Here is a 72089-nt window from a genome sequence, read left to right as displayed (position 1 = left end):
ATGATTTCCTTATTTTTTCAAACGCTTGGAGCACTGATTTTTTAGTATATTTTATATTTATAATAACAAAAATATTTATTATAAAAAGATGCATAAAATGCATGTACCTGAACTCTTTTGAGTAATTGTTCCTGAAGTATTTTTCTTTTAATTTATAATAAAAACAATTGAATGAATTTAATTAAACTCCATTTAGTTTTATTAAAAAAGAAATAAACAAGTTCGAAATGATGTTAGATATGTGATTTTAGAATATGTTTTAAAAAGTGTTAAAAAAACTGCATAAGTTATTTCTAATTTCCAAAGAACTTCTTCCACCGTAATGATGCAAATTGGAAGATTGCATAATCGATAGGATATTACTTTCAACTTCTCTACGCCATAAACCGTCATGTCAATCAGCATAGTTGCTTGCAATATACGAAGATGCATTAACGTTGTTAAACATAGTAAAATTATGTAAGGCAACGCACGCTAAAACAATTTTTTCTGCATTTTCAGGAAATAAATGTAATGTTGTTAGTAAAACTCGCCAACGCGCTACTATGTAGTATTCCAAAAGAGTTTTCAATTGTGCGACGAGCTCTTGATAACCTTTTATTAAACACCTCTTTTTCATTTGGTAGCATTCCCCCAGGGTATGGGCGCATTAAATTTGCCCCTAAAGGAAAGGCAGCATCACCAACGAAGAAGTGTGGAGTTTTTAGTTGCGTATTTGGAAAGTTTTTCGCTGGAGAGATGGGAAGTTTATGATCTAATAACCTCTTTCCCACTCGACTCACTTGAAAAATACCTTTACATGTAAAGAGAAACAATAATATTAATAAAAAAAAACAAATGCACAATTATAAAAGTCCTCACCACCATCACTCTGACTTCCATATGCACCAATATCTATATAGGTAAACCGATATCGGGCATCACACACTGCTAACAATACAATAGAAAAAAAATTTTTGTAGCAGAAAAATTTACTACCGCTTCGAATAGCGATATGCTTCCCATCAATAGATCCAACACAGTTGGGCATATTCCACAGTTCCCAGAAGTCTTGAGAAATTTGCTTGAAATCTTCTTCATTAGGCTCAGATACATAAACAGCGCCTAACTTTGTCCAAAGGACTTCAGCTGTCTCCAGAATAATGCGCCTAACCGTTTCCTTCCCCAGTTGAAATGACCATGCCAACGATTGAAACGAAGTTCCTTGTGACAAATATCTTTAAGAAACAGAAAAAAGAATAACACATAATAAAAATATATTAAAATGAACAAACTTACTGTAATGTCAAAGCTAATCGACATTCCGGTTGCACAGGCTCCCTCAACGAATTCTTTTTTTAAAAAGGGCTCAACAAGAGTAAGCAAAAGCCCATATACTTGTGGCGTCATTCGCGTGTATATAAAAAAATCAGCGTGGTCAATCCTCTTCCTTCCATCCTTCCATCCTTCTTCCTCTTTCTGTTTATTTCCCTCACTGAACACGACCGAACTCTTTGTTTTTGTAATTTCACTAATTTCTGTCAATATGCGTATTCCGTCTAAAACAGACGTAAGGATTTTTATTGTTTTTAAATATTTTAACTTTCTGTTCATTTTTGCAAAATTCAAACGAAACAAAACCAAAACACAAATTGCTTATTGACACTTTCTTCTTATGCATGTAAGCACATTATAGTCATTCAAATGTCTACTCTGCGTTCGTTATGCATTTGACAGGCTTTTCGTTCATTTTTTGACAGTAACATACGGCAGCTTATGCACATTATAGTTAGGCCTTTAACCTAAGGAAATATGCTTGCACCTGTATTTGCTTTGTTGAGCGCATGCATATTGCATATATAGTATGTAAATGCATATATGTTCATATGTATATTTATGTAGGTATGTGCATATGTTTAATATATTTGAACATATATGGCTGCATGAGTTTTCTTAAAAAATATTATAAGAATAAATTTAGAATTAAATGAGCACCGATTAAGTGGCATCCAGTGTGACCATTTTAGCATTTTTGCAGCTAAATTTAGTTTTTTTTTGTATTTAGCCGCAAAATTTTCATTTAGCATTTAGCATTTTTCTTAGCTTTTTGCGATTATTAGTTTAGCATTTTTTAGTATTATTCTATTTAAAAAATTTGAAATGTTTTATTACTTTTTTGTATAAGCAAAATCTGATAATTTTTAGTTGACTACACATTTATACATATAACCATGGCAATCATTTGCGTAGTGATTAAAAAATAAAATCTGGCATCACAGCTCAATAGAACAGCTGTGTTTTCATTCATCTCTAAAAAAACAAAAAAATAGCAATTTGTTTAACATAGACAATGGAAAGGTTGGTAGTTAACTAAAAAATGAAATTATGTGTAAATTTAAGTAATCATAATAATTTTTATAGGTAACTTAAAAGAAGTGACCCAAATGATTTAGATATTGACGAAGTTAGCAGTGACTCCGAAGAAAGCACGTGCCGGCCCAGCACCAGTAAAAAGTAAATAAATACTTATTCCGAGTGTTAAAAATGTACTAAAAATCATATACTCGTAAATATTGCAGAAAATATACCCAAAGACCCAGAAAAAGCTGGTTTAATGATCCGAGACTATGCAAGTGGATTGTCGACCTAAATGATCAGGAGGTAAAGTGTAAATACTGCCATTGTACTTTAAAACCAAAACAAAGTACACTTCTTACTCATGGAAAAACTTCTAAGCATTTAGCAACAGCATCGCCTTTCACAAAAAACAATCAAAAAACACTCGATTTTCACCAACTAAACAGCAATTCCAAAGTAAAAGCAGCAGAATTATTAGAAGCTTTATATGTAATGGTACACACCACGATAAGGTCAGCCGATCATTTAGTCCGTTTACAAAAATATATATTTATTGATAGCAAGGTCGCCGTTGGCATGACATTGGGTCGAACAAAGTTTACTGCCCTCATTAAGTCAATTTTGGCTCCCCATTTTCAACACCTATTGGCTGAAGATATTAGTGACAACTTAACTTACAGACATAACTATTGATAAGTATTTGGGTATAGTAATACGTTATTACAGTAAGTCTGCCAAACAAATTGTAAACACATTTTTAAACTTAAGTGCACTTGATGACGCGTCAGCCAATGGAATATTTAAAGTTATTAAGGATTTTAATCTAAAAATTCAAAACATGGTGGGCTTAGGAACTGATAATGCCAGAGTAATGACTGGAGTTAGCCGTGGAGTGATAGCAAAACTACGTGAAAAATATAAAAACATAATACCAGTTCCCTGTATCTGTCATTCCATTCAGCTTTCAGTGTCTTCAGCATCCAAAATGCTACCTGATGAAATTGAGTATTTGGTGTCAGAAACTTACAAATGGTTTTCCAAATCAACTTTAAGACACAAACATTATAAACGCATTTACGCTGCGATTAATGATGGCATGCAACCATTAAAATTGGTAAGAGCTTGTGACACTAGATGGTTGTCAATTGAATCAGCTGTAAATCGTATAGAAAGTCAATGGCTAGAGTTGAAAACTCATTTTGAAATTGCCGAAACGGTAGAATTGTGTCATCAAGCCAATATATTAAAAAAATTGTATACTGACAAAAATTTATTATGTCTGAAGTTTTTGAAACCTTTGCTGTCAGATGTACAAAAAGTAAATAAAATGTTTGAAAGTAATAATGCTGACCCTACTCTGTTGCTATCAGAACTATATGTTCTTTTGAAAGACCTTTCCTATCAAATTGTTTTAAAATCTGACATTTTTGATCCGTTCAATTCGCGTTCAGAAGATTTTTTTGTTCCAACACCATACTTTAATTACAACTTTGAAGAATTTTTAAAATCAAAGAAAGATGTAATCAATTCTGAAGAAGAAAATTAAATAACGTTTACTTGCCGAAAGTTTATAGCTCAGCTAATATATCAGCTTAGACAACGATTGCCAGAAAGAAACAAAACAAAGAAAACAGTTTAAAAACGGAAAAAATTAAATTGCATGAACATTTTGAACAACAAATGGAAGATTTCACAGTGGACGAAATTACTATTTTAGAAAAGCAATGGCAAAAGCTAAGTACATATGAATGGGCAAACAAAAACTCAACAATTGATTTCTGGATAAGTGTATACGAATATAAAAATGCTTTAAATGAAAACCCGTTCCAGGAATTGTGTTCTTTTGTTATGAAGTTTCTTGTTTTACCATTTAGTAACGCAGAAGTTGAAAGAGTTTTCAGCGGCATGAACCTTATAAAAACAAAAATTAGACATAGAATGATATTGAACACTATGAATTCACTTCTTTACATTAGATACGGATTGAAAAGGTTAAATAAATGTTGCGAAAGTTTTAAAATTACCAACGATCTCATACAAAAATGTGATAAAAACATGTATGATAATGATATTTCGACCGACTCTTCGGAAGTTGAGGAACAATATTCATTGGATAATGTATTTAGTTTATAATTAAAATGTATCATTTGTAAACAAATGATATTTAAAAATGTACTAAAATGCTATTAAATAGCGATTTAAATGTTTATGTTATTTTTTTATATAAATATACATATACATATGTATGTATGTACAAACCAATGTGATATTGAATTGAATGATCACTTTTTCTTTTATGTTTGTAAGACTCTTTATGATTTTTTTTATTCAATAAATGGTTCACATGGTTGAATTACTACATGACATTGTTTTATTCTAATGAAATATATTTCTAAGGCAACATTGAATACAAAATTTTTAAAAATTAACGCTTTATAGTGATCATTTTATGTAAAAAACGTTTTTATATTTAGCATTATTTTTTGGCATTTTAATATTTTTTTTAGCATTATTTTTATGCTGACTTAGCTGCAACACTTTTTTAGATCTGTTCACACTGGTGGCATCCCTTGGCACCTTTTGATCATTCTCCCAGGCGGCAAAAGTGACTTTTGGAAAGGTGACCTTGCAATGTTCGTCAACTGTGTATATCAGGGATAATGGAATGCCCAACTTATTCCAGTGTGAGAGTGCCTCAAAATAAGCGTTTTTTATAACATTTTCCATTATGGCCAGATCAAAGAAAATAAAATTTTTTGGGCATTTTAAATTAAAACACCCAACATTTATTACGATTGCAAATTATTATATATTGGACTTTTAATATACATATGACGAAACTATTTAAAACCTTTTTTATGATTTTATGGTATATTAAAACAACTGACTTTTGATCTTTCAATACTTAATAAGGTGAATTAAGCCTGTTAGTTCTCAATTATCAAATGTTGTTAATCATTTGTAATTGACAATTAATTATACTATGCATCAAATTACAAAACGTTTGATGAAATATATTTAAATTTCGCATTTTCTTTTCATTGTTTTAAATTTTTATTAGCGATCTTGAACAGCGGCAACAAATTGCTCCGTTTACATATTTTTTTGGTAAGATTTCAATCTGGCCATCGCTCGTTTCCAATTGCTAATCGTCAAAACCTCCCCAATCCAGTCAACTGTCAAAGTTTAGGTGGTTTTGACGTTTAGCAATTGTTCTCTCACTTCCAGTGAGAGAGGAGTTGGACATCTCTTTATCTCTGGTGTATATTATGTATGCATGCACATTAGGGTGTGCCATTTTTAGACAACCTTTTTTTTTCAACTGAAAATCAGGCTCAAAACTTTTGAAATGTGTAAAAAAAAAGTCACTCAAAAGATGAGCTCTTAATAATAATATTAAGAGGTGCCTCTTTCAAATTTTCTGTTTTCCATATAAATTACATAGAAAAAAAATCTTTTTTTTTGTGGTGGTTATTGTGCGGAGGTTATTATATGTATGTGCACGCGATGGGTGCCAGTTGGGATTGTAACTCGATTCCGATTCTACTCGAAAATCGAGTTTTCTCGTAAAATGATCCAATGTGGAACCAAAGTGTATGTGTGTGCGGCAGGCACTCATACCTTGGTTTTTCCAGAGTGTAGTGTGGGTGCACACACTTACACTTTGGGGCGCTGAAAACAGAAAATTTGAAAGAGGCACCTCTTAATATTAATATTAAGAGCTCATCTTTTGAGTGACTTTTTTTTTACACATTTCGAAAGTTTTGAGCCTGTTTTTCAGTTGAAAAAAAAAGGTTGACTCAAAATGGCACACCCTAATGTACATGTTTAATATATTTGAACATATTGCCGAAGGAAAGAAAGTTATTATTTAAAATGAGTAACTATTTGTTCGTTGCAAAGGTATCCTGTTGGTTTTTCTTCTTTCTCATCGGACGTCGGTGTACCTTTGATTTCGTCCTTGGGTTATTGTTGTACGTGTTGGATTCCAGTATTGCTGCGGCTGTTGACTTACGTTTATCTCGTCTACCCCACGCACCACTTGGAAAAGTTTCTTTTTGATTGTAGTACCATCTTCTGCTGTTATACCTCCACCGTCAGGAACTTTAATTTCCATGTTGTCATTCTCTTCATCAGGATTGAGGATTGAGTGCAGTATCTGTGACACCATAACCAGCCTCCCTAATGCCTCAAAAATGAGGACTCTCCCGGAGAATAAAACGCCACATGAATGCCCGGCTTCACAGTCTATACTTAGGGTGTGCGCAAATAAAATCTTAGCTAAGCATTGTTGCAGTCAATGCTTAATTTTTATAAAATTTTATTATAATATATGGCAACGTTATAGGCAACATATGTTCTACAAATGTCATTCATAAAAATAGGTTTGAAATATTTAAATTATAACAGACAATAGTAGATGAAAACAACAAAAGAACTCCGAATTTGACCGCTGGCGAGTCGGAGCACCTATTGGAGCTGGTGGAAAAATATAAAGCTGTCATCGAGTGCAAGCGGACGGACACTTGCTCGAACACTAAGAAAGATGTCGCTGAAAATTCAAAACAAAAATCAGCTGTTTCTTAAGCACTGCTTAAGTCTCCCATTTTCAGTACTTAAGCATAACTTAAGTATGAACTGTAAAACACTATTTTCTAGTTTTATCTTAAGCACAACTTAAATATGGACTGTGAAACCGGGCGGAAGTCTTCTTTTTCCGTATTTGGTACAATCGCTCGTTTCAAATCGTTTCTGAAAAGTTTATCTGCTTCCACAATTTTTGTACTTTCGATAATTACGGAGGTACCTCCTCTTTTGTCTTGTACTCTTTAATTTTTCATAATTTGTCTCTGCAAGATTCTTTTTGTTTTCTGGCTTCTTCGTTTCCGCTGCACTTCTCACTCCCTCTCTCTTTGCTTATCCAAGTCTGCGTGATTTTTCGTCGGTTTTAGTTGTCGACTTGCCATCAGCTACAGTTCAACATCTCTTTCTGTAAAATGAATTACCAAAGAAAACTTTTCGGTGTGCTCATAATTAGCATGGAAACGGCCCTGCTTATCACTCCGGCATTATTAAATAGAAGACTGAGTATAACTCGACATGATGGTAAATTTCCCATTCTGCTGTCATAACTTCTTGGCTACATCGAGCGCATCGTACACACTTCATCACATACTGGCTTAGTTAACGTTCTGTGCGAATGATACAGTACTCATTTCTGAAGTATGTTCGCTTTAAATTAATACCACTATGTAAGGTTGCTTCCTAGGTAACTAACCTCGCTAAATCACAATTTTTCCGTATGTTTGAATGCTTAGTGTCATAAGAGATTTCAGAATTTCTTCCTCCTACTCTTAAAATACCATCTTCATCTATAAAAGGATATAAGTGTTTAGGATTATTTACGTTAGTTTTAAGTTTATTTTCTCATAATGTTAAGTCTGATCTGGCAATACTGTTTTATATAAGCTTTCTATTTTTCTTCTCTCTTTTATCATACATTTCTGTTTGATATTGTCTTTGTTTATTCATATTTCGAAGTTACGGTATTTGAAATTCCTTTGAACTCCTATAAATACTAGAGTTCATGTATGTACAAGTCTCTTCTCTGATTGTAACTTAGTGCTGATGGTACTCATCTCAATAAAGCATTGAGAACTCTACCCGCTGGTAAAATTAATTATTTAACATTTTGGTGCCTCCTGTGAGGACAAATATTTTTAAATTTATTTTGTAATTGTTTGTTATTGCGGTTGTGTGGTTTCATGGCGGAACTTAATTGGCGATCATCGGCGGTGAAAGCAATAAAGCGCATACATGCACGTGTCTCGGAAGGTGCCATGGAAAGCCGTGATGTGTTTCATCTCCAACAAGAGCTTAAGTCGCTTGAATCGCATTTTGAGCGCTTCATGGAGAACCATAATCGTTTGGTTGGAGGAGCTACGTCCACCGAGATGGGGCCACATGATGCACTTTTGGAATCAGTAGAGGAGCTGTATACTGCAGCATGCAGCAGACTTAATCGTCTCATCGCATCGTCAAGGGTTGAGTCTAATGTCGCTGACGGAACGCAAAATTGCCCCACGACATCTCTCGATGGGCATTTGGTTGATCTCAAATTAGACCCGTTAGCTATCCCGTTGTTTGATGGAGACATGTGTAAATGGTTAGCGTTCAAAGATGCCTTTGAAACACTGGTACATAATTCGACATATCCAGAAGCGTTTAAGTTGGGAAAACTTCGGCAGGCGGTAAATGCGGCTACTGTTCCTTTAATTGGTGGGATATATTCAGGAGGTGTGGAAGGCTCTCAAGGACCGCTATGACAACAAAAAGCAGCTAGCGGAAATACACGTATCCCGTTTTCTTAACCTAAAGCCAACTACTCATGAGTCATCACAAACGTTATTGACTATTGTGGATACGGTTCATGAATCGCTGCGTGCATTGCGTGTTATGGACATCCCTATAAATCAGTGGGACGCATTGGCTGTACCCATCGTGGTGGCTAAGCTTCCAGCCGTAACTAAGCGTGACTGGTGTATGAGGTGCTCCACTACAGAGATACCACAGTTAGATGATTTATTGAAATTTCTGGAAAGACGTGCTCATAGCCTAGCTCCTGAACCATCGGTCTCAGTAATAGCTTGCCGTCAGCAACGACCACTGAGGGCGCATGTGGCTACTACGGACGCCGCCCTGTGTGCTCATTGCGGGTTAGCGCATCGAATTGTCAAGTGTCCTGCAATATTGGCTCTTAGCATCGAGCAACGATTTGAAGCCCTTAAGAGATTGAAATTGTGTTACAACTGTTTACGTTCGAGTCATTCCTATCGTCAGTGTTCGTCTGGTAATTGTCGAAATTGTGGACGCAAGCATAACACGATCCTATGTCGAGACAAGTTCAACAACACGTCAACGTTTTCTTCTACAACTACGCCAGCCGTATGCAGTGAGGTACCTACGGAGGTGCCGATAATCACAACAGCATGACTAGCCGCACCAGCAAAGCCTCTCGCTGCCAATCCAAAACCGATAACTCTTTTAGCAACAGCGCGTGCATATGCCTTTGGAGAAGCATCGGTGCAGCGAGTGGCACGAGTCCTGTGTGATCCCGGATCACAGGTCAGCTTTATAACGGATCGCCTAGCAAACTGTTTGCAGTTATATCGACGAAAATGTGACTTGATGGTAGAAGGTGTAGGTGCGACCATCAATACTCGAGTGAAAGGCAGCGTTACGTTCACTCTCAGATCAACAATATCTAATTTTGGAATGCGAATTGACGCCTTGGTTTTATCGTCCATTACTTCACCAACTCCAGCAGTGAAGATTGACATGAACCAATGGCCATACTTGAGAGGCATAGACTTGGCGGACAACCAGTTTGGTACGCCTGGAGTTATCGACGTTCTTATTGGCGCGGACGTGTGGGGGCGTCTCATAGAAGGTGAAGTCATCGGTGGAAGACCAGACGAACCTTTTGCCCAGCGTACCCGCTTCGGATGGGTGGTGTTTGGTCCAGCAGCAGTGACCTTTCCTTCAACGGAATCATTGCTCACACTCACCACTTCGCTAGACACGGAGGACTACCGGTTGGAGGAACTGGTGTCAAAGTTCTGGCAAATGGAGGAAATAGCGGTGGTTGACGATCTGCCACAGCACGAGTGTGAGCAGATTTTCGAAACCACTCATAGCCGTACCCTAGACGGCCGTTATATGGTACAGTTACCCTTGCGGCGAAAGGCAACGGAACTAGGTGACTCGTACACACTGGCATTACAGCAATTTCATAGACTAGAGCGTCGTATGGTTGCGGATCCAGTCCTTAAAGAAAACTACATTTCATTTATGAGAGAATATGCAGCCCTTGATCACATGGAGATAGTACAACCACCTTACAATCACACAAATTGCTACTACATTCCTCATCATGCGGTCACAGCAAAGTTTCGCGTGGTGTTCAACGCTTCGGCACCTACCAGCACTGGAATCTCACTGAACGATGTTCAACTGGTAGGTCCAACGGTTCAGGATTCGTTGAGTAGTATACTTTTACGTTTTCGTCGCTATCGAGTGGCGATAACTGCGGACATAGAGAAGATGTTCAGGCAAGTGTTGGTTGCACCTGAACATCGCGACTATCAACGAATTATATGGCGTGAGTCTCCTGCAGACGATATCCGAGTATATCGCCTGAAGACTATCACATATGGTATGGCATGCAGTCCTTACAATGCAGTACGAACCCTGCAACAATGTGCGTATGACAATTACGCTGTGGTTCCTGACCTACAACAAGCGGCTCGTGCTCGAAGTGCGATATTAACTTCGTTTTATGTTGACGACTTCTTGACAAGTTGTGAAAGCGGTACTGATGCAGTGGAGCTGGCTACGAACGTGGATGCCATTTTATCTGCTGGAAAGTTCAGCCTAAGAAAATGGAACTCGAACGATAGTCAGGTGATGATGCGTTTATCTAATGAGCCGTCTCTTTCTAGCTATATCTTCCATCCTGGGGAGACTTCCGTTTTGGGCCTAAGATGGGACGCACTGTCGGATCAGTTATTCTTTCGCGTCGATCTACGTCAAAGAGGAGAGATACCCACAAAGCGTCGTGTACTCAGCGAGGTGGCACGACTCTTTGATCCTACTGGATTGTTATCGCCTGTTATCGTTACTGGGAAAATATTCATTCAGAGATTGTGGTCTGCCGGTCTATCTTGGGACTCACCATTACCTGACGATCTTTGCCGCGAATGGCTGAAGTATCGGGCACAGCTTCCAGAGCTTAATCAAATTCGAATCGAGCGGTGGATGGGTATGATTCCACGCATTGAAACATCATTTCACGGGTTTTGTGATGCTAGCTCACACGCGTATGCAGCGGTGATTTATGCGAAGACGTTGCACACAGACGGTTCAGTACGTTTCACTCTTCTTACGGCACGTACCAGGGTAGCACCACTCAAGGCTACTACCATTCCACGCTTGGAACTTGCGGCAGCGCTACTTCTTGCCGAAACATTCCAGAACGTTCGGGATTCTTTGGGACTAGTTGACGTTCCCTACTATCTATGGTCGGACTCAGCTATCGTACTGTGTTGGCTGAGGAAGGATTCAGCAACACTAAAACCATTCATATCAAATCGGGTTCGTAGAATACAAGAGCTGACATCCCCCACGCGATGGCATCACATTCGTTCTGCTCATAACCCAGCTGATTGTGCCAGTAGAGGAATCACACCTGGCGAGCTACTGGTACATCCACTTTGGTGGCATGGACCTAAGGAGGCAGAGATGATCTATTTGGACAGTAGTGATGTTCCTCTCAGCAAGGATGAGTCAGAGGTCTTACTCGCCGAAAAGCGAAATACGAACAAATTGATTGCACTCGTGTCACATCCACTGTATACACGTCGTCCAAACGGGCATGCTATCCTCTTAACTGAACGGTTCAGTAATATCACACGATTGTTGGGAACGGTGGCCATTATTCTACGTTGGTTAAGAAACCGTCGACACCTTCGCCAACCGGTTATTAGTGCTCAGGAATTGGAAGACGCACTATACACTATAATCCGTTTAGAGCAACAGGAACATTTTGCAGATGAAATCCGTCAATTGAAGTCTAGTTCAGGTTTGGCATCTTCCAGTCGAATAATGCCTTTAAATCCCTTTATAGATAAGAACCGAATCCTACGTGTTGGAGGACGCATTCACAAGGCTGAACTAGGACATGATCAACGATTCCCTATTATTTTACCAAAATCAACGCCGTTGGTCAAGCTTTTACTACACCAGGCACATGAAGCTACACTGCACGGAGGAGCGCAGCTCATGCTACACACTCTTCGTCGCCGCTTCTGGATTTTGAGTTCCAGGCAAGCAGTCAAAGGTTTCATCCATAACTGTGTAGTGTGTCGTCGTCACAGAGGGGAAGTCCTGAAGCAGCAAATGGCTTCCTTACCCGGGCAGAGGATTAGAGCCGCTAGACCGTTCATTTCATCTGGTGTCGATTACTGTGGGCCTTTTACATTACGAATCGGAACGAAACGCTCTCGAACGCTTATCAAAACGTATCTCGCAATTTTCGTTTGTATGGTCACCAAGGCTGTACACATTGAGGTGGTTGATGACCTATCGTCACAAGCCTTTCTAGATGCCTTCACTCGTTTCGTCAGCCGACGCGGTCCCTGTCGGGATTTATATAGTGATAATGGTACAGCGTTTGTTGGTGCCAATCGACTCTTGAAGGAAGACCTTGCAGCATGGCAGGGTGAGAATAATAAGCGATCGTTAGCAAATTCTGGCACGCATTGGCATTTCATAACACCCAGTGCTCCGCATCAAGGAGGCCTCTGGGAGGCGGCAGTGAAATCCGCTAAGCACCATTTGATACGCTGCGTAGGTGCGCAGGTCATGTGGTATAGTCAGTTACAGACGCTGGCAGTAAGAATAGAAGCCTGTCTTAACTCCCGTCCTATTACACCACTGTACGACGATCCTGAGGAGAAACTTGCGTTAACGCCTGGTGATTTCCTGATTGGGTCTCCACTACTGGCGGTCCCCGAACCAGATATCAAGCATATTCCTGGCAACCGACTGAAGCAATGGCAATGGATACGTCACATACAACAGGTATTCTGGGAGCGATGGAGTGAGGAGTATCTAACCTTTCTGCAGAGACGCAACAAATGGCTTCGGCGCTCGAGGAATATAAGGGTGGATGATATCGTCCTAGTCAAACAAGAGAACCTGCCTCCAACTCACTGGTGCCTGGGTCGAGTGACAACAGTACATCCCGGAGCTGATGGAGTGGTCCGCAATGTCACGTTGAGAACAGCTAGAGGATACATGAAACGAGCCGTCCAAAAACTATGTCTTTTGCTAGAGAAGGAAGATTTCGAGTCGACCGACTCGACCGGGCAGGATGTTTAGAATTATTTACGTTAGTTTAAAGTTTATTTTCTAATAATGTTAAGTCTGATCTGGCAATACTGGTTTATCTAAGCTTTCTATTTTTCCTCTCTCTTTTATCATACATTTCTGTTTGATATTATCTTTGTTTATTCATATTTCGAAGTTACGGTATTTTAAATTCCTTTGAACTCCTATAAATACGGGAGTTCATGTATGTAAAACCCGCTTCTCTGATTGTAACTCAGTGCTGATGGTACTCATCTCAATAAAGCATTGAGAACTCTACCCGCTGGTAAAATTAATTATTTAACAATAAGGTTGATAATTTTTTTTTTACCCAACACCTTGTCATTTTCTAATTGCCGTATTTCATCATAAAAATCAAAATTCTGTGGCATTTCAATTACATTTTTCTTTGCTAATTACAGCTGTTTACTGTTAAATAATCTGGTCTTTGCTGCTATGTTGTAGTAATTTTTCAAGTGATGTCCCTCTTGATGCAATATCTGCTGGATTTTCACTTGATTTCTCGTAACTCGAACTTCTCTTCGTTGTTTTTATTTTGAACCCATGCCAGTGTAACCATTGAATCACTCCATGCATAAATTTTACACTGTAAATTCAATGTCTTTTTGACTCTTTTTAATATATTAGCCAAAGATGTGCACGGCAAAGTTCTAATTTGGGTATTGTTTTACTTTGCTTTTGGCTAACAAGAGTGTTACTTGCACTCCCACTTTTGCATATACTATATTATATTACTGCTGTATATGCTTTATCAGATGCAACTTCAAATGCGTGCAATTTCAAACTGGTGTTGCTATTTTTACCGATCCAGCGTGGAATAGTTATTTTATCGAAAATGGTACATCTAATTGTTTAGCGACTTTCAGGCACTCATTATCCTCCCGTGTATTTTCATCAATTATTTCGGGACTACTTAATAACCATTTTCTCAAATGAAATCTTGCTCTCTGTAAAGCTTGCATTAATTTCCCGCACAATTCTTTACATTCTGGTATAGTATAATCTCAAACCATGAGATCGTCCATATAAAAATCGTTATTGATGGCGTTATGAACGTTTTCATTACCTGTAAAAGTTACCAATTTCCTGCAACGTTCTCTCTGCTAAAAACGGTGCTACTGCTGTGCCATATGTGACTGTTGTAAGTTTAAACTCTTTTATTTTCTCCTGCGGATTTTCTCTCCATGGAATATATTAGTATTCCTGATCTCCTTCTCTAAATTTTATTTGCGGATACATCTTTTCGACATCAGCACTCATTACATAACGCCACTTGACAATGTCTTTCTGTAATGTCGGCGCCATTAATATTACGACATTCACGTACCTCCATTCAGCTTCCGGAATCATCTTATTGATGTCGTTTACCCTGGTGCGTACAAACTTCTCTTCGTTGTTTTTATTTTGAATCCATGCCAGTGTAACCATTGAATCACTCCATGCATAAATTTTACTCTGTAAATTCAATGTCTTTTTGACTCTTTTTAATACATACTTATATTAGCGAAAGATGTGCACGGCAAAGTTCTAATTTGGGTATTGTTTTACTTTGCTTTTGGTCAGCAACACTCTACTTGCACTCCCACTTTTGCATTTACTATATTATATTACTGCTGTATATGCTTCATCAGATGCAACTCCAAATGCGTGCAATTTCAAACTGGTGTTGCTATTTGTACCAATCCAGCGTGGAATAGTTATTTTATCTAATGGGGCATCTCGACAGGATAAAATCTATGTCTTACTACCTGTCAAATCTATTGCTTTTGCCATTGCCAAATCTGTATGTGGGCATTTGTTATCATAACATAATCATTTGCGCAATGGCGTACCCTGCAAGACGGAGGTAACAGATTGCACAAATACATTGAAACATTTTCAGCTGTTCACTAACACCACTGTTACATTTTCTGGAATTTTCAATTGAATGGGAGATTACGTAAGTAAGATAGAGAAAAACTATCGACATTCTAAGCATATTGTAATGTTAACTTGCTAGAATAGGAAAGACGAATACCCAATTTTTCAAGAAGAAGAAAACGAAAAGCGCAGTTTATTTTGGATTTTAAAGAGGTAAGTTTGTTACATACTAATTTGATATTTTATAATTAATTTCTATTATATATATATATTATTAATTTCTGTTTTATAGAGAAATCGAAAAAGCTTCACAAGGAGAAAAAGGTAAGGAGTGTGAATTGAATGTTGTGTGTATAATTAAACGTTTTATGATTACAGGAATCAAGTGGAGAATTCAAATATATTGCGTACAACAAACAAATAAGGCAGTAAGTTTTAAATTATTAAAATTAAATAGTGCATATTTATTTCAAATATATATCTACATATATATGTATATTAGTGATTCAAAAAAAAAAATTTTTTTTTTCTTTTCGTACTCGGAAAAATAGGTTCCTAGACACCTCTACGAAAGCCTCTCCCAACATGAGTTTTTAATTGTGACGGGAAGGTCCTCCTACATACAGTTTTCTATTTTTTCTTATTATCAGATTGAAAATTTTATATCTCGCTTCCAACTACTCGAAAAAATATCTTGATTCTTAGATTTTGTGGGAAATTGAATGCTCTACAAAAAAGGTCTAGTATGATTTTTTTCGTAAACCCAAACGTTTAAAAGATATTAACAGTTAAAGTTTGATTATTTTTAGGAAAATTTTTTATTTCTTATGAATTTTATAACTCAATGAAAAAAATTATTATGAATGATGAAACTCATAATTTTGTAGGAAATTTACTGCTCTATAAAAATGGTCTCTTATGATTTTTCGATTAAGTTAAGCGTTTACGAGATATTCATCGTCAACCATCAATGCATATTAAGGTGGATCAAAAAAAAAATTTTTTTTTTCGTTTGATACTCTGAAAAATAGGTTCCTAGACACCTCTAAGAAAGCCTCTCCAAAAACCTTATTTATAATGATTTTTTCATTGAGTTATAAAATTCTTAAGAAATAAAAAATTTTCCCAAAAATAATCAAACTTCAACCGTTAATATCTTTTAAACGGTTGGGTTTACGAAAAAATCATAATAGACCTTTTTTGTAGAGCATTCAATTTCCTACAAAATCCAAGGAACAAGATATTTTTGCAAGCAGTTGGAAGCGAGATATAAATTTTTCAATCTGATAATAAGAAAAAATAGAAAACTGTATGTAGGAGGACCTTCCCGTTACAATTGAAAACTCATGTTTGGAGAGGCTTTCTTAGAGGTGTCTAAGAACCTATTTTTCCAAGTACGAAACAAAAAAAATTTTTTTTTTGAATCACTCTAATGTATATACATACATACATGTGTAAATGTAAAAAATTTAAACGAATTTACAATTATAATTGTGTCGACTTTAGAATACCGTCCCAGGATTTCGGGAATAAAATGGGTATGGTCGGATAGAGGAGGTTCTTCAGATCAATATTGCATCCTTTAGTTGATGTGAAATAAATATAATTCAACAATAAGTTTAATATTAAAAAAAATGTACACGAATTAGTGAAGTGCTAGTGGACATAAAAAGCGAAATATAAGTGTAAAATTAATTTTAAATCGAAAAATACGTTCTTCAAATAGTGGTAATTTTCAGTTTTAAACGCAAATATCTCGAATATTCCCGCGAGTATAACTATATATATTCTTGAACTGGATAACCTCCTCTATAACTAAAAATGTTCATTTGTTCTTCCAAGATATTTGTTCGTATGCAGAATATCTAAAATTGTTTAAAATAAAAACAACATTAGTGTTTCATCATATACATATACGCATTTCTGCACCTAAGCAATATTAAGCATAAATATATTAGTATTTGCTTTATAAAAATACATTTATGTTTTTCAGATATAATCCAGAAGCTGGATGCCATTGAGACCCGTCTCACTGCAATTGAAAAGTCCCTAACAGACAAAGTAAGTAACTCAGTATTACATTACCAAATTAAAACAGAAGCTAATTTTTATATTTTAATTTTCTAGATGCCAGAGAAGGCCGAGGTGCAGGCGCAAAGTAAATTATTGCGCGAATGCCGCGTCATAGCGGCAAAGACGCAACCAGTCAATTAGCCGAATCACCGGTGATTTGGAGGACGAGCATTACGTGGAGCTCGCTTCGAAACTGCTCATATCATCGGAAGAGCACGCGCGCTTCGTGGAAGACAAACTTTCACAAAAGGAAAGCACGGATGCTATGGTAAATATTTCGTTTTTAAATATTATGCGATTGTAATATAATTTACTGTAATTTTTTTTACAGATGCGGCCCATATTGAGGTCAAGGGGCGCAAAAGGCAGTGTGGACGGCGTACTGCGTGGCATGTTTTCTGACGACCTAATGTACCACTACAATTTAGAGGGGCGCAAGGAGAAGGAATCCCTACTAAAACTAAAGTGCGTAGGGTTAGTTTTTGGTAGGTTTTTTTTTACTGGTATATATTTGAATGCTTTAACTTATTACGTTTCATTTTAGATATATTTCCTGACAAAGACAAAAACACTATATGTGGGGAGCTCCGGAGATTTGTGGCCTTAAGCCACAATCGTTTTAAACAGAAAAAACTAAACTAAAGACTAAATTAATATAAGTTTTCTAATTATTACTTATATATATTAGTTTTAAGTTGTAAATATTAGTTCTAAGTTGTACTATACCTATTAGTTTTACGTTGTAAATATTAGTTCTAAGTTTAAGTTTCTTATTTTACTTTTACAAATATGAATTTTTAGAATTATAATTTTTATACTGAAATAACTTGTATTATTTTTCTGCCGAATACAATAATAATAGGCATATTACTTATATTATATATAACTAAATATCTGATTTTAATTTTATTATTAAATAAAGCAAAATAATAAAAAAAACTGAATTTTATTAAAAATAATTGAATTTGCTAGAAGTAACAAGTGGGTAACAGATAATCTTGTTACTGCTTGTTCTTGCTAACATGCTTATATGTTATAGGTAACAAACTGATAACGAAAATAATAACAATAACAGATATTCGGGTAACAAATACTTTTTGTTATCCATAACACATAGGTTAGCTATGCGCTAACAAAAGAATTTGTTACCCGTAACATACTGTGAAGAGATTTGCTAACAAATGCATGTATTCTGTTAGAACAATGCAGCATGTGATATTTGCCATTGGTTAGAGCGGGATAACCATTGAACATCAAATAGCTATGTGTTATTTTTTCCCACTCTCTGAACAGAAGTAACAAATATTTTAACGAATGCAAAAGTGAACAATAACAAGTCGCTTACACGTTTGCTAACAGCTACCCGTCTTGCAGGGTAGGGTTGGGAGGTTCGAGCTGATGTAGCGCATGCTTTGAGCTCTTGAAAAAATTTATTTTATCACATTGCGAAATGCCGCCGTGTAGGTAGCTGATGTAGCGCACGTTTTGAGCTCTTTAACTCCTTAAATCTTTTATGTGGAAAACAAAAAAAGAATAAAGATCCTTTTGTTTACAAATGTATTTCTGGGAAAAATAAGAATTCATATTTTTAGACTACTATATAATAATTGTGGCATAAATTTTATATACCCATTCAAATAATAAATTTAAAATGAGCAATGATATTTTGATTTTTGCTTGTATAAGTTTATTAAATTTAAGATTTCGATTATTCCCAACCCAATTTGCATAATTTTTCTGTAAATTAACAATATTAAACTAAATATTAATTTTTTGAAAAAATGTTATTTTGAAAATGTACTTTATTTTTATAATATAACATAACCGTCTTAATATTAGCTCGTCTAATTTTCATATTACCGAAATGAAAATGACGTCGGCATATGTGCAAATGGGATATGTTGCCTCTTCGAAATTTTCAAAGAAATGAAAACTGCGCTGTCAAACTGCTGAAGTGACAGCTTATAGCTTACGATATATGGCATACTAATTAGTTTGCCAAATATTGTAAGCTATAAGCAATGTGAAGTCTCCACAGGCAATAGGCAGTGCAATACAGTTAGTAAGACATAGATTTTATCCTGTCGAGATGCCCCGTAAAGTAGTACATCTAACTGTATCCATTTGTTGTTATTGCAAATGCGTCAAAGACAGCTCTTAGTTTTGTTGTGCTTTCTTTTTTAATTACTGTTTGATGGGGCAAGTAATATTCCTTTCCAATTACCAACCCAATGGGACTTGGTTTGTTCTAATTCGGGTCCGTTAGTAATTTTTTTTTTCGTATATAGGCCTTTTTTTCAAATCTTTTTATTTAGAGAACACCAGAGCTTCTTCTTCTGCTACAAACTTGCTGTTAAATCTGGGTTTTATTTCTTACTTTATGACGTGAAACTTCTACGCATTCTGATAAGACGCCGCTTATTTCGGTTGTTACCTTTATCTTCGGTAATCCTAACATTTAAACTCCTTTCTCAGAAATGAGAACCGCTGTCTATTAAGGCCCTTAGTTCCAAAGCTTCTTTTGGCGTTACCACCTTTATGATTGCGGTTGCTTAAAATATTTCTTCTCCATTATGCTTGACCATATTTGACGATATTTTTTGACTTGGTTTGTCTTCTTGTAGTAAAGTGATGTGTGATTTTTCGCATACTATACCTTTTCACGTTTTGAAGCAAGTTCTTGTTGCCTATTGCCCCAAGTAGCTGATTGTTGCGCACTACTTTTAAAGGGCATTCGACATTTAATTTTTGGAATTTGTCGCATCGAAGTATGTCATGCCCTGCCATTTGGAAGCCATTACTATTTTGTCGAGAACTTATCTTTCACTATTGTTTGTTTGTTGCGGTTGTGGGATTTTATATTTAGTTTGGTTGTTGCCAGTTTATTCCTCGAAATAGATATCTATGTGAATCTAGCATGCAATTCTGTGTGCTGTATTGATGCTCCAGAAATAAAATTGCGTTTGACATTGCGTTTGATTATATTTTAGTCGGTTTTCGAACGGTATTACTCTCGAAATAGTTGTATGGAAAATTTTCTTAACACCAGCTGTGCTAACACGTCCCCTAATGTTCCTTTTTTCTTGATTATAGGGAGGTATTCATTCGTGACGTTCAATAACTTTTTCATTTTATTAACTGACTCATCCGTCAGCTGTGGTAGTTCTACTAGTCTCTCTACATTATCATTGATGTGTTTGCGCTCGTTATCATACCTGCGTGACTGTAACGCCCAAGCGGTATTGTGATTTGCAGCTAGTCTAGTCTAGCATCTCCTTGAAGGCATGATTTTAAATAACTAAGTTTTTTGAAGTCACCAATGACTTTATTATTATGAACATACTCCTCGAAGAGTTTGGTTGCCATTCTTTGAATTCACTTGATAATTTTTGTAATTATTTCGCTGGTAGTTCCAATTTTTCAACTGTTTTTATTTCTTTTTGCTTTTTAATAATCGCATATGTCAGTAACTTCAAAAGATCTTGTATCAGTCAGTTCGTCGATATTTCTTTCCTTTCAGCTCCATAAATTCGGTCTTCATAACCTTCAATTTTAGCTTAGTCGGCAGTATTAAATTTTTTTTTTTTGCCTCTTCAATAATAAATCGATGTTTTTCTGCTCTTTTTCTATTGCCTACTCTAGCAGGTCTATTATTTTATTAGTTGGGCTATTTGCTCTTGCCCCTATGTTCCATTTCAAGTTGCTCCTCGACTCACTTCCTATCATATGCGGCTTCGCATTCCTGCTGCAAACTTTCGTATACAAACGAAGTAGTCGTGGTTCGGTGCTACTTTCCCTGTCATCTTTGTATGGTTGCTGTGGGTCGAACTCACTCTATAGCACTTCAATGGTCTCTAATCCATCTTTATGGCACCGTGCTGAAATTTCTCTTTGCAGCACCTTTTGGCGTTGTAACAAGACCGCAGTGTTCGACATTTTTAATTATTTTTTTTGAACAAACTGTTTTTAATCTTCAAAGAAATCGTTGAAGGTAATTGTTTTGGTCGCCTGGTTGACCTTGCTATGCCTCGATTCTCAGCCGCTAAATTTTTAATTGAATAACAGTTATTACACAGCGTTTAGTTTCGTACTAATGCGATCAAATTAATACCAATATATATATATAAATACTCAATAAAGAATCTTTAAATTCTTATCGCTGGTGGAGGAAAAATAAAGATCTTTATTGAACTGAGAATACTATACTATATATTCATTCTAATTTTATTTGAGTAATTTCCTCGCTTATATACAATTTTTGAGATTATCTTAAATAACTAAATGTACATATATATATGTATGATTGTATGTATGTAACATATTGTACCATATTCCCTGCCAACCACGGCTACCCACTTGAGTCAAATATTTCAATACAACTACACATTTTTTCTCTATGCACTAACACCAACGCACATTTTCGGGTTATTTTTTGTTTACCTAAATGCGATGAAAAAAAATTCTTTCATTTCTTGATTTATTTGAATGAGTGCGAAGGAGAAAACATTATTGTCAATAGTGAAAATAGAAAATCCCAAAGGGGTAATAAAAAAAACGATTGAAAGACACATGTCGTTCGTGATCATACCATCGTAAAGGAGGCTCATACAACAAGAAGGTAAGTAAATGAATTTTGTGTGATTTTTTAACAATATTTTGATAATAATTAGTTCATTTATTTTTATAGCTTTGGAAATCAGAACTGAATTGGAAGTAGCAGCAGCAGCTATATCATCAGAAACGGCAAATATCAATTGTTAAGTAAGTATGTGAAAAAAGTGTGTGTACTTTGATATTGGACTGCGCAGTCCAATATAATACGCAAAAATAAATACATACATATGTACATATGTATTTTATGCGTTTAAGGCGGCCTGCACAATCCAAAACAATATGTGAAAACAAATGTTTGCTTTATATTTTAAATAATCAAATAATATTAATCTTTTATTTCAGATATTATTATGATTTTTATTTAATTATTCTTTCTTTTCAGATTTTATCACTATTTTTATTTAATTAACCTTTGCTTTCAGAGTAAATTCTATTTGTATTTAATATATTTTATTCTTTCAGAGAATATTAATCTTTTTTACAGATATTATTATCATTTTATACAATTAATCTTTCGTTTTTTTAGATATTACAAATTCAATGTAATTATTATTTATTTTCAGGTGTTAATAATCTTTATTTTATTTTCAGGTTGTAATAATTCTTTTCCTTAATTAATCTTTTTTCAGATATGAATTATTTTTTTAAATTAAATATATTTTTATTTATATATAAATTATAATAAATTTTATGTAAAAATGTAAAAAAATAAAATAAAATAAAAATTTTAAAAATTGAAAGGTTTTCTTTTAAATTTTAAAAGTAAGAATTAAAAAATGCAACCCTGCATCAGCCGTCGATTGGGGATATTAGAGCAGGACAGATATACTTTTTTATATGACACTGCTAAATGAGAGCAACAAAGATATATGATCACATGTATACGTACGTGAGTGGGTAAAATTTTCGCTCAGCCTATGGCAAAGTACACATGATGAACCTATGGATTACCCTCTTTCTTACCCACTGATTATTTGGTTTTTTACCCGCTCATGATTGGCAGGGTTCAATTGGTCAAATGTATTACTAACTATAACTAACTATGTTATCATATGTATAGCATACATCTTAACCTAATGAATATCTTATACGGATATTTGCATTGTGGTATATTTGATTTGTTGAGTACATGCCTATTGTATATAAATGCATGTATATTTATGTGGATAGCTATGTATGTACAGATGTATGTATGTTCAATATATTTGAACATATTGCCGAAGGAAAGAAAGTAATTATTTAAAATAAGTGGGCTGTATGAATTTTCTTAGTATTATAAGAATAAATTTAAGACTAACAATATATAAAGGGCAACCGAGCTTTTTATGCTCTTGCAATTTGCAAGAATCAAAGCCAGGGAAATACCTAAAGGTGTTAAACATCAACCAGAAAATCGGAATATAAGCAATTTTACACAAACATATACCAGAGATAAAGAGATGTCCAACTCCTCTCTCACTGGAAGTGAGAGAGCAATTGCTAAACGTCAAAACCTACTGAACTTTGACACTAATCGAGTTCAGTAGGTTTTGACGTTTAGCAATTGGAAACGAGCGACGGCCAGATTCAAATCTTACCAAAAAAATACATATTTAACCGGAGGGATTTGTTACATCGTTCAAGACCACTTATAAAAAATGTAAAACAATGAAAATTAAATAAATTTGTGAAATTTAAGGGTATTTGATGAAACGTTTTGTAATTTAAAGCATCATAGTATCATTTTCAATGGAAAATTATTAAAAATTGAGAGCTAACAAGCTTAAATCGTTTTATTGGGTATTAAGAGGACAAAAGTCAGTTGTTCTAATATTCTTTAAAAATATTTAAATAGTTTCTCCATATAATAAATAACCACTATTTAGCAATTTTTATTCGTACTAAATGTTGGGTGTTGGGTTGATAAATGCCCAAAAATTGTTATTTTGTTTAATCTGGCCGTAATGGAAAATCTTATAAAAAACGCTAATTTTGAAGCGCTCTCACACTGGAATAAGTTGGTCATCCCTTTATTCCTGCATATACTCTATACAACTCATACACTAACCGGCAAATCAGAGATAAAGAGATGTTTAACTCCTCTCTCACTGGAAGTGAGAGAGCAATTGCTAAACGTCAAAACCTACTGAACTTTGACAGCTAATCGAGTTCAGTAGGTTTTGACGTTTACCAATTGGAAACGACCGATGGCCAGATTGAAATCTTACCAAAAAATGTGTAAACGGAGGGATTTGTTGCATCATTCAAGACCACTTATAAAAAATTTAAAACAATGAAAATTAAATAAATTTGTGAAATTTGAAGATATTTGATGAAACGTTTCTCTTCAAGCTCTAACAAACCTGACGTTATTTTACAAAGAGAAGCATAAAATAGCTCTGTTATATCATTTTAAATAAATTTTTTCTATTTAGTTATTTTTTGCAATAAAAATTTCACTTTGAACAAAATATTAAAATTTCATTGAAGTGAGAGGTATTAGTATGGCACAACGAAATTGTGTACTTATAAAATGGACAGCTGTTTTGTGTACATGCCGGCCATTGTTATGTCGCTGCCTTCTTACAAATGTTTATGTAGAAGCCTTCCCGACGCCATTTACGGTTCACTGTCGTGCAGTAATGCCGTGTCACTCTCTATGTGTTCAGGAAGTAATGCAAGTACAATTTGAGTGAGAGAATTAGGCATGGATAATATGATACGAGACTCTTTGATTCGCATAAAACTTACCTTGCTACGGTGACGAAAGCTGCGCGATGCTGCTATAAAAGCAAGCACTTTACACCAAATGCGATCATTTGCTCTAGCTCGCCGAACCGGACGGTCGCCCAGCATCGCGCAGGAAAATAGCAGTAAGCAGGGGTAAGTGCATTTCGTAGAAGTAGATATTTCACACTTCGGTGTGATGCCAGTGCTCGCAATGACTGCCATAGAATGGGGTACTTCGCAGGCATTGCGCAGAAAAGGCATCACGCTTTGGTGATGCCAGTGCTCGCATTGACTCTGCCGTAGAATGGGGTACTTCGCAGGCATTGCGCAGAAAAGGCATCACGCTTCGGTGATGCCAGTGCTCGCAATGACTGCCATAGAATGAGGCACTTCGCAGGCATTGCGTAGAAAAGGCATCACGCTTTGGTGATGCCAGTGCTCGCTCCCGTTCATTGTCATCGTCGTGCCAGTCGCAACAAGCGTCAACGCCTGGCTCATAAATTCCCTTCATTTTCATCATCGTGCCAGGTTCAACAAGCGTCAACGCCTGACTCATCGATCCCGTTCATTTTCATCACCGTGCCAGTCGCAACAAGCGTCAACGCCTGGTTCATAAATTCCGTTCATTTTCATCATCGTGCCAGGTTCAACAAGCGTCAACGCCTGGCTCATCAATCCCGTTCATTTTCATCACCGTGCCAGTCGCAACAAGCGTCAACGCCTGGCTCATCAATTCCGTTCATTTTCATCACCGTGCCAGCCTCAACAACCGTCAACGCCTGGCTCATCAGACCAGTGTAATCACACTATATTTGTGATTGCATTTTTTCGGTATCTGAAATATCTATTTTAATGTATTTGCAACTGATAGAAGTCAATACAACAGACATCCTTAACAATTATGTATGAATATATGTACAGTACTTGTCCAATAAATTACGAACGAAAACAAAAATGTAATATTTTTAATATAATTTAATAATATTGAATATGATTCAATACAAAAATATAATAACACTGGTCTACATCAAAATTGCCTTCTACATTAAAATATACTATATTAATTGTATTTCACTCGTTGATCATAAATATACAAGTTAAAATTCAGAATTAGCTCTTATTGTGCATTTATGCCTCATAAATATAATAGAGGGTAGCGAGACAGATTTATCACATTAATGATGATAACTCAAAATATTTAGTGATTACCCGCGGAAATTTTATTATTTCGCATTTGTTTGTTGTGTTTAACGTTGACTGTGTTTTGATCAACAGTTAAAAGGTGAAATTGTTACCGTTTTTTTGTAATTTTTAGTGAAAAATCTACAGTTTTCCTTATGTCGCGTAAATGTGTTAATAGTGCAGACAATTTTTGCTACATTTGTGCTAAGGTGACCCTTACTAACCAAAGATGCTCAAAAACACAACGTTTAGAATCTGCTTACTTCCATAATTTTGGAATTAAAATTAAAAACCAAGACAAATCGTGGGTACCACATTTTAGTTGCACAACTTGCTCCACAAATCTGATTAAGTGGCTAAACAAAAAGAAACATTCATTGCCTTTTGGTGTACCAATGATGTGGAGGGAACCTACCAATCATGCAAATGATTGTTACTTTACCTTGACTCCACCCATCCAGCACGGTATATCACGAAAAAAGAAACGAAGCGTAGTATACCCTGACGTAGCCTCTGTATCGCGACCTGTACTACATGGAATCGATTTACCTGTTCCTCGACCTCCCGAAGAATACCAGCAAGAATCTGAAGAAGCGATTAATTCAATGGAAGTTGACTACAATGTGCCTACAACCTCACAATCGCCACAGTTTGTGGGTGACAATATTTTTTGTGACGAACCTCATAGAATTACGCAAGATGAACTCAGCGACCTTATACAAGATTTAAATTTGCCAAAGATAAGCGGAATTACTAGGATCGAGACTTAAGCAATGGAATTTGCTTCAACCGGATGTCAAAATCAGTTTATACAGATATCGTCAGAAGAACATGATGCCCTATTTCAAATCCAAAAACCAGCTTGCATTCTGTAACAACGTAAATGGCTTGATGAACGGTTTGAACATTGAATACCATCCACAGGAATGGCGGCTGTTCATAGACTCCTCAAAATTAAGTTTAAAAGCTGTTCTTCTCCATAATGGTAACACACAACCATCGATTCCGTTATGCCACGCTGTGCATACTAAAGAAACATACGAAAATATGAAATTAATTTTGGCAGATTTGTGGTGATCTAAAAGTCATAGCAATGGTGTTGGGTTTACAAATGGGCTATACCAAGTACTGTTGTTTTTTGTGCGAGTGGGATAGTCGGGCTAGATCTTTACATTACATAAAAAAAGATTGGAATGCTAGACTAAGCCTAAATCCTGGAGAAAAGAACGTCCAGCACCTTTCTCTAGTTAATTCCCAAAAAATTCTTTTACCACCTTTACATATAAATTGGGACTAATGAAAAACTTTTTGAAGGCTCTCAACAAGGATGGACCAGCATTCAAATACCAGCAAAGTAAATTTCCACGTATAAGCGACGCCAAAATTAAAGAGGGAATCTTTATCGGACCTTAAATAAGAGAGATTCTAAAGGACCAAAACTTTGATTCAGTTTTACAGGGCTTTGAAAAAGAAGCATGGGAATCTTTTAGACCCGTCGTTCATGGTTTTTTGGGCAATAAGAGAAATGAAAATTATGTTGAACTTGTGAACAATCTCCTTCAAAAGTATCAACAGTTGGGTATGCAATATGCTAAAAATTCATTTTCTTCACTCTCATCTTGATTTCTTCCCTTCTAACTGCGGTGATGTAAGTGACGAACATGGTGAACGATTCCACCAAGATATCTCGAAAAGAGATAGCAGGGCCGATGGGATGCGTCAATGTTAGCGGACTACTGCTGGAATTTGGAAAGAGATACCCCTAACACTGATTACAAAAGACAAACGAAAAAGAAGTGAAAATCTTAATCAAATTCGTTATTTTTTTAAATTGTAATATTTCCAATTTTATATAAGTAAAAAGCAAAAAATAATAGTAAATAATTATTACTGTTTTTTTTTATAAAATGTTTTGTACTAAAAGCCAAATTTTGTATATTAGGTATATTTCCAAAATAAGAGCTAATTCAAAAAACATATTTTTGTTTTCCTATTCAGTAACCTCAAAGCAATATAAAAATAAAGTATTCAATTGAAAGGCACACAAAAAGTTACATTTTGTAGACCAGTGTTATTTATCATTATCTTATAATACATATATACGTTACATATACGTTTTCATAGACTCTGTGTGTGTTTTTTTGTTTAAAAACTTTTAAACTTTTTATTGCTTATTAGAGTATGAAGAAATAGTATTTGAATGAACTAAATTAAATGATAATGTACATACTTATTGCAACACAATAATCTTATATACATACATAACATATTTATAGTGAACCATACAACAACTTGTACAGGGACATACCATAAGTTTAGTCACATATATTTTACGTATTTAAATATAAATTACAAAAATAAACCCATTTTAGTTTTTTTAATTGGAAAACTTTAAAATATCTCATTTTTGAACGAAAAACTAAGAGTGACCCACTTACGATGGCAACACTTTAAATGCAGTTATATGTCGTGCGATTTCATGCCGTTATACTATTTCCTGTGGGACTACGTCTAGTCTATGCCAACAAGCCAGCTACTATTGATGAACTTCATATGAATATAAAACGTGAAATTGCAGCAGTATCGACCGATTTATGATTGAAAACCGTCGAAAATGGGGTTCAGCGTCTGTTCTGCAAGCGTGCCGTGGTGGCCATGCAAAAAAAAAAAAATTCCATACATAATGGCATCGAACGTACTTTCGCGGGAATAAAGAATTTCATTGATATCTCAAACTGTTTTTGTTTTCTTGAAAAAATAAACTTAAACGCTCTTATTGAAAAACTCGTTATACAAGTATTACTTAATGGACATAATATATATATAAGTTAATTTAATTGTTTTTTACTTATGATGGATTTGGAACACATTCCAATTCCATGAAAGGAAAGAACGAATTGAATTTCTTTTTTATTCGTAAATAAGACTTTCGAGACATTTTTGTCTATTTTTTTTATTTTACAAACTGATATCTTACTTAATACTGTAATATATAGTATTGTGTTGGATTCAATTAGCCAATTGTAGGGTTCGGTAACAAAGAAAAAAAAACCAATTCGTTCAGAAAAAGCAATCGTATTTCTTCATCGTATTCCACTTTAAAGTTGGACATTAAATTTAGTTTATAGAAGGTAGTCATTTAAATAAAATTACTTATTCTTACCAACTTTATATACATATTAAGCAAATGCATTACTGTGTTTTTATTAGAAAAATATGTCTATAAAAATTTACATATTATAATCTATATGCATAGATCAATAGAAGGTGCCATAAGTGGAATTTTTCACGATTATATCACAATTGCAAAGAATCAGAAAGCAGCGGCAATAGAATAAGCATGGGCATTCCTGATATCCGAATGCTCATTTCAGTGGAATTTGAAGTATTTGGCCACGTCCAAGGTAAGCTTTAGATAAATTTGATAATTTAAATTGTGTGGAAAAAAGAATTAAAATAGTTTCTATAAATTAAAATTTTGGCCTTTGTATTAAGTTGCCTCGTATTCACAATCTATTTATAGAATTCACAAATACCATATTTTAGTTCTCTTAATACTTAGATGAAAAGCAATAAATTAAAAAGAAATAAAAACTTGATGAAAGAATATGCCTTTATCAAAAATTTAGTGAGCAACTGAAGCGGATCAGCTTTTTAATTTTCCCTTAAAATAATATTGGATCCACTACAGAACTAGTAGTTCTCCCAAATTATAACAAAATTATCCGGGAAAATACTTTCAGGTGCTGCCAAAAATTTATATTATAAAATGTAGCCTAAAAATTCAACAGTGTAGATGGATTACAAACATATTTGGTATCTTATTAACTTAAATTAAAGGTCTTATATGTATTTATATTTCAACATAGTTAACTCAAATAAGATATATGTATGTATGGACATACATATGTGATATAAACTCAACCAAAGAGCTTAAATTAATTACAATAACTTTTGCCATTTTTGAAGTTTACTAGAAAACATGTTTCCACGTCAATTTATGAACATAACTCACACATTTTAGAGTGTTCAGCATAAAGTCTGCGAGAATAAAAAAATTAATTATCTTTAGTACTAGCAGCCCGAACCAGCTTTGCACAGGTATTAAACAATCATTTCAAAAGTTATAATTTTGTAAACACTCTCCCACACATACTTTCTCGTTTTTGCGTTTCGTCTTTAAAACTGAGTAAAATGAAGAAAATTCGAACATGAAAGTATATTTTTTTGTATTATTAAAAGTTTTTTTCTACTTTTTGTATTGCCTTTACTATATATTTTACTTTCTTTGAAAAGTAAGTTATTATGTAAACAATATTTGATGTTACTTTATTTTGTGGCAGCAATATAAATTAATTTTCAGGACCTCCGACCCGCGATAGACCAACATAAAGTTGGCCATGAGTAAAACATTCTTTTCGTAGGTCAATCCTTACTAATTCGAAAGTTTGGCCTTGGGAATTGTTTATAGTTAGGGCGAAAGATGTTTTCAACGGAAATTGAAGAAGTTTAAATGGGATTTGCGCAGATCACTTAGTATCATCGGAATTTTCGGTATAAGAGCGAGTTGGCCAGGTGCTGGGCCGGTGATAATGGTTGCTACAATTTAATTCTGCTTCAATCCCTTAATAAGCAGCCTCGTCCCGTTGCACATGTTTGATGGGCTTAAAGCTAGCCGCTGAGATCCCTCTATAATCGATTCTCGCCACTTACTTTTGAGGTTCTAAAATTTTGTTCAGTAAGTCGCTGCGATCGTTCGATACTCGGCTTCCGACCAAGTTAATTACAATTGAATGAAGTTATTGTATCTTTTGCACCGTCAGGGCAAGTTCTTTTATTAATACACATAGACACACTATCTACGGTCGATTGTTTGTCATTACAAACAGTCCCGAGAGGATAGCGTGTAGGAGACAACACTCGTTATGTGTGATACCATTTTTATTTCACACCATGTGTGCAGCATATATTGAAATTGCTTATCACTATTGGTTTATGCGTGGTTCAGCATAAACAAGAGATGTTTTAGTTATTTCTGTTTAATGAAATTTTCTTTAACTCTCCTCTGTGGGGCTTGGAGTCGACAAAGTTCGATCTCGTATGTTTGATGGAATAATCGTTCTTTTTTATCTTCTAGATGTGCTCGATAGCATTCACATAATTTTACAGCAGCATAGATTAGTAAAGCTAAAGGTATTACAACAAGTATCAGGTACAATACGAACTTTCCTAGTTGTTCTTCAATAGGAATCACTAATTTATACATTTTTAGAACTTCTAATTTTCTGCTTGTGCTTGAAATAAACCTTATTATCTAAATTAGTACTGTGATTAAATTGTAACAGATTTGGACCGTTAGCACGTTGTCCGTTCCACAAATGTTCCCCGTGATCTAATACAATAATTGGTCTATTATTTTCTTGAATAACATTACATTTCGCCTTACTATTTTCAAGCAATGGGATGGTACAGTTGTCGGGAGACTCCTGTTTACTAATATTTAATCCCAGATAATTTTTACATTTGGAAGATCTTTTGAAATTCGCTTTACATTTTGTAACATGACAGTCCAGTCGGACTTTGCCGTGTTTCTATGCTTAATGTGTATATAATTTACAGCGGTTATTTATTACGGGATATTTGTATGTTGTAATTATAGCATCTTTGTACATGTATACATGAATATCAGAATATTCTAAAATATTAATTATGGGTATGTTAAAATCTTCTTGGAGACAATTTCTTGAATATCTTTGAGGTTTAGGGTACCAGAATACAAGTTTCCTGTTTTAGCAAAATTAATGGTATTCGCGATTGCTTCTTATACCTTGTAAACTTCTGTAGTATGTTAAAATCTTCAATGGAGACCAGAATAAAAGTTTCCGGTTTTAATGGTATTCGTGATTGCTTCTAATTCCTTGTAAACTTCTGTAATAATTAAGTCTTCAGTAATTGACTTTGGATCTAGTGTTTCTAGTATTTTTTCGAATTTTTCAGGAGTACCGGTGACAAACTTGAGAATAGAACTTAAAAAGTTTAATGAGCGTTGGAGTCTACGATTTGAACGTATAAGCTGTGCCTTAAGTGCCTCTATTTTATTAATAAGAATTATTTCTCCTTTGTTTTCTTCTACAACGTATTTGAATTTCACGACATTCTCATATGGACGTAGGATAATTGACAAGTTTGCTACGTGGTACAGATAAGTCGTATTTTCAAATAGATCCGGTCTGATCTGTCTCTGTTAAAACATACTTCTTGAATTTAAAATCTGTGATTAGATCGGAATGGGATACAATAAATAATAAAAACAGATTAATTAATACCGTGCCGGATCGCATTGTGTGGCTTGCTTGCGGCTGCAAGTAAGGATCGTGTCCCCGCGATCTTCCTTAACTTTGTGCTGATTATATTGTTTAGCAATTTTATTCCTACGATCTGTTTTGGAATATATGATATCTCCTTGTTTATACGTGATGTTTCTTCGTCCTTTGTTGTGGTATGGCAATAGCTTCTCCTGATTGTTCTGAAGGATTTCTGAATACTTTTCGCGATTAAAGAAAACTACTTCAGGTTTGAGTTCTGTAGACGAGTGAATTTTAGAATTATACTGTCGGATGGCGTTAAAAAGTTCTTCACCTGGAGTCGTTTTATTTTCACTAGCTAAACTGGTACTGATTTAAATCAACGTACTGTGCAACCGTTCTACTTGAGCGTTAGATGTCGAGTGATTTAATGGTGTGGCAGTATGTTGTATATATAGTCGAGTGTAAACGGCCTTTGCCATGTTGCTGATAAATACATTTTCGTTATTAGTAATTAAATGTTTTTCATTTGGATACACTTGTGTAATAGCCCTGACAGACGACAGCGCTAATATGCATTAGCGGGCTTAATTTACATTTAATTGCGCATTTGACCCATGTTAATGCAAGTTTGTAATGCACAAGAATTTTGTGCATTTAGCTGAATTTACCAAATTTGAGTAGGCAACACTGCTCAAAAATGGCTGATTTTTTCTATTTTTTGGCAGATGTCGCTTGAAGTCTGCCACCTCCTTTGCGTTTGCAGCATCAAGAGTAAGCAGTTTTATATTGCTAATTAAATTATGTGCAAATATATTAACAAAAACAAATTTTAATATATTCAGATGGCAGAAAATAAACAACGCATAGTTTGCTATCCATTTTTCCATTATTTTAAACTTTTTCGCATACTTTTTCCGCATTACAGTCAATGATTACTTTTAATTTCACTCTATTATTTTTGAACGTAGTTAATAATAAAGGAATTTTTTTGTTAAATTTATATTCATTTTCCAAAAATACAAAAATTTCTATTAATAATTTTTATTTCACTTTTTTAATAAATAAACAAATTTCACTATCAGCTGTCTAAATGCACAAGTCGGCCGTCTGTCACCATAAAATTGCTATGCGCATTAGCGTTGCTTAAGGTGCATTAATTTTGCTCGTCTGTCAGGGCTATTAATTTACATTTACTTGCGCATTTGACCCATGTTAATGCAAGTTTGTAATGCACAAGAATTTCGTGCGTATAGCTCAAAAATGGCCGATTTTTGCTATTTTTTGACAGATGTCGCTTGAAGTCTGCCGCCTCCTTTGCGTTTACAGCATCAAAGGTAAGCAGTATTGCTAATTAAATTATGTGCAAGTATATTAACAAAAACAAATTTTAACATTTTTAGATGGCAGAAAACAAGCAACGCACAGTTTGCTATCCATTTTTCAAATATTCTTAACTTTTTCCCACACTTTTTTCGCATTACAATCAGTTATTGCTTTTAACTTAACTCTATTATCTTTGAACGAATTTTTCGTTAAATTTATATTGATTTTCCAAAAATACCAAAATTTCTATTAATAATTTCTCTTATTGATTTTCATTTCACTTTTTTTTTTTTAGATAAATAAACAAATTTCACTATCAGCTGTCTAAATGCACAAGTCTGCCGTTGCTTAATGCGTATTAATTTTTTTCGTCTGTCAGGGCTATAAAAGAAGCGACAAGTTTGGTCATCATAGCTTTAGTGGTTTGAGATATTTACATTAAACTAATTAGGGCGGGTCACGGCCGCTTTTTAAAATTTTAAACTACAGATACTCCAACTTACTTTAAAGCCCTTACCTAAAGTAGAGTTTTGTGCCTTAAACTTTTACACTTTTTCGATTATCGGCTGTAGTAAAGCGTAACAACAGCCAGATATGACCGATCTGCAATTCCAAGTTCGATCAAGATATATCAATTTTTACATAAATTATCAATTGTACGGGCGGACGGACAAGCAATTGTTGGATTTCAATTCGTCTCATCATCCTGAACTATTTGTATGTAACCCTATATGTATCTCGATTATTTTAAACGTTAATAAACTACATCTGTAAAAAAAACAATAATAATATATTAGTAATTTTTTTTCTATTTTACCACAGGTTGTTACTTCACAAAATATACTCGAGATCTTTGCACTAAAGCTGGAATAAAAGGATGGGTTAAGAACTCCAAACAAGGGACCATAATAGGGAAAATACAGGGTCCAAAAGAGGAAGTTAATAGGATGTAAATATTAAATTTAATTTAATAACAACAAGTTTTGAATGGGATATAGAATAGCATCCCACGAATTCGGGGTTAAAATGGGTATGATACAACAGCTTCGCCAAATTAAGAATATATATGTATATATATATGAATGTACATATATGTATATAGTTGATGCTGACTTATTGTTTTTGAGATATGTGCAATTGAAGTTCATTAATGCAACGCGAAGCTGTTGCAAGTGCTGCCAAACATACCCGAAGAAAGTGCTATTTTGACAAACTTACAACACTACTGTCGCGATTGACATCTTGAACACACCCTTAATTTCAAGTTTTAATAGAAATTGGTAATTGATATATACATACGTAACATATCTATGCTTAAGAGTACATTTGTACACCCAGCGAAATATTTATAAAGCCCCCGTCAAATATTTTCATATTTTTCTTGGATAAATTGGTGTAAGCTTCCTGCATTTTAAATTTACGGGATGACATTTGAGTTATTTCATATTCATTTGTTTTTCTAATCGCAGTAGACGGTGAATATTTAACAAGAACCGTTATCTCTGAGCGAAATATTTATAAAGCCACAGGGCGCTTATTTGCTTCTATTGCTTGTTTAGTCGTGAAAAATAAGACTACATATGAGTTATTAATTATTGTGCCATAAATAATTTAATTATCTATATGTTTTAACTTTTTTTCGAAATCGTAAAGCGGGAAAGCTTTGACAGAAAAAGAGAAAGGAAAAATAATAGCATATTATGAAGAGGGTTTGTCAAATTGAGACATTTCAAGACGATTAAATAGGTCGAAGGATATTGTAAGAAAGTTTTTACAATTAGGAACCAATTATGGAGAAAATAAGAGAAGTTAGAGGCCTCAAAAAATTAACAAAAGGCAAAAACGTTCCATTAAACAACTTATTACGCAGGAAAATGTAAGTGAGAGACAAATAAAGCAACAAAATATTTTGGTGATAGGAGTACATCGAATACAACAAATACTTAGATGTAAATTAGATAGTATTTACGACAAAAAATGCGCCAAACCGTCATTGACCGACAAACACAAATTAGCCAGGCTTCGTCGCCGAAAAATATCGCTTTTGGGATGACGAGAGGAACACCGTTATATTTATTGACGAAAAAAATTCAATTTAGAAGGCCCAGATGGTCTCCAAAGCAGAAACGTAAGCGATGAAATTTTGGCGGCGGATCACTCAGAATTTCGGCTTGGATAACCTACAGAGGGAAAACTCCAGTTTGGTTTGTAACACCAAAAATGGAATCGGAATACTACCTCAAATTACTGGATGAAGTTTTAATTGACTTCGGAGAGGAATTTACTTTTCAGCAAGCGATTTATCGTTCCAAGATAACAGCTGATTTCTTGCTGGCTCGGAATATAAAATTTCTCGATTAGCCTGCAATTAGTCCCGACCGAAATCCTATTGAAAATTTTTGATCTGTGTTATCAGCCAAGGTTTTCGAACAGGGACGACCATTTGATAACGTAAAATAACTAAGTAATAAATAGAAATGCCGTCGTCGAAAAATTAGCAACAACTGATCAAACCGTTATCCATTATTTAATTAATTCATTGATCAGACGCCTGGAAGAGGTTACTACTAACAATGGAGATCATACATCTTATTAAACATTTTAATTTTCTCTTAAATATTAAAAATATAATGCATAATCAAAGTGGTTTTATAATTATTTCATTCTGCTTGTTTAAATTATGTTCAATTTTTAGTTAATTCTAACTATAACATTAATTTAATTAAATAGTTATTCGAAAATATAATAAATAATACCAAAGTATAAGTTTTTCTTTCATTATTGAGCAAAAAGAAAGTGGCTCTATAAATATTTCGCTGGCTGTATATGATGTCAATAATTCACATGAATATTTGTAATATGATATCTTATCTTATCTACATTTATAGCCGTTAAGAACTGTTAAGAACTCTGAACAACTTTCATTCAATATTTAACTTTTATTCAATTCTATTCTAAACTAAATTTTACCACATATTTGGCAAACGTATTTTTTTCAATATTATTTTATTTATTGGATCTGCTTTTTTTAAGCCTAACAATAAGTTATAAAATCTGAAATCTATTTAAAATCTAGACAAGCTCAAGCAAGTGATTGAACAGTTTAGGTGAGACGTTGCTCTTTAGAACGCAGGCATATCTCTTCTTTTAAGGCGTGTTTGATCGCAGGAATGTACCAAAGGATAAACAAAAGGGTTTGGGTGGTCTCGGAATTTAGATACATATTTAATTCTGATATCTTCTACTTCTTTCTTTACCATAGGAATACCAAGATCTTTATGAATATTTTCATTACGCATGTACCATGTTGAATACGTGATTGTTCTAAGCATTTTCGGTTGGAACCTTTTGTGCTATATCGATATTAGTTGCACAAGTCGTACCACACAGTTGAATGACATATATTCAAATCGACTTTATGACCGCTTTGTATAAAAGCACTTTGGTGTCTAGGTTAAATTGGCTTTAAATTGGCAGCTCTAATCTTCATACATGTTATTTTACTAGAGATGTGTTTTCTCCACGTGAGCCTTCTATCTAGGTGAATACCAAGATATGTTACTTCGTTCGCTTGGGGTACTGAAATATTGTTCATTTTTACTGTAACATGCTTACACTTCTGTTCATTCACATTTATACGCCAGTTCACTATCCATTCTTCAACAGAACTTAAATGCTCTGCTAATATTCTTCATGCTAAAATGTGGCAATTGTTACGCCTCACTAAAGTTGTGTCATCCTCAAAGGTTAAATTTAAAACATTGTTAGCTGTTTGAAGCTGTTTCACGTAACTTTATTAGTACAATAGAGTGATCAGAAGATAGATCAGTATATGTATGTATCAGATGTTATGTGAGATTTATTTACATATATTTCTGATTACAGCAAAATCAATTAAATCTGGTATTTTGTTACGACCACTAAACCAATATGTCGGCTTACCAGGAGATATTATTTCAAGGTTATTGTGCCTATTTATAACAGTTTGATACAGCTATCGTCCTTTCGGGTTAACTAGTCGTGAGCCCAATACATGTGTTTTGCATTGTAATCTCCACCCGCTAGAAATCTATGACCCAGCGTTCCGAAAACTCTTTAAATTGGTTGTCTGTAATTGTAAACCGAGTTGGGCAGTACATAGCTGTCAAGTTGAATCCACGCAACGATTTTTTATAGATATTATTCTAGCTTGTAACTGCGCTGTAGCATGAGATTCTAATGCGTGGTGATTTAATGGTTTTCTAACCAACCCTGTTTTTCCACCATGTGCCTTTCCATCTGGGTGATTTGTAACATAGATTCTAAATCCCGGTATAAAGAATTGTTTTTATTATTATTTTCTTCCAGAAATCTAATAAGCTCCAATTTTTGTTTGTGAACACCGTTAGCATTCCATATACAAATGTTCAATATACTAATTTTTTACTTAAAAAGTTCACAACATTTGGTTTTGTGATCTGATTATCTCTTGAATCATATTTTGCATTGCAGACATAAATTGTATCATACATTGTGTAAGGTTGAAAATTATAGTTTCAACGCTTCCATTTGGTTGGGTTTAAGGCAATTGCATTTTTGCAGTGTTGCCGTTGCATTTCACCACAACTGCATAGCTCCCTTGTGTAGCATTATTTTTAATAGTACCCAGTTGTAAAACATAGGCATGAATTTGAATATTTTCATTAGGAGGAATATTTATCGTTTGATTACGAGGTGCTTGAATTCCGACAGACAATTTCGTTTTTTGGTCTTTATATACATGGCAACCCCTATAGCTAGTAGTGTGATTCCCCCCCCAAATACCACATTCTTTATTTAAATCATATTTCTGAAGAATACATTTTGATGTGGGATGTAAATCACCACGCAGACACTGTATAGGGTGCAATATGATTTTGTGTGTCCATACTCTTGACAATTTGTGTATTGTACTGGACCATTTCTTTTGTGTGGTTCCTCAACGGTAATTCTGCGATGAAGCAGATATTTTAGGTTGTAAACGGAATGTGTTTCATTTTTTTAAAGTTAGTTAGAATTTGGCATCAATTTTATTTTGAACATTGGATGTGGGTCTTTGGTTCCGTTAAAAATATTTACTACTATTTAGTGCTAAAACCGCGTTCTTCGAGTGCTTCTTTAACATCGTTAGAGTCTACCGAGGACTTTATACCTTTAATAACAACAACTAGGCCTTTTGAGCTTTTCAGTTGGTAAGAGCAGTAATTCTTGTTATTGTTAGACAAGTATTTTGCAACATCCATGAAACTTTTTTCAGTGTATGTTTGAATTTTTGTTTTATCTACATTGTATGTTAGCTTTTTTTAAAGGGCACTATGTGAAAATTGTTTGTGTCTATTATATTGCTTAGTTTTGAGACAAGCGCATTTAAGCTGCGCTAACGCAAATAGATTGGAAAGGGTTTGGCTTTCACGACTGTGGTAGTTCCAAGATACATCGTCGTTAGCATTGTAGAATCATACAAGTAAGAAAAGAACCATATGGTCGTCAACAGCTGAGGTCAACTGATCGAAATAGTTGATTTTTCGGCACAGAGATTTAAGTAAAAGGACTTAAAAATAGTAAAAAGGTTGCTATATACGCGCGTTACCGATATTTTTTGGGTGTTTGGTTGCCCAGGATGCCTATTTTCACCCATATAATATATACAATACTAAACAAAACTACTTGGAATAATTTAAACAAAAATAGATATATTCTTTAAATATTTTTAATAAAATAGGAAAGATTTACCAATATTTTGTTACAATAAATAAAAATTCAATCAAAACTAGGTAAATTACATCTTGATGAATTTAAATTATCGAAATATATTTAAAAATGTAACAAAAACGTACTTAAAGTGATAAATTGGATAGCATAACACGGCAACACACTCTTGCCTTTTCTAAGATTTGGCCGTTTTAGTAGTAGAATATTTAGGAAATCCTAATGAAGTGCCTGGCCTCTTAATGCAATTTCTGTCATTCTATAAGCTTTCGCCTGTGTATGTATGAGTGAAAATGATAGGATTTGTTACTTGTAGATTTATACAATGGTCGTTAGGCTCTTTGTTCAGTGTGAAAAATCTGTTGCACTTTAGGATTTCTGGATTTTTACCATTTGGCGTGCGTGGTTGAAATTTTTTGGTATTGACCGTTGATTTAACTGAAGTTAATTATTAAACTTATTAAAATAAATAAAAAAAGAAATATTTTACCGTCAATACAAAATTCATAATCGTGTAAACGTAAAATTTTTCAGGATTGACCAGGTATATTTTAAACACGGCCGAAGAACACCAACACAAAAAGAAGAGCCACGCGAAGGAACTGAGAATACCCCGTTTTGGTTCAACCAGGGCCATTTTTTAGGAGCGCGAGGAGGCCGCCACTGTAAATGGGAATTCTGCATTAAAAACTAATAATAATAGGTTGTCAAAAAAGTCTTGCGGTATTTTTATTGATTTTTTTTTTATTGAAATTGAAATGAATTTTTGATGACTCATGCCCAGCTCTTGACCGATGCTACGGCTGCTACTATGCCGGTCTCTTTCGACCAATTCAGCGATTTTATAGCAATTTTCGACGACAGGCCTTCCCGAGCGTGGCGCATCTTCGACTACCTCTACACCAGAACGAAAACGTTGAAACCATCGTTGTGCGGTGGAAATGTATCGGCAGAGATAAAGAGATGTCCAACTCCTCTCTCACTGGAAGTGAGAGAACAATTGCTAAACGTCAAAACCACCTAAACTTTGACAGTTCATCGAGTTCAGGAGGTTTTGACGTTTAGCAATTGGAAACGAGCGATGGCCAGATTGAATCTTACCAAAAAAATATGTAAACGGAGGGATTTGTTGCATCGTTCAAGACCACTTATAAAAAATGTAAAACAATGAAAATTAAATAAATTTGTGAAATTTAAGGTATTTGATGAAACGTTTTGTAATTTGAAGCATCATAGTTTTATTTTCAATGGAAAATGATTAAAAACATTTAATGTTTGAGAGCTAACAAGCTTAAATCCTGTTATTGGGTATTGAAAGGACAAAAGTCAGTTGTTCTAATATTCTTTAAAAATATTTAAATAGTTTCTCCATATAATAAATAACCACTATTTAGTAATTTTTATTCGTACTAAATGTTGGGTATTGGGTTGATAAATGCCCAAAAATTGTAATTTTGTTCAATCTGGCCATAATGGAAAATGTTACAAAAAACGCTAATTGTAAGGCGCTCTCACACTGGAATAAGTTTAACATCCCTATATTCCTTGTTATAGCATGACCCGATGCGACGAATAAAACTAGAACTACGCGCCTCAGTATATACAGTAATAAACCTTTTCTTTGTTTACATACATATACTCACCTCTAGAAAATCTTAGGGTGTTGTGTTACACTTTTTTTGCTACTTTCATGGTAATCAGGGTGTTGTGTTAGCATTTAAACTACATATAAATTTTAAATTTTGATGACCGAGACTTTAAAAGATATTAAATAATGCAAGTTTTTACGTTATTTAAGTGATTATATTGAATTACTTTGCATATCTGTTCAATTTTATTGGGATATTAGTTGTTGTTTAATGTTAAATCAGTTGTTTTTTTTTTTTTTTGTGGAATTTTTAAACACGCTTCAAGTATTTCCAAATTTTTTCATGCAGTAGGATACAATCCTGGGTGGTAATTTGTCGTTTGACATATACAAATTGACAACTCGTTAGCCGTTATAGGAAAACATCAATTGGAAATTGAGTTTGAAATGAAAGATATGTCGAAGTTTTTAATAAGAATACATATTAGTGTTAATAATAAAGTTTATATTAAAAATTGTAGAGCCTTTTTATTGCTACGAAAATTCACAACCCGACGTTTTAAAATACTTTTTATAAGAATTAGAACATATTTTTCTTTAAGAATTTTTAATAGGCAGGCAGCCAGCCCTCATTTTCGGCACATCAAATTTTTGAGCATTTCACATAGGTAACTACCTCCCCCTTCTAAAATAAAATTTAATATATTTAATAGAATTGTAGGATTTTGGATGCATCTATTGTGAGGGCTTAGAAATCTTTATTAATTATTAAATTATTTTGTGCAATATTTTTATTAAATTTTATGTAAATTATTAATTATTTTTATTTTAAGTTGAAAAGGTGAAAATAGGCCTACCGGAGAACCGAACACCTAAAAAAGTCTGTAACGCGCTTTATTGCAAACCTCTGGGGTGGTGTGGAAAATGCAAAACTTAAATATTCAAAAATAAATTATCAAAAATAGTATACGGATGAGAATTAGAACGATGTATTAAAAATTCAGCTTCAAATGCCTAAATATCTTCTTTCCAAATTAAAATTATTGGTAATAATATTTCAAAAACTTACGAATACAAACCGTTTTATGTTTTCTGTCTGTCAATTGAAAACAAATACATTCAGAAGAAAACTCACCACCGAGAAATCTAAGAACAGGGCTGCTTTTTATTAATACGAACTCACTACATAAAGAATATCTGACTATCAGTAAATGATATTTTTATGGGCGAAACATGACACACTATGGCGTTTAAATCAAATATTAGTAAATATATGTCATTAATAAATAATTTCCTTTTATATTAAGCAACAATATTTATAGTTTTTGTTATTTAATAGAATAAATTTACTAAGTATTTACTGCCTCAATATATACAGCACTGCGTTGCTACCTCTGAAAATCCAAGATGGCCGCTATTCACCCCTCAGAAAGCTACCACGAAAAGGTTATCTACTGTATATACTGTGCTACGCGCTTTCAGCGCCAACTACCGAAAATACCGCAAGACTTTTTTGACAACTTATTATGTTATTTGTTTTCTGCAATTGAGGTATAATCTGTTTTTTTTTTATTTCCTTTATAACCTTTGTAAAACATGTAGATAAAGTGTTTTTCGATAATGCAGTAAATACTGGCAACACAGCTTACACACAGTTTACACTAAAGATTTTATGCTGGTTAAAACCTGCGCATTTGAAATTTTGAATTTTCAAAAATAAATGTTTCCCACTAAGGCGTTAGATAGCAAAAATCTTCGTTCTCTATTAGAAAAGTACAAAAAGTGAATGAATCCTGTAAAAAAATTGATTAGAAAAGTTAAAGATTTAGTCCACTTGACACAATTTTTTCTACTATGTATCCTATGAAATTTACAAAAATCCATAAATGTAATAAAACAATAATATTAAAATTATATATAGCATAGATAACTTACAATGGCACTTATGCTATCACAGTTGGCTTTGGTGTAATTTTTTGTGCAACCATTTTTCAAAAAAAATGCAAGTTTTGTCTCTTTTTGCGCAACAGCTTTGACAGTGATTCTCTTTCGAACCTTCAATTTTAACCAAGTTTGGTTCTTTGAACTGAGTGCATCATACATACTGCGCAGTTTGCTTATCGAAATATCGAAAGTAACCCAAATTATTTGTTACGACCGTTTTCTCGTTATGTGATTAAACATGATTGTTGGAGAATGGTTTTCTCATATTTTGTTAGCAACAAGAACAGTTAAACTTTACGGAAAGATGGGATCTTGGCTACTTTCTAAACAGAGCATGAAATGACAGATGTTAGTTGTAAAATCCTTAAGAAAAAAATGCTGCATAGAGGGTGTTCAGACTGAGACTTTTTTGCGCTTCTTATCATTATATAATATATTATGCATATTTGCATTCAGATAAGCATATTAATGTCAAAAATTCCTCATAGCCACATATTTTGTATAATGCAAACCTAAATAAACACGGCGGCAACGTTTAACATTGAAAATTTCTTAAGAAATTAAGAATTCAAGTTGGCTAGAGAAACGAGGCAATTGCAATTTTTCTGCAAAATGGCTTGTCGCGCGATGTTTAATACTTGTAGAAATGTATGTAAGTATTGTTAAATAAATTAAGTAATTTACCAGCGGGTAGAGTTCTTAACGCTTTATTGAGATGAGTACCATCAGCACTGAGTTACAATCAGAGAAGAAGCTTGTACATACTTACATGTCCTCCGGTATTTATAGGAGTACAAAGGAATTTAAAATACCGTAACTTTGAAATATCAATAAACAAAAACAAACAAACAAATGACAAACATAAATGTACTAGCTTTTAACCAGCGGCTTCGCCCGCAGTGGAGCCGTTAAGTAAATATGAGAGATAAAGGGTAAGAGTATAATAATAGAAATGAGTCAATATGATAACTAAATGTTATTGCTTGGCTGAGATCAACAATTTTTAAAAATTACTACAGACAATGAAGTTTTAACAGCTTAAAATATGCGTATTGAAATGCAACAACAAATGTTAAAATATATTTCACCGTAACAAAAATAAATAATTTTGAATTCTAACAATTTAAAAAACTAAAATAAAATATAAATAAAGTATTAATCTAGGATATTTATGTAGACAATGTTATAAGTTTTCCCGTCGGGTGCAAATATGTGTAAATTCCGGGCATTAGATATACGTGTACAGGCTACATAAAGTTGACCATGAGAGAAGCATGGGTTTTCTAAATGCACTCCTGCTACCTGTAATGTTTGTCGTTGTGCCTAGTAACAGCAAAGCTAAGCTTGACGGGAAACTGAACCCTTTTAAATTGGAATAGAAGGTCAGTGGGAATAATTGGTATCCTAAGTATTATAACACTATTTCCCTTTCCGACACCTCTTAAAATAGTAGCGCCAAGTATATTCTGTCCCAATTTTGTTATCCGAAGCTTTGATCCATTACATAGCCAGGATCATCTAGATTTCGCATAAGCGTTACTGGTACATTTAGTTTCAATTTAAGTTTATGTGACGGTACACCCGATAGTTCAAGTGAATTTAAAAACTCCACAGGATATGAAGTACTTAGTTTCGTATCTATAATTGTATCCATTGACAAATATTCCTTCATTTCTCCTTGAACCCCTTTTAAAATGTCAGTGTTGTTTAATTTCTTGGTGCTAATATTGCTCTTGCACACAACCACTGATCACTACACAAATTTTGTTGCAATTCCGGAAAAACATTAGCAATGAGATCCACATCACTTTCTACTAAATTACAAAATTCTCTTGACAGTAATATATAGCCTTCAGCGTTAACATCTAAACAACCATCACCAATTTTCAACAACATTTTGCGTAAAGTCCTGAATCCACGTCGTTATGAAGATGCACTCTCATATTCGTTTTCAGGCGGAGTTTTTCAACTGTCGACCATAAGCTTGATGATTTAATGCACACTTGAATTTCATCTGCTGGTGTCCCTCTCTGAATCACTGGGAGGGTTTAATGGAAATCACTTATAAATTCCTTTGACTCATCTGTAACATTTAATAATAAAGTTTTCAAAGGCTCTTTTGGTGCACCAAGTAATGGAAGTGAAACTTTAGGAACAGCACATTCCAGCAGTTTCATTTTTCCATTTAAAAGCATCGCATTTTTTATTCATGGAGCCAATAACAATCAATGGATGATTATGATATTCATTTGAAGGATCATATTGAAACCCAGTACCATTAAACACAGCCCAATCATTACGCATGAAATGTCGGCGGCGCGTGGTCTGCGTGTCTGCATTATGAATTCTTCTCGTCTGCGATTGTTCTGGTGTTTCTAACGCTCTTCTAGTTGTCTGCAGTGCAGTTTGTCTTTCCAAACGAACTCGTGCCTGAAGAGGCGTTTCAGCTGCTCTCAAAACTCTTTGTCGCTCTGCTTGTTATTGTTTTCTCAGCTCTGCGTGAGCCAAAGTTTCTTGATTTCGTGCAACTTTTGCGGCGGGGCCTGCGATGAATTTTTGGATAGACCAGATTTTCGCTTCCGAGGCATTTTCAAAGAAAAGCAGAGTAAGAATTAACATCAGCGAGTAAGATCTAAAATAATAAAGTGACAGCTAACCACAAAAATTACGGATTACCTCAAAAATTTGAATAGTTTTATACTGCATGTAACGACAGAAGAAAATAACAATAAACATAGAAAAATTAAAAGCAGTTGAAACTATATTCAATTGAATTAGATATTGTCGTCACCGCCGGCAATATAGTGGGACGCTATTACAGTATTCAGGGTTGAAACTTCATTACTGTAATGCTAGATGGCGTTGAAGTAGCTAAATTTGACGTTTTTTGACAAACAATTTTTTTATCTTTCGTAAATACCTTCAAGAGTATATGTACAAAGTTTCATGATGATCGGTTAAGTAGTTTTTGCGTGAAATATTTTGCGTATTGATAATTTAATTCGTTTTGCATTTAATTTCTTTGGTACTAATTTTAGAACTTAAGTGTAAATTTGATGTAAAGTTGCCACTTTTTTAGAGATGGCGCTGAGGGATAAAATACGCGCCACTCAACGCTTTATTTAGGTGAGCCAGTAAGTCTTCGTCTTTTCTTACCAAAAGAGTCCTTTTTAGAAAATGCACACATGGCTAATGGCGTTTACAGTTTTGCGTGTTCACATCACAACTATGTGAACTGTTGTACCCACGAATTCCCTAATTTTTTTAAAATCTTGTTTTCTGAATAAAAATATGTTCGTGTATGTATATTGAAAATTCGAGAACTTTCATAGGCGGAGGACAATAATCCTTTTCCTCATGTTCCTCTACATCAACCCCGTCCATAATATATAGTGTTCATTATATAGTCAAAGACAAAAGTTAACATTCAATTTACACCCAAAAACTGTAGATTTACGGGAAAATAGCTATCAAATTAGAAGTCCAGCATAAAACCTCTCGTATTTGAGAAAAATAAGGCAACTCGAGTTGAATTTGCCAACAAATACAAGAATATGGATGAATATTTTTGGACTAGAGTCCTGTTTCTGATGAATCCGTGATATTCTTTGATATTCCAACAAGATAACGACCCTAAGCACACCGCAGGTTCAGGAAAGGAATGCTCCGACATAATCACCAGACTCGAACCCGATTCAACATTTTTAAGAGCTTTTTGCCAGAAATAAGAAAATTATCTTAAAAAAAGAAGCTCCATCGGAAATAGAAAATTCTGTTCTATCTATGATTATCATTGAAACCAAATTTCTGAACACAACAAATGTACTGGCAGAGCAGGCTACAATTGCCCAACGATGAAGTCAGAGCAGATGCACTCAACGCCTTCATTTATGGCTTGAAAAGCCCCTTAAAGCCATTGTTTTTCCGGTACAGTCGAAAGATTTAGTGTCTGCATTGGCAGAGAAGCCAGAAATGAAGGCGTGGAGTGCATTTGCCCTGACTTCATCGTTGAGCAGTTATAGCCAGAGAAGCAGATTCGAGCATAGAGCGCAATACGTTTTCGACATCTTACGACAAAGCTATTGCAGAAAGAGAACAGGCGAGGAAAATAATATAAATCGAAGCCCTCGAAGTGAGGCAAAAACAATAAAGAGGAACGGGATGGTGAGAGAAACTCCCATTTCGTCAAAAGGTAACAGGATAATAACAGCCACTAAGATAAGAACAAAAAATAAGACCAAAGACAAGCCCCACAGCCAATTGAAATTGACTCATCTCCTTAGTTAAGACAGCCCACCACTTTTCCAAAGCCCAAAACTAGTTTCAAACAGGCCCAAAAAGTTACAATACGTCAGATAGGGCAACAGGACCAAGACGGCAGTGACTGAACAATGTTATTCAGAGTGCCCCAGATTCGCAAGAGCCAGAGTATCAAAAGTCTGCGGAAGCCGCTGTTATCGAAATCGAAGTCGACAGGGAGTGATGCTATAATGACTTATTGAATTTTTTAGATAACGCTACCAAACCATATATCAAGCGACAGCTGGGTGGGAACATATAAAAAGATTAAGCCCGGAACAGATCTACAATAAGTATTTTTTGTCGAAATCCTTTTCATCTTACGCTCATTAAATGGTTCGAGCAAAGTAACCAGTAAGTGCCTTATGAAAATTGTTGGTCAAATTTCTCTATTCTTCGTGCTATATACATACATTCACTTCATTTGATGCAATTATAGGATTCGACTTGTTAACACTACCAAATATAGCGCTAAACTTAGATAACAACACTTTTAATTACAAAATCAAATCAGTGTAAACTTCACATAAGCGGATGACATAACACGAGTAGTGCCTACATCCATCAAAATAAAATTCAAAAGCGTGATATTGAAAAGAATAAAAGAAATTCGACCTCTAACGAGGCGTTGCCATTCAAACAGTTTCTTAAAGATGGTATCATTAATACCATTAATTAATAATAAATTGCAAGATTTGCACTAAGGCAAAATACGAAAGGCACCCCAAAAAACAAATACCTAGGGAGACACTTATTCCATCATACGCTAAAGAAATATTCCACATTGCCAAGAATATCGTTGTTACTTGCATTGCCATATTCTCAAAATTCGCCACAGCACAGCCACTGGTGTCTCGCACAATGTAAAACCGTTTAATTTTAGCTGTTGAATTTATTTACTATCAGGGCACTGTTGGAAAACGGGTTCGACGTCGACATTGTGAACGCACTACCACTATACAGTTGCAGAGGATTAAGTTAAAACAAGGGCAACAATCGCTTACAATCGATCCATAACAGGAATCAGGAATAAAGGGTTGTTAAACTTATTCCAGTGTGAGAGCGCCTCAAAATTAGCGTTTTTTTATAACATTTTCCATTATGGCCAGATTGAACAAAATTACAATTTTTGGGCATTTAAATTCAAATACCCAACATTTAGTATGAATAAAAATTACTATATAGCGGTTATTTATTATATGGAGAAACTATTTAAATCTTTTTAAAGAATATTATAACAACTGACTTTTGTCCTTTCAATGCCCAATAAATGGGTTTAAGCTTGTTAGCTCTCAATCATTAAACGTTTTTAATCATTTTCCATTGAAAATAAAACTATGATGCTTCAAATTACAAAACGTTTCATCAAATATCTTTAAATTTTACAAATTTATTTAATTTTCATTTTTATAAGTGGTCTTGAACGATGCAACTAATCCCTCCGTTTACATATTTTTTTGGTAAAATTTCAATCTGGCCATCGCTCGTTTCCAATTGCTAAACGTCAAAACCTCCTGAGCTCGATCAACTGTCAAAGTTTAGGTGGTTTTGACGTTTAGCAATTGCTCTCTCACTTCCAGTGAGAGAGGAGTTAAACATCTCTTTATCTCTGACAGGAATAATGGGATACCCAACTCTCCTGTCACTGGAAATGTGAGAGCCGCTCATCTACCGAACTTTGACAGTTGACTGGATTGGGTAGGTTTTGACGTTTTGCAATTGGAATAACTGGAACGGCCAGATTGAAATTATACGAAAAATATATGTGAACGGAGAAATTTGTTGCCGCCGTTCAAGGTCGTTAATAAAAATTTAAAACAATGAAAATCAAAGAAAATGCGAAATTTAAACATATTTCATGAAACGTTTTGTAATTTGATGCATAATAGAAATCATTTTCTATTACAAATGATTAAAAACATTCATTAATTGACAACTAACAGGCTTAATTCACCTTATTAAGTATTTAAAGATCGAAAGTCAGTTGTTTTAATATATCATAAAATCATAAAAAAAGATTTAAGTGGTTTCGCCATATATTAAAAGTCCAATATATAATAATTTGCAATCGTAATAAACGTTGAGCGTTTTAATTTAAATGCCCAAAAATTCTTATTTTGTTCGATGTGGCCACAATGGAAAATGTTATTAAAAACGCTTATTTTGTGGCGCTCTCACACTGGAATAAGTTGGGCATCCCATTATCCCTGATCCATACACTCGGCCACTAACCTAACACTCATCGACATAATACACCCAGAGTCTAGCGAACATACGTAGGCCAGAGATAAAGAGATGTTTAACTCCTCTCTCACTGGAAGTGAGAGAGCAATTGCTAAACGTCAAAACCACCTAAACTTTGACAGTTGATCGAGTTCAGGAGGTTTTGACGTTTAACAATTGGAAACGAGCGATGGCCAGATTGAAATTTTATCAAAAAAATATGTAAACGGAGGGATTAGTTGCATCGTTCAAGACCACTTATAAAAATGAAAATTAAATAAATTTGTAAAATTTCATGATATTTGATGAAACGTTTTGTAATTTGAAGCATCATAGTTTTATTTTCAATGGAAAATGATTAAAAACGTTTAATGATTGAGAGCTAACAAGCTTAAATCCAATTATTGGGCATTGAAAGGACAAAAGTCAGTTGTTATAATATTCTTTAAAAAGATTTAAATAGTTGGGTGTTTGAATTTAAATGCCCAAAAATTGTAATTTTGTTCAATCTGGCCATAATGGAAAATGTTATAAAAAACGCTAATTTTGAGGCGCTCTCACACTGGAATAAGTTTAACAACCCTTTATTCCTGCGTAGGCCATCAATAATAATATTGCTAAAGCCCAGCTCAATAACATTGAAAGATCCAACCCGAATAGACAGGGTATTTAAGGTAGGCGAAAAAAACAATAGAAGATTAAGAAATAAGCTAACACCCCCTTGCACATAAGAATCTATTCAAGCAGACCTGGGAACGTCTGTTCTTATTAGAGGAAGGGTGGCCCATAAGGCCAACCTCAAATAGATGTTGTTTTCAAGTAAAAATTGCATAATATAAAATATTATTTGTTTATTTTATTTTTACAGGATTGGACTTGCAATCCTATTAGTATTGGGGGTTATACATACATGGTCGGATTATCGACTACTCCCACTCCAACTATACCCCGGTAATTGATGAAGAGTTACTGGTATGGGAGCAACTTGATTATTTAAAACATACAATTTAACAAACCTTGCTAACATAACAAACGACACGGTGTAAATAACCAAATTATTCTCTCAGTCGCACATGCGAAAACTGCTAGATGGGGATACAGAACATATTAAAAATTTATTGTTCGTGGTAAAATTACACCACAACATGGCATGAATTCTGTACTTCTTCGGCTCAGCACTCAAGGCAGAGATAAAGAAATGTTTAACTCCTCTCTCACTGGAAGTGAGAGAGCAATTGCTAAACGTCAAAACCACCTAAACTTTGACAGTTGATCGAGTTCAGGAGGTTTTGACGTTTAGCAATTGGAAACCAGCGATGGCCAGATTGAAATCTTACCAAAAAAATATGTAAACGGAGGGATTTGTTGCATCGTTCAAGACCACTTATAAAAATGAAAATTAAATAAATTTGTAAAATTTAAAGGTATTTGATGAAACGTTTTGTAATTTGAAGCATCATAGTTTTATTTTCAATAGAAAATGATTAAAAACGTTTAATGATTGAGAGCTAACAAGCTTAAATCCAATTATTGGGCATTGAAAGGACAAAAGTCAGTTGTTATAATATTCTTTCAAAAGATTTAAATAGTTTCTCCATATAATAAATAACCGCTATATAGTAATTTTTATTCATACTAAATGTTGGGTGTTTGAATTTAAATGCCCAAAAATTGTAATTTTGTACAATCTGGCCATAATGGAAAATGTTATAAAAAACGCTAATTTTGAGGCGCTCTCACACTGGAATAAGTTTAACAACCCTTTATTCCTGCTCAAGGTACGCTAGATGCCTCTGATTTTGAAAAAGGGACAAAAGTTTACATTGAAGTCTTACCAAAAAAATATGTAAATGGAGGGATTTGTTGCATCGTTCAAGACCACTTATAAAAATTAAAAACAATGAAAATTAAATAAATTTGTGAAATTTAAAGGTATTTGATGAAACGTTTTGTAATTTAAAGCATCATAGTATCATTTCCAATGGAAAATTATTATAAATTGAGAGCTAACAAGCTTAAATCCTTTTATTGGGCATTGAAAGGTCAAAAGTCAGTTGTTCTAATAAACTTTAAAAAGATTTAAATAGTTTCTCCATATAATAAATAACCACTATATAGTAATTTTTATTCGTACTAAATGTTGGGTGTTTCAATTTAAATGCCCACAAACTATTATTTTGTTCAATCTGGCCATAATGGAAAATGTTATAAAAAACGCTAATTTTGAAGCGCTTTCACACTGGAATAAGTTGGACATTCCTTTATTCCTGGATAAAATGATTACAAACTCGTTTCTTACTCTCTCGCTTGTCAGCTGGCAGCGGACCCTGATCTTTTTTCTGAGCTGGCAAAAATACACAATCAGTGTCCCGTCAATCTGCAGTTAGTGAAAAAGGCGGGATGCCAGAAGAATAGCGCTAAATCGAACTGCCAAAATTAGTGCGTTGTTCAAATTCTGTAGAATTAGATGTCGGTTGTTTGTAAAATTTTTTATATATATGGATGACAAGAATGAAACAAGATTGCGCAATGACGAGTTCAAATTTTGTTCGTTCTCCACATCTACGTCACGGTTGACCAACGTACAATCAGCTGATTTTCAGTTGCTTGTTTTTCTTTGCAATAAGAATCAATTTTGTATTGTAGGCATACAAAAACATGAATATCATTAAAAGTTAACATCAATGTAAGTGAATATTAATAAAAGATATCAAGTATCAATTTATTGTCTTATTTAATTTTCTTTTTTTGCTATACGTATGTTCGATAAAGTTTTTATTTAAGGAACGAATCCTAAAGTACATTCTTGCTCTGAAAAACAATTCTTTTACTTTCGAGCTACAATTTACAAAATCACTTAAATCTAAGTGTTTCTGGACGTAATTTGTACATACTTATATGCAAATCAGTACCATTTACATCGTCAAATACTGCTTGCAAGGCTCTCATATGCTCCATCAACATATCTGTTGGTTTTGAGAGTCCTCCTTCAAAAAGGTGATCCACCCAAGTATAAGACGAACAATTTTCTGAATTGGCACAAATTTCGGGGTTGTCTTTACCGAGTTTGTACCCAGCCAAATTCTCAAGTCCGTCGTTGTTCAGAATTTCCAAGGCATCATTTTTTTCAATTGGGTCAGTGGAATTTAGATCAACTGACACGTTGAAAAATATTACCTGCAAAAATATAATAAACATACATACAGGCGTATAAATAAATGGAATAAATTGTTACTTAAGATTATTATTATTATTAGGATTATAAACAGTGCAAAAACTTAGTTTGTATGTTAGTACATATTTGCATTTGCCATTTGCATTAGCCTCTGTAGGAGCAGTGGTTAACGTGGGAATAGCGCTAGGTAACAACTTAGTTGGATTCCGCGAACTTAAACCTGCAAGAGTGTTTGGCTATAATGCTATGCTATAATTACCCATTTCAAACTGCAAGTTTCTTTCGAAGGCTTCTGGCGCGAAGTGCAGTTCACAAATACATGCATTTTTAACATTAATTTTGTCCGTATGACGACAAAAATGAATCCATTGTTTTACTATTGTTTTATCTTTAGAAAAATGGAAAAATCTCCATTTCGTAGCACAATTTTTACCATTATTTTAAAAAATATAAAATTTCACAATTAATTCAACACTTGAAAACACAATCGAATTCACTTTCAAAAGCGCGGGCGAATAATAAGTCAACCGTGACGTCAGCAAGAACAGCTGACTGAAAGCAAACATGCGCATTGCGCAATCTTGTTTCTATCATTCTTGTATGGATGATATGAACCTACTGGGGAACCTTAAATAATATGTTTAACACCTATTTGCATACCTCAGTGGTAGTATGGTAATTGCAAAATACCCAGTTATTTATGAAATTTAAGTTAAAATTAATACAAATATGAGCATTTGTTATAATTATTTATTTATTAATATCATCAAATCAACAAAATAAATTTACAGAAGTGTTGTGGAATCTGATAGTTGTCGGAATCAGAATTGAAACCGATCAAAAAAAGCAGTAGGTGTCATGAATTCAGACATTATTGGTTTGATATTCGAAACAGAATTTGTATCGGTTTTGGGTGTCACGCAAACCAATTTTATCGGTTTTGCTGTCAGAAACAAAGCAAGAAGATATTCGCACACAGATTTGAAATGTAAGTTTCTTAAATTCATGTTAATTTATTGTTACGAATTAATTTATCTTTATTTCTATAGGAGAAAACATAAGAACAAAACACGTAATGTCTTAATTATTGAGTTTTGAAAAAAAAATGCGGATATTTAAGGAGGAGCCTGCTTTATAGGCTTAAAAAATCTATTTTTTTTTTGGGAGGGAAAGAAATAATTGATTAAAGCGAAATTTCTAGGGTTTATAGTTATATATTTAAACATCACCCGAAAATTTTTGGGATACGAATTCTTTGATATTCTGCCTTAGGGAAGCAGTTGCCTGATGCATCCCGCATGTGCATTTGTCGGACGGTGGGCAGTATGCAGGTCGCAATTTCTATCGGAAACAAAAAATTCAAAAGAGATTCATATTTGTCAATAACTTTGTTCAAGTTAAACTACGAAAATTTCAAAAATTAAGTGTTAAATTCTAAAAAATTTTAAAATTTGAAGAAAGAAGTGGTTTTTGACGAAAAAAATTTTACGTATGTATTCAAACTTAACTTTTCTTAGCTTTTTTTTTTGTTTAAATATAAGATAATATAATGCCAAAGATAATAAATTTTGCCCCAATTCCATACGTTTAGTTTTTTCTTTTTGTCCGCCAATGAAGAAAAATCGTAAGAATGAAAACCGAGAAATCGCGTGTCAAAGTTTTCGCTTTCTGCCCAAGCGCTCATATACATGTATGTACATATCTACCAGTGCTCGGTCACTATTTCCCTTCTAGCTTCGACCATATTTCAAATTCCCATATATAACATTGGGGGTATATTCTTAGATAATTTTTAAAGAGATTTAAGCAAAAAAAAAATTCCTCCCTTAAAGAAAATTTACAAAACGTATTAAACATAACTTAACACCCAAATGCGTCTATATTCATTCGATAAATGTTACCTTAAAATCTTTCTTTTAAAAACTTTAATAGGATTGCTTCCAAATGTATTCATTTGCTAGTTTCGTCACATTAGTAAACAGCTGATTCGAATATTGGTTTTGCGTATGTTCGAAAAGACAAAAATCCAATCAGATTCTGGTTTGCAATTCTGACAGCTAAGCAATTCTGTCTTGGATTCCACAACACCCCTGATAGCATGGATAATACGATACGAGACTCTTTGATTCGAGAGAGAGCTGTCAAAACTCGCATTTTTTATAACATTTGTCAATGATGCCACTGCTGAAAAACATTATATTGAGTATGTAATAAATTATACAAAACACTAAATAAAACACTTTGAAAATGCATACATATATAAAAGCTAAAATGCAAAATCATTAATAAATTTACATAAACATTTATTTTGCCATAATATGTTCGCACAGTTCAGTGAAATTTCATTTCACACTAATTTGGTCAAGTAATTACAGCGCTTTACTTCTGGCATCCCGCCTTTTCTGAAATCAACTGTCAAAAATTCCCTGATCTCCTTGGCTGTCAAATAATCAGGGAACGCGTTTGAGGGAAAAATGAGAGCCAATGCGAGAGTCTCGTATCATATTATCCCTGTTATCCATGCTGATAGTTCCCAGGGCAGTCGGGTCTACGTAACCGGAATGGAGCCGGATTTTTATCCGGTGACTGTCAACTCGGCATTATTCTGGCACTACAACAATAACAACAGCAAAATAATATATACATATGTACATATAGGCATTTTCATTACAATCTTTCAGTTGTTGTTTGTTTGTAAAATACTTTATTGCGGATATATGTATATATGTATATTATTGTTCTGGTTTTAGCATTTCCTATGTAACCATTTTATCCCCTAAATCCGGGGATGATATTCCGAACTTTTTTTATTTGTTTATATATATACATACATACGTAAATAAAATAAACTCCACCTCAATAATTAAAAGTCAGCGAAATACTTATATATTTCCTTAAAGTGGAGAACTACCTGCAGCCGTACCCATTTTAAAACTTTTTGTTTCGGGGACGCTTCTCTAAAACCATGTTTTTTTTAATTTCAGGATTGATTGGCTCTCAAAGGAAGGATCTCCTGGTTGTCAAATTGAAAAATGTATTTTGCAAAATACCACAACTCTTAACCGATTGGATTACAAGGATTTTGCAATTAGATTTTAGGATATATAAATTGATACATATATACCATTTTTTGATGCTTAATAAATAAACTCAGAAAACAAATTTTGTTTGTTTATAAATCACTATATTTTCACCCAAATTGCTACAGTTATTTGTAACAACATAGTATATCATTCAAGTTATCTAACAGCCTTGGAAACGGCCGTTCGCCTTCATACGTTCAAAAGACTTTTGCGCATCGTAGTTCCTAGGAACAAAAAGAATTTGAATACTTGTACGAGAAATATCAACGAGTTTTTTTACTTGTAGAACTGAGCATAAGCCTCCTTTTTAGGACTGTTAATCAGAAAGCTCCAGGCAACTGTTACGACTGCAGTTAGGGCAATGGCAACAGTCAAATTCTTCTTAATGGTTGCATTATGCAGGCCACGTAAAACCGGCTTAGTTGCACTTACAGTAGCTGGAGCATTGGCCATTGTAATTTCTGAAGGAAAAATGTTACATAACGTTAATTTATTAAAACAGTAATTCAATGATTTAATTGGTTATGTTTATAATTACTGGAAAGTTCAAATATATTGACACTTAAGAAGCAAAAACTGCAACTTTTAACGTAATTACGCAAAACTTATTGAATAATACTACCTTACGAAATGAATAGAATATAATATTAACAATCGTGAACTAGAGATAGTAAATCTGCTATGCTTTCAATGGAGTATGGATTCTTCAATAACACAGCACAGTGACCAGCAATTGACGTTGTCGAGAAAGCTTTATCGTAATATGGCCCCCGCATGTTATCTATGTTTGGCAATTACTTTTCGAAAAATATTTTGTCATGATAACAAATTCCCTTATAGTGCCCATACGCGAGCACACAAGTGCGTTCAATCGGTATGAATTCGTTTGCCCATACACGACACACAAATCCATTTTTCGTTCGTTCTTCACAGAGTTAACATATGCGACATGCAAGCGGAACATTTCTTGGAATTTATTTCTAATGTAGCATTTTTATCTATTTCATTGTATTTCGTTAATAAGTTATTCCAACTTTTATTTTTCTTACACTAAATATGTACATATATGTATAAGCGTTTAGGGGCACAATTCCGATTTCTTTGGCGCCGCGATTTGAAGGTACCGTTGGAAAGAGGAAATCCTCCTGATTAAAAAATATTAAGGGTTATAGGTACCGCAAACGCTTAGTTTACGAGATATTCGACCTTAAAGTTCAAAAATTCCCAAAATTCGAGCATTTCAACAAGCTATTTTACCGCATTAAACACACTTTACTCACATTTTTCACTTCAAATTAATTAATTTAAACTATAAACTTTTTAATAAATCCACATTTTACACTTTTAACAGTTTTTTTTACCGAAGAAATCTTTATTTTAAAAATTACATTTTACACTCGTAGTGAACATCATGTGTGTGCTAAAATTACGACGAAATGGAGCGCTGCCATGTGATAATAAGGAAATTCGCTGAAATGACTTTTTTCCCAAAAATTCCTCTATCCATTCATATGAATATGTTCTTTATTTAATTTAATAAACAAATATGTAATATTATATACTAATATTATATAATAATATTATATAATAATATTTAACCATTTTATAATGAAAACTCAAACTTTGTTTGAATATTAGTGCAAGATAACCAAAAAATATAACCACTTCATAACGAACCTCAATATATTTTTTTTATTTTAACGCAGAAAGGAGTACTATGCGAAAGTACTTCAGTGACCCCGGGTATTCGCCCGACCAGGGTTATTTTTTTAAAGCGCGGCCGAAGGCCGCCAACGCAGAAAGGAGTACTACGCGTAAGTACTTCAGTCACCCCGGATATTCGCTCGACCAGGGTTATTTTTTTAAAGCGCGGCCGAAGGCCCCCAACGCAAAAGGAGTACTACGCGAAAGTATTTCAGTCACCCCGGGTATTTGCTCGACCAGGGTTATTTTTTTAAAGCGCGGCCGAAGGCCGCCAACCCAGAAAGGAGTACTACGCGAAAGTACTTCAGTCACCCCGAATATTCGCTCGACCAGGGTTATTTTTTTAAAGCGCGGCCGAAGGCCGCCAACGCAGAAAGGAGTACTACGCGAAAGTACTTCAGTCACCCCGGATATTCGCTCGACCAGGGTTATTTTTTTAAAGCGCGGCCGAAGGCCGCCAACGCAGAAAGCAGTACTACGCGAAAGTACTTCAGTCACCCCGATATGATATAAATTTTACAATATTATTATAGATTTTTACGTCTTTATTTTTATTAAACATAAATCGCATATTATACATATACATACATGTGTATAGTATATATGTATACATATGTATATACACATGTGTATATGGAACAAGTTTTCACAACTCAATATTATAACTTGAAAACTGTTGGAAAGTATTTTTTATTATAATTAATATAGAAAAAATAATCACGCAAAAGAACAAACAAAGAAAAATCGTTAAGAATCCTACAAATTTGGTGTTTGAGATGTGGCAACGCTCGTTTTCCTCATAATTGTAAACAATCTAGCCTTTGCAACGATGAGTGTTCTAAGTGATTTTTAAATTAATAAATATAGGTAAAATATTACAAAATAAAAGTGAAATGTGAACTTATTTCAATCTTTAAAGTGTATATTTAAATATAACAAGAGGAAAATGTGAAAACATTTAGAGAAACATAGAGAAATAACATGTTTTCTTAGTGCAAATTTTTGAATTTTTAAACGGGAATATTTCAAAAAATATTAGTTATTTTTACATTATTTTTGGATATTCCTCCTCTGGAGAAGTTACCCTATCCGCACATACCCCATTTATATGGAAATTCGTTTTTTTTACCCCGCCGCCAAAGTAATCGGAATCGTGCCCGTTTAGGCAAAAAGCGAAAACTTTGAAGCGTGATTTCTCGGTTTTTAATTTTTACGATTATTCTTAATTGACGGGCAGGATAGGAAAAAAACTAAAAGTCGTATGGAATTAGGGCAAAGTTTATTATCATTGACATAAAATTATCTTATATTTAAACTAAAAAAAATATTAAGAAAAGTCAAGTTTTAACATATTTTTAAACAACATAAAGTAAAATTTTTTTGATCAGAAGCCACTATTTATTCAATTTTTAATAAAATTTTAAATTTTACACATTTTTTTGGAATTTTCTTAGTTTAACTAGAAGATAAATTAATAAAAAATATGAATCTCTTTGAATTTTTTGTTTCCGATAGAAATTGCGACCTGCATCCTGCCCGCCGTCCGAAAAATGTACATGCGAGATGCATCGGGTAATTGCTTCCCAAAGGCAGAATATCAAAGATTTCGTATCCAAAAAATTTGTGAAAGATGTTCAAATATATAACTATAAAGCCTAGAAATTTCGCTTCAATCAATTAATTCTTTCCCCTTCCAAAAAAAATCCTCAAAAAATCGATTTTTTGAAGCGTCGAAAGCAGGCTCTCCCCTTAACACTTGCCATTGTCCGCGATCTTCACTGTTCGGCGACACGAGAGAAATGAGATTTTGTGCGCCGACAACGCCATACACGATAAACATGTTCGCGCACCGATCGTAAAAAATCAAACATTTTCGCGAACATGGATCGGTACGCGAACAAGCCCATACACGATAAACCGCAAGCGCACAAAACTGATCGAACGCACTTGTGTGCTCGTGTATGGGCGTGTATAATATTTTGCCATTTTGACGTCAATAGATTTGACAATATTGGATGAGAATATACGGCGTAAGGCCTGTTCAAATGAAAAAAAATTTATTGCGTCAAATTGTAGATTGGAGAGGGACGACGAGGACTGGTAAAGGATATTTCAATAGTTATGACAGAGATAAAGAGATGCCCAACTCATATCTCTTTGGAAGTGAGAGAGCAATTGCTAAACGTCAAAACCTCATGAACTTTGATAGCTGATCGAGTTCAGGAAGTTTTGACGTTTAGCAATTGGAAACGAGCAATGGCCAGATTGAAATCTTACCAAAAAATATGTAAACGGAGGGATTTGTTGCATTGTTCAAGCCTTATAAAAATATAAAGCAATGAAAGTTTAATAAATTTGCGTAATTTAAAAGTTGATTGATGAACGATGATGTAATTTGATAAACGTTTCGTAATGTCAAGCATCATAGTATTATTTTTAACGGAAAAATATTAAAAACATTTATTGATTAAGAAGTAAAAAGCTTAAATCCTTTTTCTGGGTATTGAAAGGTAAAAAGTCAGTTGTTTTAACATACTGTTTAAATGAGTTAAGCATCAACGCCTTCTTCGTGGTAAAACTGGCGCATACTAATAAAATAGCGCAATCCACCACAGGATGCCACTACAACACAACACCAATATAACACACCATACTCGCACCAACCCAACCAACAAAAGAAATGGACGACGGGGAAGCTGACACATTCGTCACCAGCAGTTCGCCCATCAGCACATAACTTTTCATCTGCAAGACTTTCGCTATACACAGATTCGCTTCTACACTGCGCCGCGTCGACACCTTCCGCATATTTTACATCGATCGGATGAATCTTGCGCGCTGCGTTCAGCATTTGATTCAACCGAAATCCTGCACGTATTTTTTCTCATCTCGTCTCCTCGCCGTGGAATTTCAATCGCATGTAACGAGTGCATTTACATATTTTTTTCTAATGTTTAAGTGTAAAATGTCAAAATTACTCGTTTTTAATTAAATTTATATACACCCCAACTAACAACAGTATTTTTTTATTGCCCCCGTTTAAATACATACCATATAAAGATTTAAATAGTTTCTCTATATATTAATAAACTACTATATAGTAATTTTTATTCGTACTAAATGTTGAGTGTTTTAATTTAAATGCCCAAAAATTATTATTTTTCGCGATCTGGCCATAATAGAAAATGTTATAAAAAACGCTAATTTTGAAGCGCACTCACATTGAAATAAAATGGACATCTCTTAATCCCTGGTTATGATCAGACAACATAAATCTGTAGAAATAGTGACAGTGCCAGTTCCTTTCTGCTTAAAGCCTTGCACAAGCAGAGGTAAAGAGATGCCTAACTAGTCTCTCTGGAATTGAGAGAGCAATTGCTAAACGTCAAAACTTCCCGAACTTTGATCGAGTTTCTCTATATATTAAACGACCTCTATGTAGTAATTTTTAATCATTACAAATGTTGGTTCTTTTAATTTTTTCAACTATTTTGTCCGATCTGGCCATAATGGGAAATGTTATAAGAAACGTTAATAGCCGAAACAGCTGATACGACCTATCTTATGAGAGCGCAATGTAAGTGATCAGCGAAAAACGCTACTCCCTTCCTCTTTGCCGTAGGATGTCATAGATTTCCACGGCATTTGTATTTTTGCCGTAGAAACGTGTCAGCTGATTGCTCTCTCACAACGCAGGGTTGCCAATCTCGATGTACTGTAGTAATTATAAAAGTTATCTTCAATGTGTTTGAAATTTTCTTAAACTAACTCAAACTCAGAGTCGAATGCTATTATTTATAAATATATAAACTATTTTATAAAGTTTTTGTCGGTTTTGTTATTTTATAATATGAAAAATTATAATTGAAAACGTAGATGTGATCAAAACTATATATGCGTATTGAGCAATGGCAACATTGTTCAAATGAAAACAAAAACATATGGCGGTTTTCTGCGTTTTTACCACGGGCTCAACTTTTGACACATTTTGCTCGCTAAGGAAGGGAACTGAGGAAGGGAGTAGCGTTTTTTGCCGTTCCTGCTATAATTTTGAGACGCTCTCGCAATGGAATAAGTTGGCTATCTCTTTATCCCTAACACAGCTACACAACTAACAACGGAACCATAAGATTTTCAAAAATTTTACAAGGCTAATATCATTTGCGAAATTTGCAAGTATACTAGTGGATCTGGCCACGCTGTGATAAACATGCTGTGATATACATTTTATACTATTATTCATATTGGCTAAATGAGTATCAGCCTTCCCACTTCTGCCCGTCAACACCATCCCACACATCCTGGTATGCAACATTGGTACGCCACATTCCCCACACTCATCATAATTTTCTTCGCTGCACACCGCGCTCTAACACACACACAATGACATCACACACCATCATCTACTTTCGCCGAACAAAAGTATCGGGTGATTTTTTAAGAGCTTGATAACTTTTTAAAAAAAAAAAAACCCATAAAATTTGCAAAATCTCATCGGTTCTTTATTTGAAACGTTAGATTGGTTCATGACATTTACTTTTTGAAGATAATTTCATTTAAATGTTGACCGCGGCTGCGTCTTAGGTGGTCCATTCGGAAAGTCCATTTTGGGCAACTTTTTCGAGCATTTCGGCCGGAATAGCCCGAATTTCTTCGGAAATGTTGTCTTCCAAAGCTGGAATAGTTGCTGGTTTATTTCTGTAGACTTTAGACTTGACGTAGCCCCACAAAAAATAGTCTAAAGGCGTTAAATCGCATGATCTTGGTGGCCAACTTACGGGTCCATTTCTTGAGATGAATTGTTCTCCGAAGTTTTCCTCAAAATGGCCATAGAACGCGAGCTGTGTGGCATGTAGCGCCATCTTGTTGAAACCACATGTCAACCAAGATGCTAACAAACTTTTTGTTGCCAAAAATGGAAGAACTGAACTTGGTTGACATGTGGTTTCAACAAGATGGCGCTACATGCCACACAGCTCGCGATTCTATGGCCATTTTGAGGGAAAACTTCGGAGAACAATTCATCTCAAGAAATGGACCCGTAAGTTGGCTACCAAGATCATGCGATTTAACGCCTTTAGACTATTTTTTGTGGGGCTACGTCAAGTCTAAAGTCTACAGAAATAAGCCAGCAACTATTCCAGCTTTGGAAGACAACATTTCCGAAGAAATTCGGGCTATTCCGGCCGAAATGCTCGAAAAAGTTGCCCAAAATTGACTCTTCCGAATGGACCACCCAAGACGCAGCCGCGGTCAACATTTAAAATGAAATTATCTTCAAAAAGTAAATGTCATGAACCAATCTAACGTTTCAAATAAAGAACCGATGAGATTTTGCAAATTTTATGCGTTTTTTTTTTTAAAAAAGTTATCAAGCTCTTAAAAAATCACCCGATACAAAAGGACAGACAACTGATAAAAAAAAACATTCTGGCGCTACGACATCGACCCGATCGACACGATTCCGGTTTTGGCTACCTCTTTCGCGAACATCTCGTTAACATAAAGTTTTTTTATACTTATCTTCATAAATAAATTTTAACGTTCCTTCCGCCTGCTAAATTTAAAGATATATTTTATACCTTGTGAAATAATAAATTTCGAAACTAATAACCACTTGAAGTGAAGTATAAACGAATTCTTTTAATCACAATTTGGGTAAAAAATCATACGAAGAGTGCGAAAAAGGTGCCACATACAACAAAACACATATAATAAACTATTCAATACAGTGAAAATTTCATTTACGAATTAAGGCGAAACCGTTTTTGACGGTAGAAAAACACAAGTGATTAACTTTAGGTTTGATTTTGAATAAGTTCATACAAATAAAGGTCAACAGAAAAAATAACAAATTTAAGGCTGTTTTCTCGGTTAGGTTCACAACATTTGTCAGTTCTAATTAAAAACGCAAATTCATTGCATACGTGTGAAATGTGGTATATCTTTTTTTATCGTCACAGCAAAATTGTTCTCTGGGTTTCCATACTAATGTATCTTTTGTCAGTTTAATAATAATTTTAATGCAATTTCAATAAAATATGAATTTTTGTAAAAATATGTACTTAAAGTGTGTTTCTCTATTGAGCACCTAGTGTTTTCTCAAAGGATCAACCAATAAAACACCCTTTAATATCTTAAAAAATGATTTTTAAGAAATTTTTATTGTTTTTTTTTAAGAATGAATCGGAGTTATCAGGTTTTTAAGGGATAAGGGCAAAACGTCAATTATACATATGTACATCAAGCTACCTGGCTGTCTCCGAATCGAAAAGCCAACAACCAGATCGATCATGTTGTGATAGACGGAAGACACGTCTCCAGTGTTCTAGACGTGCGTACGCTCTGAGGTCCTAACATCTACTCGGACCAATATCTTGTTGCAGCCAAGAGTGGCACCCGCCTCTGTTCAGCAAAAAGCGCACGTCAACAAACACAAGGAAGGCTCGACGTCGAGAAACTGCAATCACAACAGACAGCCGAACGATTTTCTACTTGGCTTGCACTCCTGCTCTCTGAGAGCACTCGTCAACAGCTCGGTATAAAAGAACTGTGGGACGGCATTTCAAACTCCTTACGTACATCTGCCTCCGAAAACATTGGTCTTCGGAAAATGCAAAAGAACAGATGGTACGACGAGGAGTGCCGTGTCGCAGTGGAGACAACGCAACGTTACGATCGACCACAACACGTGCGAGATGCGATAGATACCGAGAGTTGAAGAGGGAAGAGAGACGCATTTGCAGACAGAAAAAGAAAGAGGCCGAAATGCGTGAGTACGAAGAGCTTCATAAGCTGGCCGACAGGGGTAATGCTCGAAAATTCTACGAAAAAATGCGGCGGCTTACAAAGGGTTTCAAGGTTGGTGATCTAGTCACCGATGCCCAGAGCATACTTAAATTATGGAAGGAACACTTCTCCAGCCTGCTGAATGGCAGTGAAAGTACAACGCCAGGAGAAGGCGAGCCCGATTCCCCAATCGATGACGATGGAGCAGAGGATCCATTGCCCGACCATGAAGAAGTTCGAATAGCAATTACCCGTCTGAAGAACAACAAAGCGGCGGGGGCCGATGGATTGCCGGCCGAGCTATTCAAACACGGCAGCGAAGAACTGATAAGGAGCATGCATCAATTTCTTTCTAAAATATGGTTGGACGAAAGCATGCCCAACGATTGGAATTTAAGCGTGCTCTGCCCAATCCACAAAAAGAGAGACCTTACAATCTGCGCCAACTACCGTGGTGTAAGCCTCCTCAACATCGCATATAAGGTTCTATCGAGCGTATTGTGTGAAAGATTAAAGCCCACCGTCAACAAACTGATTGGACCTTATCAGTGTGGCTTTAAACCTGGCAAATCCACAACCGGCCAGATATTCACCATGCGCCAAATCTGGGAAAAGACCCTTGAAAGGAGAATCGACACACACCACCTCTTCGTCGATTTCAAAGCTGCCTCTATGCCGCGATGTCTGAATTTGGTATCCCCGCAAAACTAATACGGCTGTGTAAACTGACGTTGAGCAACAATAAAAGCTCCATCAGGATCGGGAAGGACCTCCCCGAGCCGTTTGATACCAAACGAGGTTTCAGACAAGGCGACTTTCGCTTGACTTCTTCAATCTGCTGCTGGAGAAAATAATTCGAGCTGCAAAACTTAATCGAGCAGGTACAATCTTGATATCATCGGCCTCAACACCCGCGCCGTTAGTTCTGCTTTCTCCAGACTGGACATGGGTCTGGTAGTGAACGAGGGCAAGACGAAATATCTCCTGTCATCAACAAAACAGTCGTCGCACTCGCGACTGGGCTCTCACGTCACTGTTGACTTTGTAGAAGTTGTAGATAGTTTTGTATATACACCACCAACAATGTCACCCTGGAAATCCAACGCAGGACAACTCTTGCCAACAGATGCTACTTCGGACTGAGTAGGCAATTAAAAAGTAAAGCCATCTCTCGACGAACAAAAACCAAACTCTATAAGTCGCTCATAATTATCGTCCTGCTATATGGTGCAGAGGCTTGGACGATGACATCAACTGATGAGTCGTCGTTGAGAGTTTTCGAGTGAAGAGTTCTGCGAACGATTTATGGTCCTTTGCGCACTGGCCACGGCGAATATCGACGACATTGACATAGTTCAGCGAATTAAAAGACAGCGGCTACACTGACTAGGTCATGTTGTCCGGATGAACGAAAACACTCCAGCTCTGAAGGTATTCGACGCAGTACCAGCCGGGGAAGCAGAGGAAGAGGAAGACCTCCACTCCGTTGGAAGGACCAGGTGGAGAAGGACCTGGCTACGCTTGGAATATCCAATTGGCGCCACGTAGGGAAAAGAAGAAACGACTGGCGCGCTGTTGCTAACTCGGCTATAATCGCGTAAGCGGTGTCAACGCCAATTAAGAAGAAGAAGATATGTGGCAGCACCGCCACTCGTTTCGGAGTTAATTATAATTGTATTGAGCATGGTAACTGTACCTGCTAGTTTGACATTTTGCTATGTATGATTTTCTTTTCCTTTTATATCAAATAAAATTCGAAGATCGTCCTCTTTCTTCTTGGAAACTCGTCGTATAAGGACGTGCCCACACGAACGTCCTACATATACATTTTCACACTTTCGGTAAGAGTTCTTTTAATATCCGCACTAGGTGAATTTGGTTGTTGTAGTTTTAGTGGTTTAGGAGTATGTACAATTAACTTACCCACGGGTGCCCCTTGTTACTGCGATCTCCTGTGCCAAACTAGAATTTCATATCTTAACTAAGTGCTTAGTTATGGCACTTAATATGCTTTCGGTTAATGGCGATTTGTGGTGGTGGCAGTAGTAAAGTCTCAATTTGTGACTAGTTACAACACATTCTCAAGTACTTAGTCACAAAATATTGTCTCAAATTTGTTACCTGTTAGTTAGAGGGTCACAAAAGTACAACGAGTTCTGGTTGCCATTTTGAATATATTGAATAGAGATCATCATAGTTATTAATCGATTGTCGCTTTTTATATTTTTTAAGCAATTCAAACACGAAAAAGTTAAAAATAAATAATTTTCACATAAATTTAGTAAATATTCTGAAATAAAGTCAACATCTATTTTTATTTTTATTGGTAATTATGCTTTTTGATTATGTTATACAAAATTTCATTTTTGTTTATATTCATTCAAGTGTAAATACATCTCTAAATTATGAAATGTATGAACTGATTAGACCTTTTCGTTTTCAATTGAGAGATTTTTGTGACTGTCATGTATTGAAATGCAAATCCGTATCAAGTCACAAAAATTGTTTCTAATTTAAAATCTCAATTTTAGAGACTTGTGACAGTATCACAGTACAGAATCGCTCGGTAAATCTATTCACAAATTTAGACTACATTCACTTCCAATAAAGCAGATATCTTCATATCGTTTAATATTTCTTAAGAGAAAACATTGTAATATCTGACTTTGTTATAATAGTCGTTTTGTTTCAAATATTTTCCATTTAATGGAAATAATGGACGTAGTTTGTGATTTGGGAAGTCGATTGCCAGGTGAATTCATATGCCTTGCTTTTTATATAATTGTTTGTATACATTTTTTTTGTTTCCTTAGATTTTTGTTTCCTTTGTAGTTTATTTAATTTACTTTTCATACACACTTTTCTTAAAATTAAAACTTAAAACTTAATTCTAAAGATATCTCTTCAAATGAAAACCTTTTCCATGTAAACACTTGAGTCCGATCATTCAAATAGTATGACATTTATATGCTTTAGTTGTCCGATATCGGCAATTCCTACATATGAGCAGCTTCTTTGTGAAGAAAAAAATACATTAGGGGTATTCTCTTGTTCTTGCAAAACCCTTGCATGGTGCACGAATTGTAGATTTTTCCCCCTAATGCAACGGCACAACAACAAACACACGCAGAAAAATATTTGCAAGGGCTGTAAAATAGGTCACACCAAAACCCAGGTTTATATTCATGCAATGACGCGTAAAAAACTAATTGCAAACCTGTGCTAGCTGTAGTTTTACTTAAATACATATTTTGACGTTAAATTGTTGAGGATTGTAAATTTTAAAGAGATTTTATAATTCCTATTTAAATGATAAAGATTTGTTACAGGTTTTTTGTTAAGAATGAATGCAGAAGGTGCGCCAATTCACAATAGCCATGCACAATAGTTGTATAAGATTTGTCCTAAAATTCCGCTAATTGAAAAGCTCGGATGATTGCTACACCAGTCTGTCACGAAATAAGCCGCTTCTTTATTGAGTTTCTCATTAAATACATATTTGGTTAACGGATTGTAGCATCAAGCCACATGATACATATCTACATACATATAGGTATGTCTATAGTTGAAATATGGTAAAATTACATTTACATTCACTAAGCTAGAGTGAAACTACTAGTCTACGAATACAACGCTAAAAAGAGGATACAATTATATTGATCATTCAGCATTCAGCAATCAGCTGACTGGTATTGGTTTGTGTCCTTACTAATTATGCGCAGGACTGCATTGTAAAGAATTTAAATCTTGAACATCCTGCCCGGCTGAACCCTCGCGGTTCAGTAATTCTTCTGTAGGACCTGTTAGGCGGCATAACTTCTGCACCGGTCGCTGACACCGCTGCTTAATAGGAAGTCCATTTGATGATGTCTGGTTGGTATTGTACTCTATCGTCACGGTACGCACCAACCCGTCACTGCCCGGGTGAACGTCAATCACCCGTCCCATACGCCAAACCGATGGTGGCAAATTTTCACCACGTATAAGAACTAGATCTCCACGCTGAACATTGGGTTCCGATCTAGTCCATTTGTTCCGGGTCTGAAGAGTGTGTAGATATTCGGATTGCCAGCGGCGCCAAAAATGCTCCAACATTTTCTGGAGGCGTTGCCAATATCGAAGACGATTTTTTGGAGCTTCAGGCAATGGAGGATCTGGACGACAATTGAGTGGTCGTCCGATCAGGAAGTCACCCGGTGTTAGAGCTATCCCTCCTTCAGGATCATCGTAGAGATCTATCAGTGGTCTCGAATTTAGACACGCCTCGATGCGAGTCAGGAGAGTAGACAATACAGTGTAACGCAACGTCTGGCTGCCCATTATCCTCAGCAGATGCTTTTTAGCTGAACGAACTGCTGCCTCCCATAGACCACCGTGATGAGGTGCGGAAGGTGTTATGAACTTCCAACATGTACCTTCAGCTGCCAGATGTTGTTGAGCATGTGCTGTTACCCAAGCCTTTAAGTCTTCCTGCATTTGACGATTAGCCCCTACAAATTGTGTTCCATTATCACTGTATAAAGGTGGTACAGATACCCCGTCGACTAATAAAACGATCGTAAAGATCTATAAATGCCTGTGTACTCTGTCCTCTGCCAGCTCAATGTGAACCGCTCGTGACGCCATACAAATAAATATGGCAGCATAGGTTTTTGTAGTCGGGGTAGCGCGATGCATTCCCACACGTACATGGAATGGCCCGCAGTAATCCAAGCCACTACGAGAGAATGGTGGGGCCACTAGTACACGTTCTTTCGGGAGCGAAGCCATTTGTTGACGTTGTATAATTTGAAGACGCCTACGACATGTAGTGCAGGCCCAGATGAAAGACTTTACTTGCGCCCGTGCGCCTATAAGCCAGAAACGTTGTCTAAGGAACTGAAGCATTTGTTGTATACCACCATGTAAGCAACGTGTATGAGCATCAGCGACTAGTAAATAAGCCAGGGCCCCACGCGGAATTATAGTTTGATGTCGCTGATCTTCACTTAAGTCGGAGTTTGCGAGTCGACCACCTACTCTCAGTATGCCGTCTGCATCCAAGAAAGGATTGAGTGCTAAGATTTCACTGCGACCCGCAATTCTGGAATGCAATTCAAGAGCCTTAATTTCTTGTTTAAAATGATTACCTTGTGCTTGTCGAATATGCAGAAGTAAAGCCCAGTGCTGATCTGCGACAGAAACTATATCGTTCCTGTAACCGCGATATTTCGGTAACCATCGCCTTAACCAAACAGTGGTGTTAAGTAAACGACTCAATTTGCTAAATTTCTCTATGAGAGGTATCCTGTTGTCTTTCGTGGATGTCATAATCCACTGGTAATTAGCTCTAGAAACGAAGATGGATACCACACGAGATTCAGCAATGGAGAGGTGCTCCTCCTCCTCCGTCAAAGAAGGTACGCGCATTTCCCCCGCGCTTTGGTGAATGCACGTCGGTCCGGTCCACCAAAGGTGATGATCTGCTAAGACGGCGGGAGATAGGCCTCTGCTTGCACAGTCAGCTGGATTTGATTCCGAGCGAATGTGCTTCCAAGCGTTAATGTCTGAATTGGCTTGGATGTAAGCTACCCGATTGGATACATATTGTTTGAACGTGGATGGTGGTTTGCGTATCCAGCATAAAACAATAGTGGAATCACTCCAATATGTACATGGGGCGTCCTGTAGGCCTAAGGCTTGACGTACGTTGTCCATCGCCTTGGTTAGAAGATGAGCACCACACAGTTCGAGGCGTGGCATCGTCCCATCCTAAATTGGTGCTATCTTCGTCTTCGCTGAAACAAGAGCTGTGCGTGATGTACCACCTTTATCGATCGTTTGAACATATATGACTGCTGCATACGCCTTACGACTAGCATCGCAAAAGCCGTGTAAATGCACCAAAGAGCCCACTCGTATACCTAGCCAACGAGGAATACGAAGTCGTGTAATATCTTGCAAACTGTTGCGGAATAAGACCCATGAACTGAGTAGTTCTGGAGGAAGTTCAGCGTCCCATGAGAGACCAGCCTTCCATAAGTCCTGTATGAATAGTTTGGCCACCACGACCACGGGTGCCAATACCCCAGTTGGATCATATAATTTCGCCACGTCACTCAAAACCTTTCGCTTGGTATGCATTGAAGTGTCGTCAACTAAGCCTACCTTGAAGAAGAGCTCGTCGCTAACTGGATCCCAGTAAAGACCCAATACCTTTGTTGTTGAGTTGTTCAACTCTAGTTCGGATGCAGAAAGTGTTGTACCGGTTATCGCAGATAATACGTGTGTAGAATTGGAATTCCACTTTCCCAATATTAATTGTCCTTGTTTCAAGATAGTCGCTACATCTTGAGCACGGGTAATAGCAAGTTCATCGCTGTCGACGCTATCCAAATAGTCATCAACGTAGAAATTATAAAGTATGCTATGACGCGCTGCGGCAGCCCGGCTTGGGTCATAGATGACTTCATAATTGTCATTCGCACATTGACGCAGTGCGCGTATTGCGTTGAATGGACTACAAGCCATTCCATAAGTTACCGTCTTCAATTCGTACACTTGAAGAGGTTCATTTGGCAATTCGCGCCAAAGTATTTGTTGCCATTTACGATGTCGTCTGTCTACCAGGATTTGTCCAAACATCTTCTGTAGTTGTTTGCAATTTGTTGAAATTGTCTATTGATCTCTCCTTTGATCGATCCTAGCGGGCTTGGTATTAGCTCCGCCTCGGATTCGTTGAGGAAAGCTCCTGCCTTTGCCAACTCGTCTGCTTTTTCGTTACCGAAAATGTTCCTGTGGCCGGGAACCCAGGTCAAGTTTAGTTGGAGCTTGTCTTTTATGAGCTTAGTGCTCTCTTGCAGTTGTTAACTACGCTGGAATTTGTCATGGGTGAAGACAATGCCAGGTGAGCTTGTTTAGAATTTCACTATGTCCGTAGTTCTGCTGATTCCAACTTCCCAATTCTTTTATTCTTATCGCCGCAATAGCTGCTGTTTTGTGAATAAAAATGTCCATTGGTAGTTGATGCAGGATCACATTGAGCGCATCAGTCGGACATGACCTGATTGCACCCGTAACACCCGCACATGCTGCTCTTTGTATTCTATTTAATTTTCTAGTATTGTATTGTTTGTTTAGCGCTGGCCACCATACCAGAGCTCCACATGTAAGTATAGGTCTTATGACAGCCGTATAGATCCACATGATTACACTTGGTTTAAGGACCCAGTTCTTGTTGACGATTTTCTTACAAGATGTTTGAAGCAGCAATGTCCAATTCACTTTATCTTGCTGACACTTACCACTTCCACTTATTTTAATAAAAACACGCGGTTAATGTGTAAATTCAATTTGGGTTTACTGAGCCCTTTTAATGAGTACAATTTCAGTAGGGTAATTACAAATTTTTGATTCCCTGCCCCCCTAGGCGAATATTCAGCCTAGCAATCTCTGCAATTGCTGGAGAGTTGCCACTACGTTACTGAGTCCAGTAGCAGGGGCGATGCTGTGGCGCTTTTGGACGACGCCGTGTTGGTGCAACGTGGTGCGGACGCCATTGATGGGGCTCAGGCCGGGCTGGAGTGGTTCGGCGTCCCACCGTCCGGTTTCCTTGCGTTGCTCTACTCGTGCTTGAGGCAGCTGGCCGACCTACATCGCGTCGTGGGGTCCTGTGCAGCAGCCTGTGATGTGGTCTCCCACACGTGTGGCATAAATCGGCAGAAACACACTCCTGCGTCACATGCGTGTGCGACAGGAAGTTGAGGCAGTGCTCATGTGCCTGGGCAAAGAGTACGTGCCACATTAGTTGCCGACCGAACAGTTGGTGTTGGGATAGTAGGCATGTCCACGTCCATCTTGATCTCTGTAAAAAATTGTATTCGAATGTATATGGTAGTATACAAATGGAATGTGCGATTGTGCCACGTTATGTGGCATGACTGGATCGTCGTATTGACCTACCATTTTTTGTAATTTTTATTGTTATTGTTAACGGTTTATTGCGGGTTGCGATTTTAATGATTTGTTTTCATTGATTGATTGATTTTATTTTTATTTGTGTTTCGGCATTATGTTCGGATTATTTAGTATCGCATTTTCGTTATTATCCGCGGTTCGTAGAAAGCATAGTTTAACCAGCGGTCTGGTGAGTATTCCGCTTTGAGTACGGAGATAAACGACCCGGTTGTGACCGTTTGAGCCATAATGGAGCTTTTCTATAC

General features: G+C 35.3%; 6 protein-coding genes, 2 long non-coding RNA genes and 1 pseudogene across 10 annotated transcripts; 4 read left to right on the top strand and 5 right to left on the bottom strand.

Moving 5' to 3' along the window:
* Positions 1–1054: 1054 nt before the first annotated feature.
* LOC120769266 lies at positions 1055–1421 on the bottom strand. Its single transcript, XR_005704837.1, has 2 exons — positions 1279–1421; positions 1055–1217 (listed from the first exon to the last, which is right to left on the bottom strand). It is a non-coding gene; the product is annotated as an uncharacterized LOC120769266 (long non-coding RNA).
* Positions 1422–2182: 761 nt separating this feature from the next.
* LOC120768319 lies at positions 2183–4599 on the top strand. The gene is made up of 3 exons (XR_005704747.1): positions 2183–2337; positions 2401–2493; positions 2559–4599. It is a non-coding gene; the product is annotated as an uncharacterized LOC120768319 (long non-coding RNA).
* A 5076-nt stretch (positions 4600–9675) lies between these two features.
* On the top strand, positions 9676–13278 carry LOC120768687. Its single transcript, XM_040095463.1, has one exon. It carries the CDS (start codon positions 9676–9678, stop codon positions 13276–13278), a length of 3603 nt encoding a protein of 1200 aa, XP_039951397.1.
* A 3777-nt stretch (positions 13279–17055) lies between these two features.
* LOC120768686 lies at positions 17056–17878 on the top strand (annotated as a pseudogene).
* Positions 17879–17940: 62 nt separating this feature from the next.
* Positions 17941–25116, bottom strand: LOC120768685. Its single transcript, XM_040095462.1, has 3 exons — positions 24565–25116; positions 24393–24470; positions 17941–17946 (listed from the first exon to the last, which is right to left on the bottom strand). Exons 1-3 carry the CDS (start codon positions 24865–24867, stop codon positions 17941–17943), a joined length of 387 nt encoding a protein of 128 aa, XP_039951396.1. The 5' UTR covers positions 24868–25116.
* Positions 25117–28890: 3774 nt separating this feature from the next.
* Positions 28891–55474, top strand: LOC120768144 (acylphosphatase-2). Of its 2 annotated transcripts, XM_040094702.1 has the most exons (4): positions 28891–29129; positions 34179–34305; positions 39618–39806; positions 39868–39881. In XM_040094702.1, exons 1-3 carry the CDS (start codon positions 29066–29068, stop codon positions 39775–39777), a joined length of 351 nt encoding a protein of 116 aa, XP_039950636.1. In that variant the 5' UTR covers positions 28891–29065; the 3' UTR covers positions 39778–39806; positions 39868–39881. The 2 variants fall into 2 exon arrangements, with proteins under 2 accessions (XP_039950636.1, XP_039950637.1); XM_040094703.1 differs by lacking the exons at positions 39618–39806; positions 39868–39881 and adding an exon at positions 55297–55474 and having other exon boundaries at positions 28894–29129.
* Positions 55475–56129, bottom strand: LOC120768145 (cytochrome c oxidase subunit 6C). Of its 2 annotated transcripts, none has more exons than XM_040094705.1 (3): positions 56018–56129; positions 55676–55856; positions 55475–55619 (listed from the first exon to the last, which is right to left on the bottom strand). In XM_040094705.1, the coding sequence occupies exons 2-3, from the start codon at positions 55846–55848 to the stop codon at positions 55556–55558; spliced, it is 237 nt and encodes a 78-aa protein (XP_039950639.1). In that variant the 5' UTR covers positions 55849–55856; positions 56018–56129; the 3' UTR covers positions 55475–55555. The 2 variants fall into 2 exon arrangements, with proteins under 2 accessions (XP_039950639.1, XP_039950638.1); XM_040094704.1 differs by having other exon boundaries at positions 55934–56024.
* An 11467-nt stretch (positions 56130–67596) lies between these two features.
* LOC120768684 lies at positions 67597–69109 on the bottom strand. The gene is made up of 3 exons (XM_040095461.1): positions 69018–69109; positions 68517–68971; positions 67597–68378 (listed from the first exon to the last, which is right to left on the bottom strand). The coding sequence occupies exons 1-3, from the start codon at positions 69107–69109 to the stop codon at positions 67597–67599; spliced, it is 1329 nt and encodes a 442-aa protein (XP_039951395.1).
* Positions 69110–69639: 530 nt separating this feature from the next.
* LOC120768683 lies at positions 69640–70512 on the bottom strand. Its single transcript, XM_040095459.1, has 2 exons — positions 70227–70512; positions 69640–70193 (listed from the first exon to the last, which is right to left on the bottom strand). The coding sequence occupies exons 1-2, from the start codon at positions 70510–70512 to the stop codon at positions 69640–69642; spliced, it is 840 nt and encodes a 279-aa protein (XP_039951393.1).
* Between the last annotated feature and the right edge of the window lie 1577 nt (positions 70513–72089).

The sequence above is a fragment of the Bactrocera tryoni genome, chromosome 2 (assembly GCF_016617805.1).
Source record: "Bactrocera tryoni isolate S06 chromosome 2, CSIRO_BtryS06_freeze2, whole genome shotgun sequence".
Taxonomy (NCBI): Eukaryota; Metazoa; Arthropoda; class Insecta; order Diptera; family Tephritidae; genus Bactrocera; species Bactrocera tryoni.
The sequence above is the reverse complement of the archived record's forward strand: the minus strand, read 5'-3'. Positions and strand labels throughout refer to the sequence as shown.

Coding starts and splice junctions, on each gene's coding strand:
- LOC120768145 (XM_040094705.1), bottom strand. CDS start 55,848: ATGGCCAATGCTCCAGCTACTGTAAGTGCAACTAAGCCGGTTTTACGT. Junction 55,620..55,675: donor GCTTATGCTCAGTTCTACAA/GTAAAAAAACTC, acceptor TTTTGTTCCTAG/GAACTACGATGCGCAAAAGT.
- LOC120768687 (XM_040095463.1), top strand. CDS start 9,676: ATGAACCAATGGCCATACTTGAGAGGCATAGACTTGGCGGACAACCAG.
- LOC120768683 (XM_040095459.1), bottom strand. CDS start 70,512: ATGTTTGGACAAATCCTGGTAGACAGACGACATCGTAAATGGCAACAA. Junction 70,194..70,226: donor CGATGAACTTGCTATTACCC/GTGCTCAAGATG, acceptor TCTTGAAACAAG/GACAATTAATATTGGGAAAG.
- LOC120768144 (XM_040094702.1), top strand. CDS start 29,066: ATGGGCATTCCTGATATCCGAATGCTCATTTCAGTGGAATTTGAAGTA. Junction 29,130..34,178: donor AGTATTTGGCCACGTCCAAG/GTAAGCTTTAGA, acceptor ATTTTACCACAG/GTTGTTACTTCACAAAATAT. Junction 34,306..39,617: donor AAAGAGGAAGTTAATAGGAT/GTAAATATTAAA, acceptor AAAATTTTTCAG/GATTGACCAGGTATATTTTA.
- LOC120768684 (XM_040095461.1), bottom strand. CDS start 69,109: ATGGTTACCGAAATATCGCGGTTACAGGAACGATATAGTTTCTGTCGC. Junction 68,972..69,017: donor GCATATTCGACAAGCACAAG/GTAATCATTTTA, acceptor ATTGCATTCCAG/AATTGCGGGTCGCAGTGAAA. Junction 68,379..68,516: donor CTATGCTGCCATATTTATTT/GTATGGCGTCAC, acceptor CACAATTTGTAG/GGGCTAATCGTCAAATGCAG.
- LOC120768685 (XM_040095462.1), bottom strand. CDS start 24,867: ATGCCTGCGAAGTACCCCATTCTACGGCAGAGTCAATGCGAGCACTGG. Junction 24,471..24,564: donor GCTTTCGTCACCGTAGCAAG/GTAAGTTTTATG, acceptor CTGAACACATAG/AGAGTGACACGGCATTACTG.